The sequence below is a fragment of the Plasmodium malariae genome, assembly GCF_900090045.1.
Source record: "Plasmodium malariae genome assembly, chromosome: 8".
Taxonomy (NCBI): domain Eukaryota; phylum Apicomplexa; class Aconoidasida; order Haemosporida; family Plasmodiidae; genus Plasmodium; species Plasmodium malariae.
The window spans coordinates 912,587-984,675 of record NC_041782.1 but is presented as its reverse complement, the minus strand read 5'-3'; the positions used below and the strand labels follow the sequence as shown (position 1 = coordinate 984,675).

Genomic DNA, 72,089 nt, shown 5'->3' with positions numbered 1-72,089 from the left:
AAAAAAGAGAATTTTTTTTTATGAGAATTTTTCATTTGAGTATTATATTTAACATTTTCATTTGCAATTTTTATTTTCCCTTTTTTTTTTTCGTTCTTTTCCGTTCATTTTATTTTTTAAAGTACACAGTTTAAAGGGATCATAATAATAGATATTGCAAGCAAATGAAATGAGTAAAAAGAAAGTTATGTATCGTTTTAATCCACCATGTTAAACAAAAAAAAATTAAACAAAATTCTTCTTTAATGTTTATTTACATACCCGAGATAACAAGAATTTTTTTTTAATAAATTTATGTGGAAAAAAAAAAAACTTGTCTATTAACAATTTAGATTTTAATTTCAAATTAAATACGTAAAATTGTGAAGAAAAACTTTCTGTTATATATTCCTTTTTTTTTTTCTTTTTTATTAATTATATTGTCTGATAAATTTTTATAATTTTAGAAAAATTAAAAATTAACATTTGCTTTAACTTTTTTATTTTTTCTTATTTTCTGCAAAAAGGTACACAAAAAAAACAAAAATAAATATAATTATAATAATAATATTGCAGATTATAAAAAAATATGACGTAAGCGTAAAAAGGATAATTATAAATTACATGAACTACCCATAGAATTATTTGAAAAAAGGAACATTCGGAGAAAAAATTTCTTAGTAAAAAATAAGAAGGTATATGAAATTCTAAAAAAGTCGTAAAGAGTTGTTCGAATCATTATGAAGTTAAACAAATTAAAAATTAAATCAAGTACAATTTTGTGATAAGCTAATATTTTATTGCAACACATTTTGTGTATAATAATAAAATAAAAAAATTATTAATATACAAAATATTTTTCGATGAAAAAAAATTAAAATTTTTTTGTAAGTAAATGGTACAAATATGTACTTACATGTATGTTTTACGTAAAATATATAATCCCCCTTTCATCGTAAATTATTGCTCTTAGTATTGATCTACTTTCAACAGCTGTTAGCAGCTCATTATAATTCATAAAATAAGTGCACTCTTCTTTATTTTTCAAATATATTTTTCCTCTTAATGTTAATAAATATTACATATATTAAGTGAAAAACGTGTTATGTCTTTACTGTCTTAATATTATTTTATTCTTATTTTTTTTTTTTGGACATGTCGTATAAAGTATAAATTGTTAAGCATTTAAATCATAAGAATAAAGGACGGAATGTATATACATTTATGATTTATTTATTTGTGCGTTTGTTTATATGTGAATATATTGCATTTATTTATTTATTTATTTTTTTTTTCATGCGTTTTCCAGAAATATACGTGTGCAAAAGGAAAAAAACCTTTTGGTTCATTTTCTCGAGCGGGATATATATTCATATTTTTCCTTTTATTAAGCATTTTTTGATATTAATATTTTTTCCTTCCTATTTTTTTCTTTCATTTCATTTATTCCTTTTTTACTCTCATTGTTTCCTTTTTTTTTTATTTTTTTTATTACAATATAATTGCTATAAGACCTGTAAATAAGAAGGATAAAATGTAAAATTCTCATTTTTTTTTTAAAGCTTATTATGCAACATTTTCCAAATAAAAATTAAAAAAAAAAGAAAAATGTATTACAAGTACTACATAATTACTATGTATCATATATAATTAAATGCATTAATATTTCAAAATATAAGTAGTTGGTCATTCCTTTAAAAAAGTTTATATCATTACACTTTTTTCTTTTTTTTCTTTTTCTTTTTTTACATTTCTATATGTATACTCGTTCGCACAAATTCGTGTATAGTTGCGTAACACAAGTTCTACATTTATGAATTTTCCTTTTTACAATTTATTTTATTTCAGTTATTTTAATTTTTTTTTAATATGAAAAGAATTTGTCTAGTAACTGGTGGATCTGGTTTATTAGGAAATAGTCTACGAGAGGTGATTAAAAGTGAAAATGTCGATTTCACAGAAAATGAAAGTGAAATAATTATAAATTCAAATGATAACAAAATAATTAAAAAATATATATTTTTAAGTTCTAATGTATGTGATTTAACAAATTTCGATGATACTGAAAATTTTTTAAAAAAAAATGAATTTACTGACATAATACATTTTGCGGCACATGTGGGTGGTCTATACGCTAACATAAATAATAATTTGCAGTTTTTGGTTAATAATTTAGAGATTAATTTAAATGTAATTAAGCTGTGCCACAAGTATTCGGTAATAAAAAAAAATATTGTAAACACGTATAAAAACTTGTCTTAAATATAAATAATTGCATCATCAAACAAACAAACGCCCGAATAGAAGAAAAAAAATAAAATAAAATAAATAAATATATGTATATATATATATATATATTATATGCGCTATAAAGAATGATTATTATTAGAAAGAAATAAAAAGGAAAAAATAGAATATACACGAATATAATAGTTGTGTCTATATAAAAAGATAAAACATAATAAATAATAAATGGTAATACATTATATCGAGGATTCATTTCTTGGCTAAAAAAAATTTTTTTTTTATTGATCTTGTAGATTACTAGAGGTATATTTACTTTATCTACTTGTATTTTTCCGGAAAAGTGTAATTTACCTTTAATTGAAGAGAATATGCACGAAGGACGATGCCATTTAAGTAATGAAGGTTATAGTGTATCGAAAAGAGTTTTAGAAATTTTGGTCAGGTTTTATAGGGAAAAATATAACTATGAATGGATATGTATAATACCCACAAACATATATGGTAAATATGATAACTTTAATTTGGATAATTCTCATGTAATTCCGTCTATTATCCATAAAATGTACTTAGCTAAAGGTATATCTTTTTGCTTTTTCCCTTTCCTTTTTGTTTCATTTCTTAATTGACATGTTTACACTATTTTTAACATGTATATATAGTTCTATAAATATTTTTCAATTTATAAAAAATTATTTTTTTCAGAGAATAACACAAACGTAAAACTTATGGGTGATGGAACAGCTGTCAGGCAATTTATTTATAATAGAGATGTAAATAATATATTATATTATATCCTGAACACTAATTATTCAAAAAATTTAACAATTATTAAAGATAATATTTTTAATATTATATTATCCACTAACATTCCTTCGAATGGTGCGCAAAACAGATATCCGTATATCTTTTTATTTTCTTTAATATGTTCAATCTTTTAATATCTTTAATATATTTAATCCTTTTTTTTAATCAAGTATATATTATAGTTAACAATTCCTTTTACTGTTTCTTAATCAGAATTAACCGTTAAAGAATTAGCTGACAAAATTAAATGTTACTTAGGATTTAACAATGAAATATTGGTATATATTTATGGAAAAAAATTCTTAACAAAAATGATACAAAGAAAAAAATAAAATATACAAAAAATTAATAAATGAGCTATAAAAATACACACGAAAAAATTACATTTTTGTTAGTTTGACAAAACAAAAGACAATGGAATTCACAAGAAGGTTTAAATTCAATAATATTCAGGATAATCAAAATAAAAAAATAAAAAAAAATATAAAATTTCAGAAACTGCGCAATACTAAGTAAATATAATATATAACACACAAGTAAAATTTTTTTTATTATACTTTTTTTCAGACATCAAGTAACGGAAAATTAATGAAAATATTAGACAAATCCTTTTCATTTACTGATATTAATGAAGGTTAAATAATAAGAATAAAAAAAAATAATTATTATGTTGCGAAATTATTTAGTTTGTTCAAAAAAATTGTATAATATATATATATTATATTAATAATTTTTTTTTCCATTTATACATGCATTTAATGCGACGCTGCAGGTTTAAAAGAAACTATTGATTGGTTCATTAGAGAATACGAAAATATAAGAAAATGATATTATATCATGTAATATTTTATATTCATCTACCTCATTTTATTTTATTTTTTTTTATTTTATCTGTAAAATTCTGGAGAATACGAAAAAAAATTATTTAACATTGAAAAAAATTGAAATGTGATTGGTTTTTCTAACAATATATTTTTTCTGTCTTAATTTATATATATGGATGCATATCATCTGATGTAACACCTTATTGTATCTTCTTATTTTTTACGATGTCAAAAATCAAATAAAAACATGTTTTATGTAGTTTTCTATAAATCGAATATTCTTTGGGGGTAAACACACGTTAAGGAAGAAACAGATATCACAGTACTCTTATGTATATATATATATGTATATATAATATATACATACATAAGTACCCATATGTTTATATTAAAAGCATACAGCTTCTATATTTGGAAACTTTTCACTTCATACTTATATCCCTAATAATAGCAAATAAGATTTTCATGCATGTACACTACAATCATACGTATATAAAAAAAAAGGAATGAAATTATTATTTAATATTTCTACATTTTTATTTCTAAACCTTAACATTCTGCATATTTGCTTAAAATTAAATTTATAAATTTTTTTTTTTTTTGGATTTTATAAAAAATATGCTCTTTTATTTTTCAGTTTTACCTTTTTTTAAGTATATTTTTTACTAATAGATTTACATAAGGTTTATTTTTCAGATTATAATTAAACTTTTGCAAATATAAAAGTAATACATTTTTTTTATTGAAGTTTGTGTATATGTATAAATATATATATATATAATACTACAAGGCACGCATATTTTTTTTTAGTAACTTAATTTTAAAAAATATAATAAAAAAAAATAAATTTGTTATACATATTTTGTCATTTTTTCGATTAAAAATGTACGATTGTACTATTAAATTCATAAGAGTCACACTGGTACAATGCATATTTTTATTGTATTGTTTACTGATCTTTTTAAGTAAGTAATGATTTTATTAATAACTATTAAAATTCGAAAAAGGGTAAAATTTTAAATGAAGCAAAATTATAGTAATATTTCTTTGGTTTAAAATTACATAGTTTACTTATTATATTTGAACATTTATGATTAAATGCACAATTTCATGTACTTATTATTCCTTATATACTTGTCCCCCTTTTTTAAACCTGATTTCTTTTATTTATAGGAAAAATGAATGATAATAATAACCCAGTTATGCATGTGATTGAAAAATAAAAAATTAGTATCATTTGTTCAAAGAGGTACAAATGTTTGTTAGAGAAAGTTCTTTTCACATGTATGTTTATAAACATATATATATATATATATATATATATATATATATATATATAATATACTTGTAATACGTATAATTTTTCATATTTTACACATTTTATTGTAATTAAATACAACAATTTTGTTTGTATCTCATGTCATAATATTTTTTTTTTTTCAACTATATTCTTTTTTTTTTGAAAGTATTTATATAAAAAAATAAAAAGATTTTTATATGCATCTTAAAATGTTTAATTTATAAAGCTTTAATGTTATTTGAGCCTCCACTTTTTAATATATGCGTTAGTTACACTCAAGTATACGTGCATTTATATATGTATATATGTTATATGCATATGTGCATAAATATGTATATATATACAAATATATGTATTTATATGTGTATACTGTATATAAGGTATTACAACAGATTATGTATTAATGACAAATTATTATCCCTTTTTGGCCCCATTAACGTGTAATTGGCCATTTAATTACAACCCTATCATATATATATATGTATATATTTTTGCGTGCTTTATTTTTCATTTATCCATTTTATCGTAATTTTTACTTAATATTTTAAAAGTTTTATTAATTTCCTATGGCTAAAAAATGGAAGATAAATCTTATTTAATGTTTGCTAAAAGAAAAAAAAAAAGAGTTAATGGGAAAATTAATAAAGAGAAATTGAAGAAAAGTTTTTTAAAAAATGAAAAATATGTGAGAGTTTCAACATTAAATAGAAATATTAGTAAGAAAACATTCTTACACACATTATTTAAAAGCTTTATTAAACCATACAATGAAAAAAATACAGCATTTTATTCCATTTTATGCATTATTAATAATATTTATAAATGTCATTACTTTACTAAACACCGCTGTTTGATATGCAAACCATTACATGAAAGGACATTGAAATCGCAAGAAGATAATGTAACTTACAACAGCAGTGATGGAGATGATAATTATCTTTTCCCATATAATATATATTATAACTTGAAGAAAATAAATTTAATTGAATCAGGTAAGACAAAAAATAATTCAAATAATAATAAATATCAAGTTATTGACAAATCCAATGATATTTCATTGAGTCATAATGTAACAGGTAAATTGATACAAAAAAATGAAAAGGAATGTGGATTTGAGAAAAATACGGAAGAAATTGAAAAAGAGAAGAAAAAAGTGTTAACAGAAGAAAATAAAAATAAAGAGGGAGAAAATGAAGAACGAGATATAATATATCAGGAAAGAAAAAATATTGTATTATCTGAATCTGTAAAATTAAATGCATTAAATAATAAAACAAAATTAAATGTAAATATTATAAAGAAGAATATAACAATTAATGAAACACAGGTATCTAACACCTGCCCTGTTCAGAATTTTTTAAATACAAGAATAAATTTGACAAATGTGCAGCAATATCATTTTTTATCTCATGATAAAATAAATTATGTAGATTTATATAATTTTGATATATTTGATAAAATAAATATATATGATAAAATATTATTAGACTTGAATCAAAATGAAATTCATCCAAATGTATTAAGAACAGGTATATTTTTTAACAAATATATTAATACTACTCATAACCATAGGAATGTTGATTTGTTAGTTGCATTAAAATCATTTATAAAGGATTATACATTGCCCCCATATGAACCGATAAATAGACATATGAAGGTTGTAATAGATAAAGAAATAAATTATATTATTATGTGTAAAAAACATAGTATTAGCATGGGAGAAGTGATTAGATGGTTTAAAAATATGATAAGTGAACATATAGGTAAAAGTATACTAGAAGAAACGAAAGTAATAATTACGAATAATATTAATAATTATATAAGAACGAAAATAGTAATTCCTTCAATAATTATATCAAATTATGTGTCGGAAAATATAATTCATGATAGTGATATTTTATTAATATATACTTTTGATTATGACATATATTTATCCATTGTAAAAGCAAGGAAAAAAGGAAAAAATTTTGAAATCATATTAGTTGATTCAGAACCATATAAAAACTCATATAATATAAAATTATATACAAAATTAGGTATACCAGTTACTTATACATTAATTAGTGGTCTCTTTTATAATATAAAGAGATGTACAAAGGTATTACTAGGTATTGACGCAATTATACATAATAGTGTATATGGCTATGTAGGAACAAGTATTATATGTATGATGTCAAATATAAACAATATATATGTTTATATTGTTTGTGAAACATATAAAATAAGTAACAAAATTATTATTGATAGTTTTAGTTTGAATAATATAAATAACAATTTAGATATATATGATTATATATATATGCATCACTATCATCATGCTACTCCTCACAAGTGTGCATCACAAAGGGATAAACAAGAGGATCATGGATTAATGTTTAGTAAAAAATTAAATACCTTCATAGAATCGTATGCAGATATTAAATCAAATAGTGTTTTATTCAGTAAAAACGGCGTTGAAAATAGAAGCAGTTGTTATAGTAGCAGTGGTAATAGATGTAGTAATAATAGTAGTAGTGTCTGTGGTAAACCCATCATTACTTATTGTGTTTCACAGCTAAAAAGAGCTAATTCTTCACAAAATGGAAGTAAATTTACCTCTACTCAGAAGAAAGAGCAAACTGTAACATGTGAAGATCAACCGACAGAAAAATTTCAAGGAAACGAAATGAACATTGGTTATGAAAAGAATACAGAACAATACAGTAGCAATTCTTGTTATTCTCTTCATATTAAAACAAGCACAGAACATGAATCGAGTAATAATGTACTAAAAAGTGTGAGCACTGTAGAGGAAAAAAATACTTCCTTTTTTATGAATAGTTACAAGGAGGAAAAAAGGGAAAATTCTATTTTAAAGGACGGTCTTTATGAAAAATTAAATATTTATAAAATGAACGAAGAAGAAAGTAACATAGAAGAAAAAAAAGGAAATACGTTTTCTTTGAGTCATATTAAAGAAGTAAGTAATAATAGTAGCAGTATCATTTCAACAAAAGGTATACTAAAGCAACCAATAAGTGTATTCCGCGATATTAAAAATGAGAGTACAAATATTTCCATAACTTATAAACAAAGTTGTGCAAATCTTTTAAATGATGATAATAAAAATGTTAATAAAAATAATAAAGTATTTTCTAATTTAAAGAGTGATAAAAATTATTGTGAAAAGAGTAAGTACTCTTTAAATTTTAGAAATAGTATTAATATTAATACTATGCCAAATAATTTGAACAAACGAACAGAATATAATAAACTCGAAGAAGATAAAATTTGTTGTAATAATATTTGCAATTCCATTTGTAATTCCATTGGTCATATGAACATAAAAAATGTTTGCACAGATAACTATATTGAAACGAATCTTTTTAGCTCTGTTTTATCACACATAAATAAAATTAATTCAAACACTGACAAGTCTTTTTATGTTGCTAATATATGTAACGATGTAACCCCTCTCAAATATATCAGTTATATTGTTACCGAGGTGGGTGTATATACAAATGAAAATAAAAACGCTTTAAACGTTTTTATGCAAAATAATATCTAAATTTTTTGTAAATACTTACATACATGCGTAATTTTTTTTTTTTTTTTTTTTTTGTTCTTTCCATCCTGTCCATTTTTCGATATGTTTTGTATAATTTCCGTCATCCGTGTATCCTTTCGTTCATACATCTTTTTATTAAGTCGTTCTTTTCATTTCTTTTTTTTATGAGCAAAATGAGCATGTACATATAATACATGTTAATACTATTATTATATGAACATGAATTTTTATTTCAACAAATATATATATATATATATACCATTATGAATGAATCTTGAATAACTTTCCGTATATTAACTAGTTAAATAAATGTATATCTATGTATGGGTATATATGTAATTTAGAAAATAAGTTTTCAATGAAGTACTTACCCCGTAAAAAAATATATGACTCTCCTTAAGTGGACTAAAAAATAATCTAAAAATATGGGGGAATAAAATAATATATTAAATACATATATATGTATATGCTTTGTAAAATTATCTATAGCAATAATTAATGAGTGTATTTCCAATGTATTTTTATATACCTCATTTTAAGTAAAGCAAAAAACCGGCTGCTCGATAAATCTACAGTTGGTGAGAAAAAAAAAATCATAAATTAAAGGCTCAATTTTAGTACCCGTAACCCATATATTATTAATTAAAAACCTTTTTATAATAGCCAATTTTGCATACCATGCTAAGAGTTAAAAAAAAAATGCTCAGCCGTCGACAGAGTTTCTTTGTATCCCCTTTATATAGAATTTATAAAATTTTTATATAAAATCGTATTGTTTTATTTATAAGCTTGAAAAGCGAAATTTAAAAGAGGGAGGAAAAATATGTTTTCTTATGAAAAAGTTTGTTACAAAAGTGATATGTAGCAGTAGCATAACAGTTCGTATTTTAAAATTTCAAATGTAAATGAAATTAAAAAAAACAAAAGAACAAAAGTTATAAAAACAAAAACAAAAAGTCGTAAAAATTACAGACAAAAAATAATAAAGATTATTGATGGAAAAATAATTACGAATTATATATTTATATATACATAAATTATTAGCAAATCATAAATACGAAAAAAAAAAGCCTAATATGTCACAATAGCCCAAGTAGGGAATTTCCATGAAATTTTTTATAATGATTGATTCTACTAAAAATAAAAAATAAAAAAACAAAAATACATAAATATATATGTGAAGGTATTTTTAACATTAATTTTAATTTTTGACCTTACATGAGCACATGTATGAATACGCTAAATTTTCGTTGGGTCACATTTTTTCAAATAAATGTATGTATATACATATGTATATACATGCATATGTTAAAAGTATTTTATATCCTTCAGCTTTCAATATCTCTCCTGTAATTTTTAATTTTACTTCTATCTTTTTTCGTATATTTTTTTTTTTTTTCATTGCTTACATCTGAACATTGCATAACCAATGCAAAAGCAGAAAAAACGATAAAACATAATATGTAGTATATTATGTATTTTTTAAAATGATCAAGTACTCTACTAAAAAAATATGAATTCTTGTGCACCCCATTCTCAGAATGTAAATTATTCTGCTGTTCAGGATTTCCACGAGGGTTTTTTGTATGAGCTCCATCAAAATGAAAATTTTCTTCTTTATGTAAATTACCTTTACTATTAATATAGACAACCTTTCTCAACAATTTCATGAATTCCTCTTTAACATCATTAGGGATTAATATATCATCATTTGTTTTTCTGAAAAGATGAAGACAGATCAATGTAAAATTTAAGCACAAAAAAAAAAAAAAAAAAAATATATATATATATATATATATGTATACTATGATGCAACTTAAAATGGTGTATGATGTAAACATGGGAATATATTGTATATATGAATGTATATACATATATGTATATCCACACACGCTGCATCAAAAAAGTAACAAGAGAAACGTACGTATTTTCGTGAGGAACGATTATTCCCTCTCTTTTCGGTATATTGCTATATAAGGGTGGAATTATATTTTGTGTTACATTAGGTATATTGGGAGCAACTGAATTTTTTTGGTCGTTATTATTTATATTTGGTATGATATGCTTTTCTTCAAGGGAACTATGAGCATCATGAGTATTACCTTCTTTATTATCTTTTTTTTGATTTTTTTTGTCACCTGCTTCATGATTTTTATTATGATTATCATTGGTAATTTCTTGGCTATGATTTACATTATCTTTTTTGTTGCCGTCTTTAAGGGGTACTTCATGGTAATCCCCATCATTATCTTCGTGAAGTTCATTATGAGCTTTTATTTCTTTTTTATAATCATTATGATTTTTTTCATTTTCTTTTTCCTTCTTGTCATTTTCTTTTTTCTTTGGTTTTTTCTTTACTTCTTCATCCTCCTCCTCCTCTTCATCTTCATTCTCGTCTTCATCATCTTCGTCCATATTCTCCTCTTCATCATCATTCCCTTTGGTCTTTTTTTTATTTCCTTTTGTTTCATCATCCTTTTTCTTTTCTTTTTTTTTTGAATTAGCTTTTAAATTATCTTCGTCTTCTTCATCTTCTTCATCTTCTTCCATATCATCCTCTTCTTCCATGTTATCTTTATTGACTTTTTTTTTATTATCATTTTTTTCTTTATCACTGTTTTTTACCTTATCACTGCCTTTTTCTTTTTCTTTATCGTTATGTTTTTCCTTACCGTCGTTTTTATCGTCATCACTATGTTTTTCCTTGTCATGTTTTTTTTCCTTATCTTCTTTATTTTCTTTTTCTGTGTGTTGTTCTGATTTATCAGTTGCCTCATTTTTTGAAACAAATGAAAAATCTAATAATAGAACAAGCATAAAAACGTATTAGTCATTGAACATTATGCTTTAGGTAATGTTTACATTTAAAAAAAGTGAGCACAAAATTTGCATTTACGTTTATTTATATTATCCTCTACTTGTACACTAATAGAGTTTCTAATGTGTACAAGGATGTACATATATACATATATATATATATATATATATATATATATATATATATATATATATATATATATTCACATGTACGCACATACAAATACATACAGAATAATTTGCATCATATATCCCTTAGTTCTAGTCAAAATTCTTTTTTTTTTTTGTTACCTATAAAATTGCTTAAATTGTGCTTATCATGCGTGCGTATCCTTCTCTTTGATGGTTTTATGGACTCATGATTTTTAAGTATGTTACTCTGCGAAAAAACAAGTATTTTGAGTGAGAAAATAAATAAATATATACATATTTATACGCGCTTATATATAATTCATTCACAAATACGTATACACATGTTCATACATATGCACATCTTCACATTTCAACAATTTCATTGTCTACAACTGCAAAATGTATATATATGCAGAATACATATTGTGAAAGGTAAAATTACATATACGATTTTTCTTTTGTGGAAAATGTGTTTTATATAAACACATTTTACAAAAATAATAGCGACGTTTATAAAAGGATAACTAAAAAATCCTTTTTTATTTTTTTATTTTTATTATATTATACTTTATTATACTATATTTTAATATATTGCATTTGATTATATTACATTTTATTATATTTTATTTATTTTTATTTTTTTATTTTTATTATATTATACTTTATTATACTACATCTTAATATATATTGCATTTGATTATATTACATTTTATTATATTTTATTTATTTTTATTTTTATTTTTTTTTTTGTTTTAATATGATATAAACTAAATAAACGTTAATAAACTAAGACAAGCAATTACTTCTAATATTTTCATACGTTCGAATTTTTTTGAGACTGTGTAAAGGAACTAATATAGTACAGTATAACCAGATACAATATGCTCATCTTTCTTTTTCTTTTTATCCTTTATTATATAACAAAATTATTCATAACTCTCATGTTACTTCTGCGAATTGGAACCATTACTATGTTTAATTTGGAATTTTTCAAAAAAAATAAAATAAATAAAACAATAACAAAATGGTTTTATGGCATGTAACCCCATATATATTCATACATGTTTACATATATACTAATATATATACAAATATATATACAAATATATATACAAATATATATACAAATATATACATATATATATACAAATATATACATATATATATACATATATATATACATATATATATACATATATATATACATATATATATACATATATATATACATATATATATACATATATATATTCTTATATACACAGTAAATATATATCATTTACGCGCTACACAATATTTCAGACTAATAAATTTTTTATCTATTTGATGAAATAAATACATAGTTGTCTTTAATACCACGATTTGCATAATCATCCTTAGTTATATTTCCCTGCACATGTATGCATGAACATGCTATAAACAAAACGGTTTACGTATAATAGGAAAAAGAAATATTGCTTGCATAAAAATGAAGGATTGTATAAATATGCATATTTTTGTATATATATATATATACATGTAGACATCTATGTGTAAACAAAAACATGTATATAAAAATATAAAAAATGAAAAAAAAAATAAGAAAAATATACATACGTTTTAAATATACTAAAATGCTGTATTTTATTTTAAAAATTGTAGTTGCAGTTGAAAAATTTTAATGTACTTTTTATCGAAAATTTTATAAATATTAGAAAATCGTTAGAAAGTTTATATAACATTTTTATAACAAATTTAGGTAACTGTATATAAAAAAAACAAATACTGTTAAAAAGATACATATCATTTTTTTTTATTTTTCCAGTAGAACATTTTTTTTATTAGTAAAACGGCTTTTGTAAAATAGTAATGTGCCTCTACCCATTCCACTATGTAATCGTAGCAATACATGTCGCCATTATATCTTAGAAGGAAAAAAAAAAAAAATATATATATATATATATATATAAAATAAATGAGCAAACGAATAAATGAATAAATTAATATAATAAAAAAACGAATGCATGCATAAAAATGGTTGAGAAATAAAAGTATAAAATAAATTTCATAACAGAGAGAATTTAAAAAGGACAAATTAAATAGTCAATGTTATAATAATTCTATTTACACTTAAAAGAAAGGTACAACTTCTCATTATTAGCATACAAATATGTGAAATACACAGAAGACAAATAAGCATAAAAAATCTTAGTAATTTCACAATATAACATTAGAAATATTTATTTTTAGATGACGTAGTTATGTAATGTTACTACATTTTATTTTATTATATTTATTTTATTTTTTTTTAATAAAAATGTGGATATGTAAAAATACAAGTATGCGCTAAAAGCAGGATATTTTTAATATGTTCAGATAAATGCTGTAATGTTGTAAGTTTTTTTTTTTTTTTTTCTTTTTATCTTTCTCGCTTTACCTGAAGGCGTTACTTATTTTCACGTCCTTATTTGAGTTCAGAACTTTGAAAAGTAAGGAGTTATATTTTTTTTTATGAACTGACGAGACATACAGCATTACGGGCAAAGAACAAATGTTTAAGAAATTACACAAATCCTTAGAATTATCAATGTTAAAAATATAAAAATCTAATTTTATTTCGTTTTCCGTTAATATTCTTGCTACTTCTCTGAAAACAGTTATCAAATTACTGTAAAAAAAAAGAAAAAAATAGGATGTCAATGGGACAGTATTATAAATATGTGCACATGTATGCGTGTGTATATATGTATAAATGTAAATTTCCATAAATGTCGAGACGTCTATTACACATACAGGTTATCGTACGTACAATTATTTTAAGGTATGCATAATGTATAATGAGTTTCATTCGTATACAAAAATATTATTTAATTTATTTTTTAAGAAGTACTTTGAGTCAGCATCCCATTTGGCATATACATAAAGAACGAAATCGTTCTTTGTGTTTACATATAAATAATCTTTGTGATATTTTAAATTTTTAATATTTAATGTACTATCTAACGTATATTTTTTCTTTTGATTATTTTTTCCTGATGTTAACATTTTTTGAAATTCATGATAGCTTAACTCTTTTATTTCAGAAATTATATTTTTGCAAAAAATACATAAAAAAAGCAAGAAAAAAAATACTTTCATTTTATCAAATAAAAAGAAACAGCTCCTGGACCTTGATGTATTTATAAATATATACCTCCAAAAAAATTGAAGTGTAATGCAAACTACAAATTCTTGTTCGAAGGCATTCCGCTAAACAACACATGATTGTCAAAAAGGGTGCTTGGAAAAATGAAAAATAGAACTACATAAGTTTAAATAAACATTTGTCGTTTATACTGTTTATTTATTTATGTATGTATGTGTGTATGTTTTTATATATACAATATACAGTTCAGAATTTATTATTTTAAAATTTTTTACTTAAAACAAGTTACCAAAAAGAAATAAAAATAAAATAATTCATTAAAAAAAGAATGCCTAGTGTAGAACCTCAAATTAGAAATAAAGTCGAATATATTTATAAATTAATGAGTACAAAAGTTTACAAACGCAGTTTTTTTTTTATGCTTCATAATTCGGAATGATATTCCTTTTTTTTTTTTTTTTTACATAATTTCGAATAAATTTATAAAATGCCGACATAATTAAGAAAAAAAAAAAAAAAAATTAATAAATAAATAAATAAATAAATAAATAAATAAATAAGAATACAAACAAAATATATATAAAAAACTAAGGATATTATAGAGAAAAAGATGAGTTCTTACTTTTATAATGAAAATAGAGGGAGCATTTCGCTTTTTTTGTTTGCAGATTTTTGCACTACTGACGTTTAAAAAATTGGCTTACGCGTATACATACGCATATACCCATGTATATTGAAATATAAATACCATATATATAAATACATCTTTTTTACGGAGTAATACAACATGTGTATGTGTTATCCCGTATTGCCCTTTTACTATATTTTTCAAAATTGATGAAAAAAAAAGGAAACAAAAAAAAATACTTATTTAAATAAAAGGAGGAGAACTACCTATTTTCCAAATACATTTATAATTATATTAAATCTAACTCAATATGAAACATAGATTTATATTTAAAAATATTTAAATTCAAATCACTCATTCTTGATAGAAGGGTCTTTCTTTTTTTTAAATTATGTTTTATATATTTAAGAAAGATGATTTTTGTATCAATTACATTCAATAATTCTAATTTTTTTATATACTTTATGGACTTTTTATCATCTTCACTGAAATTTAACCTTAAAAGATTTTTTAATTTTTCTCTGTCACTTTCATTTTCTCGTAAATGTGTTATTATTCCATTATATATTTTTAATTCTAAATCTTCATGAAACCCCTTACATAAAAATAGGAAATGATTTAAAATCTTTGCGCTGAGTGTACCATTAAATTGAAAATTTTGTGAAATTTTATTTTTTTCTCCATTTGTATGAAGTTTATTTTCTTCGCTTTTTTTATTATTAGATTGTTTTACTAGTGGATGTTCTAAAATTTCTTCCTTTATATTTCCTTTTTTTTCCCCATTATCATCATTTGATTTTTTATTTGTGTCTTGTTCGTATATTACAGTTGATATGTTGGTAGAATCGACAGAAGATACCTTTTTTACTTTTTTTTTCTTATTATTACTGGCAATTTTGTTTTTCCTTTTGTTATTATTCTTTATATTTATTTTGTAAGACACGTCTGAATCTGAATCTGAACATGAAGAAGAGTTACTGCTTGAACTGTAAACTATTTTAATGTAATTCTTAGATTCACCATTACGAGGAGAATTCATACTTTTTTCTTTATTTTTATCAGGTAAATTTTTGGTTGTTTGTCTTTGGTTTCGTAATATTATATGATAATTTTTCTTCCCATCATCACTAATGCTGTTGTTTTCATCTTCTTCTGAATTTTCTTTTTTCACGTACTTTCTCTTTGTGTCCCTATTATGGCTTGTTATATTTCCCTTGCAATGATTTACCTCGGCCAGATCCTTATTATTAGAAGTTGTATGATTATTCTTGGTCTCTTTTTCGTTTGCTCCCTCATCTGTTCTAACGCATGGTCTTTCTTCTGTCCACTCGTTTGGTTTACCCTTGAGAGCTTCTAAATTGGTATCTTCTCTAATATGAAATACATTTTCGAAGAAGTATATCACCTTATCATTAGATTTTTTAAAAGAAATAATGTATAATGTACTGAAAAATATTTTAAAGAAATAAGGTAAATTCTTTTCATTGTAGAAAATACGGAAAAGCAAAAAGTTTAGTTGTGTATAATAATGTTTTAAAGATTTCTTTTTTATATAATCATTTATAAACATCGAATAGGTTAAAGAGTCATCATCATTTGTAATTTCTTGTCCATTTATACTACTATAATCAATTAGTAATAAAAGAATTATAGTTGTTCGAATAATATATAACAACGCAGAGTGATTTGTTATGTCACTGGACAATCTTATTTTATTTTTTTTATTTTCTTTTCTTACACCATTAAATATTTCGCTTAATTTGAAAAATTTCTTAATAGAAGAAATAATTTTTGTTAAAATGTAATTTCCATTTTTGTTTTTCTCAATTAAAATAATGCATACAACTTTGTAGAATGTTCCCTTATCATACTTTATATTAAAAAGAAATAATAAACAATTTATCATAAAAAAAAAATTTTCTTCATTTAGTATAATATTATTACATTTTAAATTATTCAAAAAGAAAAATGCATATTCCTTTGATTTTATAATATTATTTATCTTATTTTGTTTGAAATATTTTTTGATTTCATTATTTGATATATATTCAAAGAAATGTACTAATTCATTTTTTAAGCTTTTTATGTTATTTAATTTTTTATCTTCATATATCATAATGTTTCCTTGTGTGTCAGAACTCCTTAGGTATTTTATATATATATCGGCTTCTTGTATGCACAATAAATTATAAATTCTTTTAAAAACTTTTAAGCACAAATATTTTGTATACGTATCGTAGTGCGCGTTTAAGCAGTTCTTTTGATATAAAACACAAACCAGTTTGTTGATAATGTTATAATAATTTTCAATACTTAATTTTATAGAACTATCATATAATTTAGTTTTCTCATTATTTTTATTTTTTTGACTAAATATGTAATATAGTATTAATATATTAATGTATAAGGTGGAAATCCTGCTATTTTTTACATTCTCAGGATCAAAAAAATTAATCTTTAAAGATTCTCTATTTAAAAGAACGAAAGATAGATAACTAGGATTTACTACATTCGTTAAATTTTGTTTGGCTACTTCTACTACATTATTTTCTTCACCTCGTTCTGAAACATACTCTTTGCATTCATCCAAGGAATAATTTGGATTGGTGCATTTATGATTGTTAGTATTTACATGATAATTGTCTTTTTTGTTCGTTTTTTTTTTCTGTCCAATTTGCTTTTTCACAATTTTTTTTTTTTCCCTTTTTTCTCCCTCCACATCTTCCTTCTTTTCTTCCACCGCTTTCCCTTTCTCATTTGTATCGTAGTCATTTGTATTGTTAACTATCCCGCTACTATTATTTCCATTTTTTAGTAATTGTTCGAGTTTCCCCTTACCTACATTTATGCTTCCCAGTATATCTATGCAATAATTATATACCTCTTCTAATTTTGATCTATCTAAAATACACTTTAGACACGAAAAGATTATGGTCTTATTAGAATATTCTGAAAACAAAATATCGTATATTATAAATTTAAAGTTGTAATATAAATTATTCACTTTTAGTATATTCTGTAAAAGTTTTAAAAAAATAAAAAATACATTTTGATATAATTTTATTTTTTCCTCAAGTGATTTCGAATGAATAAACTGTTTATTTGTAGTTCTTAAGGATGTACCCCTTTCATTTATCGAACATAATGAATCACTTTTTTCATCGTCTTCCTGTTTTTCCTGGGAATTAGTTTTTATAATATTTTTGTCCTTTTTTATATTATAATATTTTATATTATTTTCAAATTTTTTGGTGTTTTTATTGTATATTTCTTTCATATCACAACTTTTTGTCTGATCTAAAATTTTCAGTAATTTTAATTTATTTAGTGTTAATTTTAACATATAAAAAATGGATACTAAATACTTCTCTATTTTTACATCTTTCACAAGAATGTGCAATAGAATAAAGGACATATTTAAAAAAATTTTATGATTTGATAACTTTTTTTCCTTTTCTTCTACAATTAATTTTATATTTTGTATAATGAAAAAGTAAAAGTCATCAAACAAAAATACTAAACTAGCATTAAAAATAGGATATAAAATATCCATTCTTATATTTCTTAATTCCTTTATTATTAACAAATTAGTTTTTAAAATTTTACTATATACATTATCTTTGTTATTTAAAAAGAGTTCAATAATTGGTTCATCAATTTCTTTACATTTATTAAAAAAGGAGTTTAACTTTTTCATAAACCTTAACTTTTCGTCCAACACAGGGACTGTGTTGTTGTAACTATGGTTGTTACAGTTACTGTTACTATGTTTTCCATCGCTTTTGCTTTTACATTTGCTATCGATATTTCTCCTGCTCTTGATATCTCTAATGTTATTATTCACGATAATCTTCTTCAGTTTGGTATTTTCCTTCATTCGATCATTTACATTAAAATCGGGTGTATAGTTTTCGTCTAACGTACTTTCAGTATTAGCCTTAAAATATTTTAATAAGAGATAATTTTTTTCAAAAAAAGTAATTATTCTCATTTTTTCTTTCTCTTCTTTATTTATACAAATACTGTTGTTACCTGTCGCATTTGCAAAATTCTGCGTCACAATGTTACCAGTAATTCTTTTTTTTTTATCTTCTGCATAATTTGTTCCTTCACAAGTTCCCTTATCATCTGTTTCATTATTCAGTATGTTACTCATTTGGTTCTTTTGTTCTTTTTCGCTTAATTGTTTTCCCATTTTTTCGCTTTCTTTTGTGCTACCCTCTTTACAAGGCCTTTTGCTTGACTTTTTTGTATTCCTTTTTTTGGTATTTGCATTGTGGGGGGAAATGGGGTCGTAAACTCTTCCACTGTCTTCCTCCTCCTTCTCATTGTTTTCTAATAGTTCATCCCGTTGTTCGCTCTCTTTTCCTCCCTCTTCATATATTTCCAAGGCACTATTTCCTACTTCATACTCATGTTTCATATATTGTGTTCCATCGTCGGTACACTTGTCATGTAAAGAGTTTATCGCTTCATCTACGTTTTTTTCTCCACCACTTTGCTTAGAATTGTCAACTTTCAGCTTCAGGAAATATTCGAGATATTCATTTATTTTTCTTTTTGTAGTTATGAAACAAGTTAAAAAGTTAAGAAAATTATACTTGAGTGTGTGGAGAAGAAAATATATTTGATAGATAACATAGAACAGGTCCTTTTGTAAAAATGTCTTTTCATACATATTTTTGAAAAGATATTTTTTTATGAATGAATAATAAATCATTACTCGCTCGTTAAATATTTTCTTTTTTAATTTTTGGGAAAAATTATTAAATAAATCTGAATATATAAATAAAAAAGGTCTAAGAATATTTGTACAAATATGAAATGAATTATCATTTAAATTCATTTCATTTTCATAAATAATATTAATGATTTTATTAAATATGTTATCATATATATAAAGATACAAGTTGGTAATATAGCAAAAATAATCCATATTACTTCGACTAATAATATAATATATTTCTCTAAAAAATAAACAAACATATTTGTCTATATGTATGTTATTTGCTATATGTAAAAGATAACTGTCGTTAATATTACTATCTTTTTGTTTATCGCTATGCACAAATTCTACATTGGGTGTGCTGTTAAATGTGCTACGGTTGTATATAATATGTTCACTATCAATGTCATATATTACAGAAAAAACATTTTTCATGTGAATAAACAATTTTGATAAAATATAATACTTTTTTGAATGATATTTCATAAAGTTCATTAGCACCATATTCCTTGTATTTACTTCTTCTATACTGATGAAAACAAAAAATAAGGACGAAATAAATAATTCCTGAAATGTGTCATTTTCGTGTAATAATTTAAGAATGTTTATATAATATTCATAATTATTTTCATATTGCAAATTTTTGTAAGTTATTATATTTATTAATAGTTCAAAATAAAATAAGCAATCACTCACGTATAATTTCCTATCCACTAAATCTGTTTCATCATCATTTAATAATTTTTTTTTTTTTTTTTTTATGTCTACATCGTTCATGATATTTGAGTATTTTATAGTATCTGTTAAAATTCTGTCAATAATATTATTCATTTTGTTCTTGTATATTAAAAATAAAAATAAAAGTAATTCTTTGTAAATATTTTCATTATTATGATTAATATAATAGTTTTCTATAAATTTTTCTATCAAATAAAAATTGATGTTCTCAAAGCAAGATTTAAAATATATGAACAAATAAAAACATGTAAATTCCTTCTGTAGACAATTTGTTTCACTTGATCCACACTTGCTATGATTGGAGCATAATGGATTATCAATGTTCTTTATTGTAGTACCTTTTTTTTTGGTACTCATAGGTTTCTCTGAAACTTCTTTTTTTTTACCTTTTTTTGTATATTCCTTTTCCAATTTTTCCACACTCTGCAAAGTACAAAAATTGTCATAACCGTCGTTATTGTCATTATATTGATCGGACTCTCTTTCATAAAAATGTTCTCTTATCTGCTTTTCGTCATTTTCATCTAGTAAAAAAAAAGCATTGAGATCAAAGGTGTTATTGTTTATCATTATATATTCCCCATTTACTTCTTTATGCTGTATATTAAGCAAGAATTGAAACTTTTCATTTTTATATTCACGTGGTTTCGTAAAATGCTTGTTTTGATATTGATATATGTTATATAATGATTGGTATATATGGAAGAAGGAATATTTACTAATGAAGTTTATTAAATTTTTTAATAAGAAATCTAAAATATCCTTCTCATACCTTATAATATTTTTTAAAAATAATCTCTTACAACAGTCACACACATTCTCGATAAATTCTTTTTTATTAATTTTATTACATTTTTCCTCTATGAAATATTCATATAAGAGAAATGTCTTTTGCAAGAATTCTGTAAGCTCTTCATTTATAAGATATTCATCTAATTTTTCTTTACAGAAAAGGTGTAATACGATTAAATTTTCTTCATTGTAAATATTCTTTTCTTTAAAAAAGGATAGAGCAACATCTTTTAAACTTTTGCTATTTATTCCCTTTATATTTGTTGTTTCGTTCCCTTTAACTGTGCTTAACCACAGCTTTTTTTTTTCTTCTATATTTATATTTGATGTGAGTAATTTTATATTCCCTTTCAAGTTTTTCATTTTAAGCTAAAAGGTTAATTTTTTTGCAATTTTTTTGCAATTTTTTTGCAGTTTTTTTAGCAGTATTTTTAGCAGTATTTTTAGCAGTATTTTTTGTAATTCTTTTTATAGTTTCTTTTGCCTTTTTTTTTTTTTCTTCAAAGGTAAAAAGTGTAACGAGTACGTTTAACACACATACATGTACATATTTGCAAATATTGTATATATAGCAAGTACTGTACGTCTTAAAAGTTATTTGCACAATAAAGACTTTATAACTGTTCACTCGTTACATAAATAACGTATTATTCTGATTTATTCGAAGAACATATGACATAATAACACAGTGTGTACATAAAAAAGTATTAAGGGCGAAAAAAAATAAAAAATTATATAATTATAAACAGCAGCTGTTATGTTCTGAAAATAAATTTAAAAAAATTGCTTATAATGTATATTTCCATGAAAAGAAAAAAATCAATATATCTCTTTCCTGACGCATTCTTTTAAGCTAAATGGGCATACTCCTAAAATTAAGTAAAATGCAAAGAAGATAATAAAATGCATAATTAGCAGAGTTAATTTATTTTTTGTAACTCTTTATTTTGGTTGCTTTTTTTTTTTTTATATTTTTTCTTTCTGAAAAATTATGCTTCATTGGAAATGGATAAAAACGCATAAGCATATATATAAATATATATATATATATATATATATATATATATTTATATTTATTTATATATGCGAACATGCATATAAATATATGCGTATAAATGTATGCATACAGATATTTGCATACATTTAGGTATATACATACAAAATAAGCATATACATACAAATAAGCATATACATACAAATAAGCACATACATACAAATAGGCACATACATACAAATAGGCACATACATACAAATAAGCACATACACACAAATAAGCACATACATACAAATAAGCACATACATACAAATAAGAATATACGTAAATAAATACATACGTACATATATAGTTATATACAATTTTAATAGCCTTGTAAAGTATATTCGTGCAATGAATTTTTGGTGCTTGTTTGTCTGTATTTATACCATATGGCAATATCGTGCTTACTTGTATGTACAGATGTAAAAAATAACGAGCTCTTTAATTAAAATGTACATATAAACTCATATATATATATAAATACATACAATAGACATATTAATAGAATATGGAAGGATACAAAAAAATTTATCTGTAACTATGAAATAAAAAATTCTTATATTTCCGTTAACGGTTTTGCTACAGGAAACAATTCACTCTACGGGGTTCATTTTCAGAAATTTTGAGTGTACACAAAAAAAAAAAAAAAAAACAAAAAACAAAAAAACTCAACAAAGTATAAGATTCCACAACTAAATTTTATAACAAAACGAGTAAAAAAATATTATAGAAATGTAAAAATAAAAATGTGAATGCGTGTTTACAAAACATTCTTTTAACAAGGTTCACATTTCATTTAAAAATATATTTACTTTTATGCATTCAACATCATATATATGTAATACATAATTTTTTTTTTTTATATGCGCAATTTGATATCTGCATTCTTACACATATTCTTACAAATGGTTTTTTATGCATACAAATTTAAATATATATATTTATATATATGTATATATAAATTAATTGTAAATATGTTTTTATATGTTTTTGCTTAAACTAATGGAAAGTTTTTAAAATAAAAAATGTAGGGGGGTTAGATGATAAAAAAATGATACAGTGTTAATGAAAAATTAAGTATGAGTAAATGTTATGTGTATCTAAACATATACATATATATATATATATATATATATATACATAATTAAAAATATGACAGAGATATATGTAGTAACTTAACAAATATTATAGTCACGATTACAAAATAAAATTAAAAACAAAAAACAGTTTAAAAAAAAAAAAGGGGTTACAAAATATGCTTAAAGTGTTTAAACCACTGAATTTGTTTCTCTATGTGAGTTCACGTATATATCTTTATAAAAATATATTATATAAAAAGGCGCGCAGAGGGACATAAATTTCACGGTCTTCAATTATTATTGCTATTAATTTTTAGATTAACTAAAATTCCTGATCCTTTTATGTCTTTTAAGTATTTATCGCACAGTGGAACAAATCTGATACTAATTAATTATTGTAACAAAAAAATAAAATAAAATAAAATAAAAAACAATTATCAAAGTAGATATGCAAAGAAAATATTTATGATAAAAGTATTTCATAAAACTTTTATATACCAACAATGTTTTCTTTTTATTTTGTTTTCTTTCTTTCTTTCTTTCTTTCTTTTTTTTTTTTTTTTTTTTTTTTTTTTTGCTTCATTTTTGTATTACCCTTCTCTCAAACATTTAACTGGAAAGCACGCGCAAGCAATCAGTTCACTTTTCACAGTATCCTATATAAATAGATAAATAGATAAATATATATATATATATATATATATGTATGTATATATACACATATGCATGTATGTTGAAAAAAAAGGCCATAATGTTATATAGTATATGTAAAAAGGGTTTTTTATATGGCCAAGACATTTGTGTAATAGGTAATTAATAAATCATTTGTTCATATAATATATCGCTTTTTTCCCTGTCTAATTTACATATGCTTTTAATTCAAAAACAATGAGAGCCAATGAGGGGTATGATACTTTTATCTGAAAATTGGATGGCTTTGACCAACTACGAAAAATAAAAAACATAATACAAAAATGTATATATATGGATGTAAGTGTATATCTATATATAGATATATTAAATAAAATAGGTGCACATATATGCCAAGAATGTATAACAGCCTAAAATGAAACAAGGGGATTTTATTATTTATAAGGACATTCCTAATGACACAAAAAATATAATGAATCGTTACCAATAATTTATGTCATAAAAATTGACCTTAGCAATTTCCGTTTTAAAATAATATTTTTGCTCATTATAGCCATGTACTGATATTGTAACATATAAATAGAAAAATAAATTATGTGCTTTTTTTAGTTCCTCAAACGTTTGATAAAAACTTTTAGATTTCGATGAAGAGTTTTTATTCGAATCTGTAGTTGCATTATTCGATGTTGTTGTATTGCTGCTACAACTTTTGAAACTACTACTGTGTGATAAGGATGAGCATAATAAGAAGGATTTGTATTCTGTTAACATGTCTTCATACTTTTCTTCAACATTTGAACATTTATTGTGAATATAATTAACATCATTATCATTATCATTGAATTTTTTTAAAAGTATTTCACGACTAATATTTTTTTTTTTATTATCATCTGACTGTACGTCCGAAAAAAGGAGATTTTTTTTTTCTTTTTCTAATTTTTGTAATTCTTTAAAATTTTTCATTTTTTTGTTAATTTTTTTGTGTGTTTGAATACGTTGAATCATATCCATTTTGAACAATTTCTTTTTTAATTTTTTTTCTTGATATTTATGCTTAATTGAAAACAGTAAATTAATTTGATGCAATGACAATATATGTAGATCTAAGTATAAAGTACTGTAGTCATTTTTTTCATTAAACCTTAACAGTTCAGGTTTCAATATATATCCAGAATGTTTTCCTCCATTTTCCAAAAATCTTCCTTTATTTAACAACATGCTCAAACCATTATACTGGTAATTTAAAGCAACAAATTGAATTCCAGCACTCCAAAATATAAGCGGGTTAAAATTCGTTGATGCTAATCTAGTGCCAGATGGGTATACACGTGTTAAAGTTTTTTGATTGTATCTAATAATTTCCCTTTCATTCTTTTTTATCAATTTAATAAATTTGTTCTCACTAATGGAACATATTTCGTCGTATGTTCTATTTTCATAAAAATTTCGAAAAGTATATCCTTTTAAGCAAGAATATTCATTTAGTATATTATTATTTCGTATATTTACACTTTCTGATTTTTTTAGAACTGATTTTTTCCCCTCCTCTGCTTCATTTAACATTTCTCCCTTTGTCTCATTATTGCAAAGAGAAGTACTATTATTAACATCTTCACAGGTGTTTATATGCGTATTGTTATATTCACCATTCTTCTGATGTCTATTTTTGTGTATAAAAACGTTTGTGTTTTTCTTCCTTCCACAGTTGCTATTATTATCATCGTCCTTCTCATACTTATCTAAAGAAAAATGGCTATTATTATTACAAAAGCTACTTACATTATTATATGTACTTCTTTTTTTAGTGTTATTTTTATACCTCTTTTGCATACTATTATGTATGTAATTGTTAAAATGTTTTTCTATCTCGTATTCTTCATTATGGTCGTGCCGCTCATCCTCTTCGTCATCTTCCTTTCCTTGGGCCCTTACCATCTCATCATCTTCATCTTTATCACTAATAATATCGGATACAAATCCCAGCTCATCATACATAACACTCTGCAAACCTTCGAATATATAGTAGAATGCTGAATTGTCGTTATTATCAAAATGTTTATATTTGACTAAAAATTTATTCTTACAATAATTTGGCGTTATATTATTAATTTCGTCACTTGTTTTAGGTATATATAACTGATTACGTAAAATACATATTAATATTTTTGCAATTAAATTTTTATGCTTATTTTTACAATGAATTTCTAAGGACAAAATAATGGGAAAAGGAGAAGTAGTGAAACCAAACATTTTGCATGCAATTAATGTATCACAAAATAAAATAGAGGAAGTTAGTTTATACCCATAAAAACCATGATAAACAACAATATTTTTATTAAAATAATAACAGTCAAATTCTACACATCTACAACCATCTATTAAAATATATATGTACTGTTCAATGTTACTAGAGCTAAATATTTGTTTTCTACCTAAGTAACTATTATGACTACTATTTATCCAGTAGTTACATAATGGTAAATTCATATTTTGATATACTTTGGAATATTCAGGACACATGATACTATTTTCTTTTGATAATAAGAAGTAAACTAATCCTATTTGAGTTAAATAATGACTATCATCGCTAATCATTACAAATGGAATATTATATTTTTTAATAGTATTTACCAATTTATATATAACCTTAGCTCTTATAAAATATGAATTATCATCTATATTTTCTTTAATAGAAACAGTATTTGATTGCTCCTGATACTGTTCGATATCTTCCCTTTTATCATTTTGAGCATAAACTTTTTCTTGATCGCTATGCATGTTTTCTTCCTTCCAATTGCTAGGATCATTATTATCATTATAATAATCATTTGTACCTTTGTTAATTCTACCTTCTTTCTTCTCACCCAATTTGCTTCTTAATATCTTCAAGATCATCTTATAATCTTCATCATAACATGTAGTGTTATCTGCAAAAAGAACGGAGCTTGGTATATTATCATTCACACTAAACAGCATGTTATTTTCATTTGCATTGTCCTTATCTAATTTTATCATTAAATTTTTCCATTCATGATTCCTAAAATTGTACTGCATAATAGAATTATCATTATCAATGCTGTTTCTTTTTTCATAATATTTCTCTGATTTATTTGTACCGCTAACTGCATTTTCTATTTCGTTTTGATCCAACTTATGGATGCCCTTATAAGCATCTGCATACCATTCAGAAACATTTTCCTTTTCACTTATTCGTTTGCTTTTATCCTGCCGCTTTTCATTTGGATCTTCCTGATGTAACCATCTAGCTGAATTGAATGGACCACTATTAAAACCATTACTTCTAGTTGTGGTAGCATCTGGAATAAAGGGTTCTAATGACTCTTTTTTACTTGTATTCTTTATTATTCCATTTTTAATAAAACAATTTTCACCCATTTGTTGATCCTTAATGATTCGCTCTTCATACTTTCCTTCACATTGTATATCAATCAAAAATTCAATAAACTTTTTTTTGTCTATATAATTACAGGTTTTATCTTTATATATGTTAAAATGAATAGATATGTGATTGTTTGAAAAAATATGTTCTAAAATTTTGGTAAATCCTAAGTAATTTATAATTCCTTTATTTTTATAAATTGAAAAATAATGATATAAAATTTTCATATTTAAATATATATTAAGACTTCTTAAAATGATATATAATTGAGATAATGTTAAAGCATTAATATCTTTTAGCCCGGATATTATATAATTATCATATAATTTATTACTTTCATATATAAATGGATTCATCTTCTTCTTTCCTGATCCTTTATTACATAACTTATACTGATAATACATCAAACCGAAAAGCCACATCTTCCATCTTTGTATATCCAAAAATGTAATCCTTAAATTCCTATGCGAACTAATAATTTCAATAGATAAATTTTTTTCTTCTTCTTTTTTTTTAAAAAATGAAGATTCTGAACCATCTAATATTTTTATTACATCACATATATATAACGACGGGTTTTTATTTTCCTTTGGTTTTTTTTTTTTAGAATTCCATCGTATACAATAATTGTTTACATCAAAATAAAAGAATTTTAGAGACTTTTTTTGAAAGATGTTATTGCTATTCCATTTATAAACATATTCTCCTTCCTTCATTTTTTCTATACATACAGGTAAGTATGCATGTGTTAATATGTTTTTAATATCAAACCCTATTTTCGAATCTATATCACCTCCATTGCTATTATTTAGATCTTTTTCCTTTTTATGTACATTTATGTCCATTGCCTTTCCATTATTATTACTGTTGATGTTGTTGTTGTTGATATTACCCTTATTGTTATTGTTATCATACTCACCCTTTCTACTTATTTCCACATCTTCCGATAGTATACTTATTGCGTCATCGTCTTGTTGTATCTCTTCATTATATGCATTTCGGGATATATTTTCACTAATGTTCATGAGGTAAAATAAAATAAAAATATATACACATATATATTATAATACTATATTATTCTTTTCCCTTATTTGTTATACCAAGTTATAATTTCATATAACCTACAATACAACTAGCGTTCGTTATATTACAATTGTCAATACAAAAATAAAACAAGAAATAAAAAAAAGGACCCTTTTATTATTCCTTCAATTGTACAAAAAATTTTACATAAGCACTATGCACGTTTAAAATGTAAAAAAAAAAATATATTAATTCCTTAATAAATAAAAATCTATGTAAATATGCAAACTTGTTCAATAATATGTGATATGGCAACATACATTATCATATGTATATATATATATAAATATATACATATATACTAATTTAAAATATAAAAATAAAAGGAAAAAACAAAAAAATGTAAAATTCTAAAATGTAGTCAGGAAATCATAACATTAACCTCCCACCAAAATATGTGCAAGGTAAACGCTGGAAAGAATTACATATATTATATATATATAAATACACAAGCGTTTATGTAAGAACGTATTGGGCAAATGTCTACACGTTATACATAGATATACATAATATATGCTTACAATTAATGTAAACACAATTTTAACATTAAAAAAACATCTTGAACAAGGCTAAAAAAAAGGAAAAAAAGGAGGGAAACCAACTTATTATATATTTAAAAAGCATAAAAAAAAAGTAAAATAATGAAAATGTTGTATTGAGTTTCACTTAAAATTAAGACATATATGTAAAGGAATAAAAGAGCAAACAAAAAATTCAAACTTCATTAAATTTGAGATAAAAAAGAAAAGATGTAAACATAATAAAATGAAACAAAGATAATTTTATGTTCAAACGTAATGTACCAGAAATATAAAAACAAAAAATGATGTCTAAACCTGGATATATATATACATATATATGTATCTTTCCGTACATATGGATGTATACATACAATTTGATATATATATATATATATCAATTTGCACAATGTAAATATGTTTATATTATAAAGAATACATATGTTAAATAATTATGACCGTTAATAAGCAATGAATAGGGAAAAAAAAAAATAATAACAGGATCTTGCAGTAACTGAAATTTGCTGTACTTTATAAATATATATTTTTAATATATTCTTATTTATATATAATTGTGACATAACACATACAATATTAAAGTAAAAATCAAACACATTAATAGTTATAATAATATTAATCATATTAATGGTATCAATCATATTAATAATAATAATCGTACTAGTACCAATAATTGTAATAATAGACAAAAAAAAAAAAAATACAATATGCAAGATGTAAAAATAACTAAAAATTTATAATCATATTATGGCTGCTTCAATTACTTTTTCTACTTTTTTTTCGAAATAGTATATATATATATATATATATATATGTATGTGCATTTACACATAATATAACTCCTTTTCTATTAGTACTAAAACTGTGAAAAAATAAAATAAACATAAAAAAATTAAAATAACTAAGGTAAATCTCTTCCAATATTTTGCATGTATATATATAATATATACATGTATTAATACATGTAATTCATATATATGTACATGCATAAATATATGTGTACATGTAAGTTCACGTACAAGTATGTACATACGTGCAATAGGTATATATATATTTAATTACATTTTTCATCTGCCATTTTTCTCTTTCTTTCATTAATTCTCTCTTTTTTTTAATATACTGTCTAAATGTTACTTTATATGCAATTTTCAAAAAATTGTTTTTGGACTTACGATTTTATCTATTTTCATTCAACTTTTTTAAAATTGCGCATATAAACATATACATTGATGTATACTTAAATATATATATATATATATATAAATAAATACCTATATAACCATATATACATATGCATATACCCTAATTTATTTTAATATATCTTAATATTACATATATGTTCAGTATATAAATTAATCAATAACTATTTAATGTATAGAAAAAAACACTAAATATAATACATTATCTAAGAAGTACAATAATAGTGCTTGATATCCTTTTACATGTAAATTAAATGCTTTTATTTTGTTTTAAAAATTTTCTCTTTCTTGTTTAGCCTTTTTTTTTTTTTTTTTTTTTGAATTATAATTCGAGTTTATCACATAAATACATATATTTAACAGAGTAAAAACTAATAATTCTCTTTCTGTATATCTTAAAATAAACTTATATTATTATATTATTTCTTCTATAAAAACATTTTAAATAATAACACATACTCTTTGAAATTACTACTACACAAAAAGAATAAAGCAAAGGAGAAAAATTTCTTAAAAAATGCCTATATTTACGGCAATTTGGTATGAATGCCTTATAGTATATACATATATATGTATATATAATAAGTATATAAATAAAATATACAATATGTGGAGTATACATGATATAATAAAAAATTAAAAGGATTACCATAAGGCTTTTATTTATTATATCTATATATATAATATATATATGTATATATACATATGTATATGGAGTATATATAAATATATTTATTTAGCAACCTCCAAAATACGTAACCAAAAAAAAACAGTATCAAAGAAAAAGAAAAATAATGCAATATTGTATGCTCATAAATTTTATACATACCAGAAGAACATACTATAATAAAAAACATACTTCGTATTTATTACTCTATAATATTATAGGCATTATTTTTTTTTTTTTGAACAAATATTGTAACACGAAAAGAACAGAAACTTTCATTTATTATTTTTTTTTTTTTCCAATTTATATATATTTTTCCAATAAAAGTAAAAATGTAATAATAAAGTTAATGTTAACCATCAGTTTTTTATTTAATTTTATTTTTATAATTACAAAAACAAATTTAAAAATTGGAAAAGTATTATCATGTCAATAAAATTTTAATTAAATTTTTATATAAATACTTTTTTATATAAGTATATTCTTATACATAAAAAGGAAATATGTATTAAAGCAAAAGGAAAATATTAAAAAGATGATGATAAAAGTCAAATAAATTAATGAGGAAATATTAAAGATTAAATTAAGTACTAAATAATTAATAATAAATAAATATATGTATGTTAAAAACAAAAATATTGTTGAAAGTTATAACATTTTTTTTTCTTGAACGGCATTTTGTATATCTGTTTTGTTTCCTTTTACAAGTTAAAAATCCCGCACAAATATTAATATGTTTATGTACATATGTTTTTGTATATAACTATACATATAATATTATTCTAGATTAACTCATATTTTTTCTTTTTAACTGAGCGTTGTCTTTTTTAAATTACAACTGATTCAAATTGTGTAGTCTTATTATTGTATATTTGTGTATAAAAAGCAATAACCTGCTCGCATTTATTTTACATAAAGATATGGAAATGTATCGAGAGGATTTTTTTTTTTTTTTTTCGTAAAAGGAAACGTTAAGGTGTAATAATAAAAAATAATTGACGTCTTTTTCAAGCATTTATTACGTATAAATAAATATATAAATAATGGCACATATTTTTTTTTGATATAATTGTTATAATTAGTTATAAATTGTGTCCATGTCTGTAACATAAATAAAACAAAAGTTGTTCTTAACAGTATGTGGAGTTATTTATATATTTCTTAGCGCATTTTTGTTTTTATGAAATTTTAATAAAAATTATGCAAAAAATTTTTTTAAGAGTACACTGTATACATGAATATAAGCTGTAAATTAACATTTAGATAAATCTCTGTTCTATACATAAGAAAGGATTATTTTTTGTTAAAAATTGTTTCATCCATTTGATGTATCCTTTTAAATCGAATTAATACAAAAAGAAAAATTAAGACATACTTTTCATATACTAAGCGCCTTTTAAATGATAATAACAAAAGCCATATATAACTGACTTTTTTTTTTTTTTTTTTTGCGCTTCAGTCAGATGATTTAAAGTTACTCAAACATTATAACTCAATATTTAATCTTCTCTAATTTTTATATTTATGAATGGAATAATATAATAGTGTGTTACAATAAACAATAGCATCGAGATAATATAACATAAGTAAAAATTAACACATATTTCATACAAAAAATGAATGAATACACAATATATGTTCTTTTCCTTTCTTTTTACAAAATTAATTTGTAACGCATTTTAGTAAGCACCGTGATTTAATACATGAGCATACCTTTTTGTAATAAAAACATTTTAATATAACATACGCTTCTGACGTTCAAAAGTCAATTTCACCGTTTGGTAACACCCTAATTTCCCCCTTTTTTTTTTTTTTTTTTTTTCCTGTTAAAATTAAATATATATTTGTTCTTATATATCTTAAGTTGTAAAAAAAAAAAAAGTTACATGGTAGTATGTTTTAAAAGACAAATATGATCATCCTAACGATATTTCAATTTTTTTTTAATTTTTTTTTTGTTTTTACCATTTAAGCATATTCCATTTTAATCATTTTTTTACTTTAATATTTTTAATTATTAAAATAATTATAACAGTAGTACGGTTTTCATTATTTAAGCCTCTTCATTTTTTTTTTTTTTTTTTTTTTGTGTGCATAATAATTTTATTTCTTTCTTCATTTTATATTTTTAAAGATATAACGAAGGTGTAGAAATGTGAGGAAGAAAAAAAAAAAAAAAATTGTGTTAACCTATAAGCGCATCTTTCTACAAATATGTAAACCCACAAAAAAATATATTCATATAAAGAATAAATCTACTTATACAAGAAAAATTAAATCAAAAATTTCTTTTCCATTTTAAAAAAATAAATTTATAATTACTATATAAATATATGAATAAAAGGAGAAAGAAAAATAAACTTATTCTAATTTTTATTCTTATATAACATATTAGAAAATAGCGAGAAGATAATTCTAGTAAGCGCTAGATATTTATTTGTTGTTATATTAGGTATAAATGTGTGTACATATATACTTCTCCAAAAGAATGTTGATAAGATTAAACTATGCTTGGAAATAGGGAAAAACAGTCTTTATAATTTTATTTACCAGATAAAATCCTTTCTAAGGTTTAAGAAAAAAAGAAGATGTTTTGCATGCCTGCAGTTATATTTTCAAAAAAAAAAAAAAAAACATTACATTGTGAAAATATTTTACATGTATATGTATATGAAAGTATATGTATATGAAAGTATATGTATATGTAAGTATATGTATATGTAAGTATATGTATATGCATATGTGCATGTTTGTATACGTAGATACGTATATTTATACAACGTAACAGAAATGCTTAACGACCGAAATGAACAAAGAGAACACAAAGAAGTTAATAAGTATAATCAACGTATTGGATAAATTATCTGAGCACAATGAAGGAAAAGATGAAAGTTGTCATAAATTAAAAAGCTTTTTTTCAAGCGAGTTCTCAAAGACATACGACAGTTTGGAAAATGAAAAATCTTTATTTCCATTATATTATGAAAAAGACAAGCTTGATTCGAATGTTAATAAAATAATTAACGAAATTAAAACAACAAAAAGCTTTTTTTACTTTAATAAATCAAATTCCCAGGAAAAAGAAGAATCGGAAAATAGTGATAAAAAATATAATACTACAAAAAGTTGTCATCTTAATGACGGAGGGGAAATATATAACAAGGAATATAACATAGACGAAAATATAAATAATTCTTATGAACATTTCAATGGCACAAGCTTAGATATAATGAACTCTGCAGTATTAGGGGGAAAGGAATCCTTAAAAAAAACTAACTACACTGACAAAATAAATAAAACATTTTCAAGTTCTTATGATGAGTTTTCTTTTATTAAATTACAGACAGGTAGTTTTATGTCTAAAAGAAATTCTTTGAATATGTTCAGAAATTACTTTAGCGACACAGAATTACTATCATTTAATAACTGTTATAAAAAAAAAAGGAATTTGAAAAGAATGTTAAGAAAAAGAGAAACAGTAAAATGTAACAATGTAAAATTAAATGTAAATTCCATAAAAAAATCGGAATTTATCGCTAACCCTAAAAAATACAAGACTATCCGGGGTAATATGGACGAAGGTTTGGATGAATGTATAACACAAATGTATATGCATGCACATGAGTAGATATACATATATATATATATATATATATATATATATATATATATGTACGTATGTACCTATGCATTTACACACTGCAAATTAGAAGAAAGCAAAACAATAGGACGAAAGACAAGCAACGTAAAAATGCCTCTGTTAAACACTGCAAAGGAAAATATTTTTAAGAAAAAGAATTGTCTAATTAATACATTAAAATATATTTTACTTTTCTTCATATTTGGTAGATGAGTATTTAGACCATAACGATATAGGACAATTATTAGAAAAAATTTTAGAGCATTTAAATATTAACTTGAAAAAAACAGTAAGCAGATATGCAAAAGAGGTATGTTTCTGCATCTCTGCATCTTTCAGCCCCCTTTTGTGTCATATATATCTAATCTCTTCGAACATTTTTAATCTTCTGTATTTTTGTTTTTTTTTATGCTATAATTTCTATATACTATACTTTAACTATCTTTTTTTGCTTTTTTTGAATAGATAAATAAACTTAACAAAACTAACTACACTCTGAATAATAAACTGGAAACGGCTGTTGAAAATAATGATGAACAAGTAAAGAAAACGTTCATAATATATATATATGTATGTATAAACCTATATATGGTAGATTATAAAACGCACACACATGTCTTTTTTCTTTGCGTGTTTTGTATTTTAAGGAACAAGAAATAAGAGACTTAAATAAAAGAATAAGCCAAATAACGGAACAAAAAACAGAAATGAATAAAATTATCGAAAGCTACGAATTTCGAATTAGCAATTCAAAGGTTAAAAAGAAGAGGAAAAAAACAAATAAAATATATGGATACATGAGCTCAATCTTATGTTTATATACAAGCATACATTATAATAATATATTTTTTTTTTTTCTCAAGAAATTAAAAAATGAGCAACAAAGCGATGGGAAACAAAGAAATGCACTAGAGCAGGATATTAAAAATTTAAAAAGGGAATTAAATATCGCGAATTCTTTAAATGATAAAATAATAAATGAAAAGTTACTTTTACAGGAGAAAATCAAAAAGAAAAATAATAAAATTAGAATGGAGAAAAATAAGGTATGAAGGTAGTTAAAAATTGAAAGATACTACGTGTGATCATTATAATTTTGTGGAGAGATATCATGTTCCAGTTGTATTTCATGACTTCGCGTCTATACAGATGTGCATGTATATATATACGTATGCTACTCTTTTCCTTTCTATTAGCTGAGAACCGCGAACGATTTAATTTTAGAAAAGAGCAACTTACTCCTACAGTTACAGTTAGCAAATGGCATACATGCACCTTCTGTAAGTACAAGAATGACATATGTATGTATATATGTAGACGAATTATTTATAAAGAAAAAAAAAGGAGCAAGAATGAATACATTTTAAAAAATGAATTTTTGTCACTCTTACTATAATTGTTTATATTCTTACATCTATACATAAGACAATTATTTGAAAAAGGGGTATTAAAAATATTATATTATATTTTTTTTTTTTTCTTCTTTCTTATATTTAATAGAAGGGTTGCAAAGAAAGGGAGCGCACAATTCCATGTAAAACGAAGAAAAAGATAATTAACAGGTAAACAAATAAAAAAAGTCTACGAACGTATGTGAGCATATTCACACATACACATATTTATATATGTATATATACATGGATGTGTTCTTTATTTTATTGTTTAAATACATAGATATCGAAGTGACACAATTCTGGATAACTATGAAAGAATTAAAAATAAGTTATTTGAAAGTAATGAAAAATGCTATTTTTTATCAAAAACGAACTTGGAATTATTTAAAGGATTGAACATAAAAAAAAAAAAAATTGACATTTTAAACAAGAAGATGTCTTACCTCAAATACTTTATGAAGGCAAAAGAAAAACTAAATAATCAGCATTCGCATGAATTAAAAGTATAAATAATAAAAAAATAAAACAAAATAAATATAAACCTTCCTCCAATTTTATACATCATAAGTATATATATATATATACATGTATGTGTTGTACATATCGTAGCATATATTCTATATTAATTTTGTTTCTTTTTTTAATAAAGAAGGAATATAAAAATGAAGTTGAAAACTCCCATAACTCTGATTGCTCAAGTGAAAAAGAAGAAATCAAAAAATTAATATGTGAAAAAAAGGAATTCACTGAAGTAAATGAATACGAAGAACACAAATTAGACAATAAACAAAAAGAAAGAATTAAAAGTTTGGAAAAAATTTTAAATAGCATAACTAATGAACACAATTTACTAAAAAAAAAGTATGAAATGTTATACAAAAAATATTTAAGATTGTTAAAAAAAAACACTTGTAAAAATAAAGATTTTACATTTATAGAAAAAAAAAAGGAAGATATATCACCAGCAGTTGATGTAATTCATTCTTTTTATTTGAAAAAAAAGGAAAATAATTTAAAAAAAAATTACCAACGAGGGAACAAATTAATAAATTACATAAAAGGAAAGGTTATAGATAAGAAGCACGTTCGGATTGGTAAATTCAGAAATTATAAAGGTAATGAATCGAAAAAAAAAAAAAATAATAATAAAAAGTATAAATAAATAAATAAACAAATAAATAAACAAATAAATAAACAAATAAATAAACAAATAAATAAACAAATAAATAAACAAATAAATAAACAAATAAATAAATAGATAAATAAACAAACAAACAAACAAATAAATAAATAAATATATAAATATATAAAGTGTACATGTTGAAATTATCTATTTAAACATGCAAAATATGTAGAGACGTATTTTGAATTGTTGCGCATATCATTGTGCGATAGAACAATCTTATACTTATTTCGTCTTTATAAATGCACTTGAATATATATACGTAAACGTACAAATGCATACGTTACACCTCATAATTTACAAACTCTAACACATCTATTTCAACAAAACAAATTATATTTTTCCAAAGAATATAATGATTACGGAGATATAGAATTTTACATTTCGAATCAAATTTTAAGATGGATTAATATAAATGAAATTACGGATATACGATATATCTACTCCTATGGAAATGCAACAGGTAATTTGTGTACATATATATTCATATATGTGTAAAATGTACTATTTCCGTCATAAATGAGATTATCTTTTTTTATAATAATTTATTATAGATCAAAAGGGCATGTAATACATTTTTGCATTTTTCATTTCTTTTTTCCACTTACCTTTTTTAGTGCCTACTACTATTGCACACAACGGAAACTCATATGACTGCTACAACTGTAAATGTTAAAAAAAACAGAAACAGCAAAGGCGCCTTCCATTTTAAGTTTTTCCATAAAAAAAAAAAAAAATAGGGAATCCAACATGTGTTTGCCGCATAAAGGACTCATATATGCGGCTACATAATTTTAGCTGTATTAAAATTTTTTTTTTCAATTTTGGAAAAATAAAATTCGTGAAGTGCATACAATTACAGAAATATGTGCATACATAAAATAATTAGATAATTCATATATATATTTCAGCCATAGGATTAAACAAATAATAAAGAGGAAAAAACATAAATTTTTTTTTGAAGTTTTTCCCTTTGCTTTTTTTTTTTTTCCTTTTTTTTTCCGTATCTGCAGTTTAATTTTTTACACGTAGCAAAAATTGCTTGGCTCATTTTTTGAAAATCGTGCTCTTCTTTAAAAATAGAATATACCAACATGTAGGCAATACGAAAAAGCGAGTAATACAAACATGTGGGTGTCGTAAACATGTAGATAACAGAAAAATATTTATACAATTTAAACGCCCTGTAGGCTCTCTCGTTTCGTATGTTTGAACGCAATTGTTAATATATATAATATAATTTTTAAAAAAGTTTGATATTATATTGTATTGCTAACTTTTTATTTTATAAATTACAATTCATTAACTGCATATAATGTTACTAAAGATTTTTTCAGGGAAATAATCCCTTTTTAAAAGATACGTACTTTGTAAAACGCTGTGTAATCATTAAGGCTAAAGTTTACCTTATTTTGAGTTCTTTTTCTTTTTATTTTATTTTACTTTATTTTTTTAAATTTTATTGATTTACGTTCATCTTTTCATTGTTTTTTTTTTTTTTATTTTGTTACATTTCTTTTACATGAGTTTCTTTTCTTTTATTTAAGTTTCTTCTCTTTTATTTACACTTTTTCTCTTTTATTTACGTTTCTTTTCATTTTTTTTCTTTTCTTTTCTTTTGTTAACATTTCATTTTTTTTTTTTTTTTTGGTAATTTGTTATGCCAATTTTTTAATTTTTGAAAACTACGTATAATTTTACGTAACTCTCAAAAAAAAATTAGAGATAAAATTTCATAGACTAAAATATAGATCATTCGATAATATATATGTATTATGACTTATATGTTCACGTGTTTGTAAAGCATAGAATACACTATGCACTATAATGCGTATACACGATATGTATGTATAAATGTATGTGTGTATGTATTAATGTGTGTATGTATTAATGTACGTATGTATTAATGTACGTTTGTATTAATGTACGTATGTATTAATGTACGTATGTATTAATGTACGTATGTATTAATGTACGTATGTATTAATGTACGTGTGTATGAATGTGTACCTATATGTAATAAGAGGAAAGCCCAATAACGATGAATATTAGCCGTCGATGTATTCGAATTATTTTTGAAATATTATTATTTTTTTGTATCTTTTTTAAGTATGAATTTGCAAGAGGTTTGTATGAAACGAAGGCATATCCATTAATACACTTAATTAGTAATAATGAGGATACAGGGTTTAGTGGTAATTTAGTTAAAGGCAATTTAATAAATTTACTGTTTCTATATAAAGATGTAAAATGGGGAGAGAACAATTTGACAGTGGATAGTTTAGTAGATATGGAGGATGAAACGCATATAGAGAGATTAATAAAAGAAAAGATAGTACACATTATGACATTTGTGAACCCACGTCAACTGGTAAAATATTCGGGGTTTATATATTTGTATGAAATAATTCATGAAAATAATTTATACTTTTTATTGCATTTTATTTTGAAAAATAATAATAATGGAGTTATTATAATAATTCCAGAAAAGTTGCATATAGATAGGGAGGAATATTTTAGAATAAATAAAATAATATCAAAGGATCAATACAATAATAAAGATATTACAGATGAAATATTAGAAAAAAGGATTTCCTTTTTTCAAAGTTTACTATTAAACTTAAAATTAAATCAGTCTATATATTTTATAAAAAATAATGCAGAAATAGAAAATATTTATGCAAATTATAAGAGTAGATTTGGTTATTTTGATTTAACAAGAAATGTCAATATTATTCCTATTTCGAAAAACCAACAAGCTAGTAAGATAAGTTCAAAAAATATATATTTTTTTTTAAGTAAAGATAATATTAATATTAATTCCATATTTAAGAAAAAACAAAATAATGAAACCTTTCATTTTACAAAGAAGAAAACCATTATTATAGCAACAGATTATAACGTTTTTAACGTTATTAGCGATTTTACGATACCTAATACTTCAACAAATTCTCAGCTGATTGCAATGTGTGAATTAATTAGACTATACACAGAAGTTTTTAAAAATGAAGATGTAAATTATAATATATTATTTCTTTTTACAAATTATTATTTTGGTGTAGACAATTTTATCAAATCTGTTAATATGATATTTAAAGAAAATATAGAATTTGTTATTTCTTTAGATAGTTTAAATGAATCTGATTTTTATATTAACGAAGCAAAAAAAGAAACACAACCAGAGCATGTTTTGCGCTTCTATGATATATTAAAACGAACTGTTAAAACTAATTTTAAGAAAGATATAAAAATAAAAAGTCAGAATATAAAAATTAATAATAAACATCTACCAAAACTTCATGAATATTTTATTTTGAAAAATATTAACAGTTTTACTTTGGGTTCAAAAAATAAAGAATCTGTATTTCTTAATAAATTACCTATGATTGAACAAAAGTTAAAACTAGATAATTTGACAAAGCATATAAAAAGTATATTTGAGGCTCTTTTTATATATATGAAACATTACAAGGAGGAAATATCAGAGGAAAAACAAATAAAGAATGATATGTTAAAATATACGAACCATGTTAGAAGTAAAGATGATTTAGATCTCCTTAACGAAAATTTCAACAAATATTATAAATTCTTTGTGTATAGAGATGATGTACTAAAATTAATTAATTATATTAAAACGTTGATTAATTCATATATTATAGACTCGAATTTTTTAATAACAGATTATAGAATACCATATGATAAAAAAGAAAAATACTTTTATCAAAAACATGTTAATATTACCTTTTCCATGTCCATCTCTTATATCTTTCATTACTTGCACTTTTTACTTGTTGCCTTATTTCTTATTTTAATATACGTTTGTGTAAATTTTCACTTCGTTCCATCATTTTATAAAAACAGAATGAAAACTATGTAATTTTTCTTTATTTTTTTCCTTTTCTTCATCTTTTTTGCTTTTTTTCATCTTTTTTACCTTTTTTCATCTTTTTTGCTTTTTTTCATCCTTTTTGCTTTTTTTCACCTGTTTTCATTTATTTTTCTTTTTTAAATTAAGCTTTTGAATTAAACTCATAAAATAGATTGGTTTGAATGGGCTTGTCTTGTTTCACATGGTGTAAAATAGGATAATACAAAGTATATATACAATTACGAATTGGGATATTCGTATGTATTAGAGAGTATGAAGAAATACGCATTTCTAAGTTTGTAATGTGCTTCAATTATTGTTTGAGAAAACCTATCAGATGATGACATAGCAAAAGAATTGTTCATATTACACCTAAGTACCTATTTTAATATATATTTGCCCCCCCCCCATAATTACGTACATGAATAAACACATACATAGATAAATATAGATATACGTATCTATGCGCTCACGAATTAGCCATATTCGTAAATATGCCCGCTAAAATGCGTGCTATAATAAGTATAAATGAGAATATTTTTTCTCTACAGTTGTCATCTTGAGAAAAAATATACTCGTTCTGTTTTGTTTTGATTTATTTTACTTCCCCTCATTTGAATGGCACATAAATTTTTTTCACACATTTAAATAATTTATTTTTATTTTATAACGAGAAACTGCCGATATGCATATAGGCTCTTTTTTTTTTTTAGCCATTAACATGCAAAAAAAAAAGAAGAGAAAAAAAAAATCTTTATCTTCGAGTAATAAACTTGGTAAAAGTGTATGTTATCCTATATAGTGCTTTGATTATGTAAAAGCTATATATAATTTTAGAGCATATTTTGTTTCCGAAAAAGGGGAAAACTGTCTGATACAATAAATACATAATATAAATACATGTCATTATATATATATATATATATAAACGTACATAAAAATGTATGTCGGCATAAAGGCATATTGAAAATATAACAAAAAAATTTTAAAAAAGACTTTTTATGTTTACATCCTTTCGAATTAAAACTAATGCATAGAATGCAAAAAAAAAAAAAAAAAAAAAAGGAGGGGAAAATAAAGAAAAGCGAAGAAAAACGAAGAAAAAAAAAAAAAATATTAGAAGAATAAGCAAGAAAGCTAGAATGATAAAATGAAAAAAAAAGGAAATACTATGATGTCCTATGTAAAAAGACAAAACAAAATAAAAGAGACCAAATAAAAAAAGTTAATCAAAAATGCTGAATAAGAATACTTCATTATAATGTATATAACATCATTAAAATAATAAATCAAAAATGTGTGAAATTGAAACTTGTATTATTCAAAAATTATTAGTACAAAAAAAAGAAAAAAAAAAAAAAAAAAAAGAAAAAGAAGAGCATAGCAAAGCAAAAAAAAGAAAAGAAAGATTATAAAATAATATGCATATTTTATGTACATATATACGCTATGTATACATATTCAGGCAGAAATATAAAAAATTATGTCTATTAAAAATAAATGATAATTGACGAACTATAAAATCGTCAAATGATTTATGCGTCTCTTAGAAGCAAAGGAAATAGGTGAGACGGGATTTTCACTCGAAAAAATTTAGGCTTTCTTTAAAGACAAAATGATTTATGAATGTGTAAATATATGTAAGTGGGTGAACGAGTAAATGGGTAAATGTATATATGTGTATGCAAATAGAATAAGCAGCTCGAACAGTTTCTATGTTTACTTAAAAAAAAATATATATGAGGAAATACTAATTCTCTAATTTACCTACAGCTTGATGCCTATTTTTTTTTTCTATTGTGCACTACTACATTGCAGTCACAATATGTACAATTTAATTTGTTTTTCAACAATTTTTGCACTTTTTGTGTTGAGACGAAATAATGAATATTAACTCCAAAATTTACATAGAAAAATAGAGCATAGCTAGCACTTCTCTGTAATAATAATATATAACATATAGTAATAAAGGCCATTCTTAGGGACTGTTAAAATTATCAGTACCTACTACGATTATCCGCACATTTGTTTCATATTATTTGAAAGATACATAAATATATATATATGTGTTTGCCGGAATAAATGGACGTACATATTACAGTATTTGTATTGCAATAGACCTGTTTACATTGCATATATTTCAGCTATACTTTCGTAATTTGTTCTTGTTACTGGGTTTACTCAGTATTGTAAATTCTGCTTCAATAATGCCCATACACAAGGTTCTCTTATATGCTGTGCTTCTTCTTTGTCTTGTTCTTCCACCTTCCATACTCTTTTATTTACTTCACTGAGAACAGTGACTTTCAAAGTTCATAGAGGAGAGTCCATCAACACTTACGACGTTCGATAGGTTAGAATTTATTGAACAAGTTTTCATTAAGCTATCATTTGATATTGCTGGAGGTTTATCCTTTACTTTAGATTCAATCTTTGGTTTTAATACTTTTTCCTCTCTTTTGTTTGTACTTATATAATGTCTTATGCAAATCATTTTTTTTCTTAGAGTTTTGTACCCTAAATTAAAATTAATATAATTGTATTTTTCATGCCTCGTTATATCATCTTCATTGTTTTTCTTTTTCTGTTTTCCATACTGTGGCTGTTTTTGTGTTTGTTCGTCTTTACTCATATTTACATTATTACTGCTTCTTAATATAACATTTTTTGTGCTATTTAAAGTATACTCACCGTTATTAGCATTACTGTTATTATTATTATTATCATCAGTGTTATAGTTAAATAATCTTTTTGAGTTATATAAGAAATTATACCTTAGATTCATGTTTACCAGATTTGATCTTCTAAAAACATCATATTTTTTTTGCACTTTTATAATTTCAAAATTTTCATCATTTGTTTCTTTCGTATCATAGGAACAAAAAAAATGTTTCATTCCATAAACAACCTTAATACATTTTATATTAATTTTGTTTAGATCAATGAAAACATTTTTTATTTTTCCATCATAATAATCCTCTAAATCTTCATTTACGTATTTATTCATATTGTTTGTAACAATTACATTTAACTCTTCATTTTGTTGACATTCTTGGTTTTGCTTCTGTGGGTCATCATTACTTACCTCACACAATGCCCTCGTCTTTTCCTGACCACATTCCTTATATTCTTCATTCATCTTTATATTATTAAATGAAAATATATAACTATTTTTAAGCTCCATTTTTGTACTATCATCCTTGTTCGCTTCAAATATATCATTAGCATCATTTTCATGCTTACCATTTGGTCCTTTTTCATCTTTGGCATTTAGTTTATTTTCAAAAGTAACGATTTTGTCATTTGTGATTACATATTCTTGTTCACACAGAATATCTTTATGTGTACTTGTTTCGAATTCATCAGAGTGCTTTTTTTTTTTTTGTTTAAATTTTTGTTTTTCTTGGTTCATTTTATTACTCCCTTCCTCATTCATCTTATTTACCTTAAAATGTACGTTATTTCTTACATTTTCATTTGACATAATAGTATTAGGCTCATTCTGAGTTTTATCATAATAAAATGATTTCAAGTAATTCTTCACATTCATTAAAATTTCTTCCTCTCCTTTTAAATTATAAAAAAACTTATAGTATTTTTTAAAATATTTTACTTTAAATATATTAAAATTATCATATCTACATATTGCATATCTTCCTCTTCTAATTAATTTAAATATGTTTAAAGCACAGTAAATATTTAATGTACTTACAATGTATTGCTTTACATTTTCATAATATTTTTCATACTTTTCTTTTACGAAATCTAAAATTTCCGAAACCGTTACACCTTGATTTAATATATCATTTTTCTCTTCTAGTCTTTTATTTATGTCTATTAATGCATCATAATAATAAGAAGACTTTAAATTAAAATTTGCCTTTTCTTCCGATAAATCGTTTTTTAATAAGTTTTCTTTGTTACGATAGTAATTATTCTCACTGGAATGATGACTATAATTATTATTTCTATTATTATTATTATTATTATTATTATTATTATTATTATTATTATTATTATTATTATTATTATTATTATTATTATTATTATTATTATTATTATTATTATTATTATTATTATTATTATTATTATTATTATTATTATTATTATTATTACTATTATTATTATTACTATTATTATTATTATTATTATTATTATTATTATTATTATTATATTATTATTATTATTACTATTATTATTATTATTACTATTATTATTATTCGCCCTATCTTTATTAGGAAAATGGTAGCTATAGTAACTATTACTATTGTTGTTATTAAGGTTATTACAAAAATTGCTCTTAATATGAACCATGTTCGTACCTTCACTATTATTCTTCTTCTTATTCCTATTATTCTTCTCACTATTATTACTCATCTCACTACTATTATTCTTCCCATTATTAACATTACTTCTATATGTGCCACTGTCGATGTTATTTTCATTTAAGCATCTGCGATTACTTGTGGAAAAATTCATCTGATTAGTATAATCTTCTTGTGCTTGTTTTTTTTTTCCTTGTAAATGTAAGGTATAAATATTATTATCATTTAAATTAACTTTGAGTAATGCAAACATAGCAATTTTAATTATTTCGAATATAATGTGCTTTTTCATATTTTTTAAAAAAATATATTTTTCTTGTTGATCATTGATCAACCTAAATTTGACAGTAGAACCCATGTATTTCCACGTTGTATTTGTTTTGTAAGAAAGGTATTCACATATTCTATCAATTTTAATGTTATTATTTCTTAGAGGAACATTTGAATTAAATAAATGCATATTTTTGTCTATATTAAAATTCTTTCTTTTTCTACCTTTTGTGCGTACTTGTTCAACATTCGTGGTTTTCTCTAATGGGTTATCATATTTTTCTAAAAGATAATTATTACTTTTATTTTTTTCTATATCATCATTTGCACATACATTATTTCCTTTTGGTTTCCTCCTAATATAAGGCCTTTTAACTCTTACAACATTAGTTGTGTTCAAGTTTTTATTAATTGCATATAGCACGTTTTTTGGTTTCCTTCCCCTCTTTCTTCCTCTTTTTTTACCTCGTGGCTTATTTAACGACTCTTCATAGTATTCAAAGTCGTAACTACGTGGTTTTCTATTTTTTCTCAAGTTATGATGACATACTCTTTTTTCTTCATTATTTATTTCATCCGTTGTGTTCATTGTATTTCTTTTATACTATTCTACAATTTGATCATTTGCCAATAGTTCATATGTGCATATATATATAGATACATATATACGTACACACAAACACACACACACACACACACAAAGGCATACATACGTGCATATATGCATACATACATATATGGAGTGCCTTCCTTGAAATTTTACCGCAAAACTGTGTAATACGATAAAAAACAAAAGATATCTACACTTGCATTTATTAATAAATATATTACTATAAAACAAAAAAATGAAAACGCAAATATATTAATGATGCTGCATCCTAGGTAAATATCGGTGTGTTATATGTGTATAATTTTAAACATCCTCAGCTTACATTGTTTCTGTATGTATTAGCATATATATATATATATATATATATATATATATATATGGTTATAAATGCATATGTTGAGATTATTCTAAAATTACACTGGAAATAATAATTAAAATATAAGTTGAAAGATTTTTATGTCAATACAAAAGTTAAATGAACGTAAGATGTAATAAGAGAAAATTGAAAATTACGATGCTCAAGAGTTGATATTAAAAGTATGTAATTTTTATGACTAAATAAAAAAGCATATAATATTCTGCGATTATTATTCAACAGTCATAAAAATTATAGTACTTTAAGTATGCTAATAAGCATACACATGTAAATACAATATATATATATATATATATATACAAATATATGTGTTTTTTTATGGGTAAATATAATCAATACATGTACGTACTTCTAGAATATGTATATACATATATACACTTTATTTTTATGTAAATATATTTACATGTGTATGCTTGTACCGTCAATACATAACACAGGTTCTTACTCTTTTCTTTCATAAATAATAAGTGCATAATATTTATAATTAAAATTAGAGTTACATAAAACGCGATATTATTTATACATAAATTTTGTCTATTTGCATTAATTGTTCACTTAAATGAAAAATTTAAGAAATAATTATATTTAACAAATAAATTTCAGAAAAAAAAAAAAAAAAAATAAATAAAAAGGAAAAAAATTGACAATTTATAGCAAAAATTCTAACTCATTTGAAATAGACAAAAAGCCAATTTAAAAAAAAAAAAAAAAAAAAAAAAAAAAAAGCTGCACCAAATATTTATATTAATATATGCAAAAAAAAAAAAAAAAAAAAAAAATATATTATTTATACATTAATGTAATTATTTAACACTGTATTTATAAATGATACGCTTTTACTGTAAAAGAAAAATAACTTCAAAACACACGTTTATGAAGGGTATTATATAATGTTAAATTCACTTCTTATTTCATGTGTTTTTTCAAAAAATAAATGATGCGTACGTTTTCTTTTTTCCACAATATATATACACATATAACAACAAATTATTGTAATATATTAATTGTATCAATTGTAACAATTCGTTTTTTACTTTGCAATATATACACATATACAGTAAATGTTCGATGATATTGTGGTATACCTCTTTGTATTTACGTTTCTTATTTGTTAAACTTCAAAGGTAATTTCAAAATTTTACGTATTTGCAATATTCCTTACAATATGCCGAAGGAATGAAACATAAATTTTCTTCATTTAAGCTTGTATCAGAAGAATATTTCTTCAGTATTGTTACGTATGCTTTATTTAATGCATTCTTATTATTTTTTCCTTGTGATATGTGTTTTTACTTATGAAATGTCATTTAAACAGAATTCATAAGTGTAATGTGTACTTATGCATATTATACACATTATAGTAAATATTAATACATTTTTATGTAATAAGTTTGAAGCAAACAATATTATGCAAACTGAATAAAATATTGCATATATGAAAAAAATGTATACATATTAAATATATATATGTGCATATATATTAATATATGTATTATATATAATATAATAATAAAAGCGTATATATATATTATACCATTCACATATACAATATGTAAATTAATGTATAATTTTTATGAAAATTCTAGTACTTTTAAGAAAGTGAATTAACAAATATATTATTATATATAAATTTAAATTCTATACATTTTCAAAAGCAGTAAAAGAAAGAGAATAAAAAATGAAATAAAATTAAAAGATATATAACGATACTTAAATAATTTTTTTTTTTATAAAATACCATGACATTTTCAATTTTTCATTGAGATTTTCTCGGTATAAGTACAAGAATATTATTACTATATATTTTTTACTTTTAATACCACTTTTTGCTGTTTTTAAGGTAGTAATATAAGTAGTAGTAACCATAAAATAAATATTTTTACGTGGGCATACATATATAAATAGGAATGTATATGTGTGTACATATGTGTACGTATATATATATATATATATATATATATCTATATTTATTTATTTTTTTAACGGAGTGACATGAATACTATTATGCATGCAAATACATTTCATTGTAAAAACTACTATCACCTTGAATTTATGAAGATATAAATAGCTAAAAAACAATTGTTAAAAGGATGAAAATAAAATGTGATAAAAAGCCCTAATATATTTGTGACTTGACAAAAGAGCAGTATTTTTCAGCAAAATAAATGAAAAAAAAAAAAAATATGCTTACATACATGCATATATATAATGCAGTAATAACTATATAATATTGTTAACATTCCTTACGTTTAAAAAGAAAATGTCTGCTATTAAATCATTAAAGCAGTATGAACTATGTAAAATTTAACAATTCGAAAAAGGTTAAATCCATGTGTTACTAATAAACATTTATTTATATGAATATACCTACATAAATATATGTATATATATATATGTATGTGCTTTGTGACGATACAAACAATTATATTTTTTTATTTTTGACAAATTTACTACGGTAGTTATTAGAATTTTTAAGTTCAAAAAAAACAAAAATTATAAAAAGAGGACAAATACTGTTATAACCCCAAAAATGATATAGTATCATACAACTGTTAATTTATAGTTAACAGTAATTAGCAGTGGCATACACATATATCTGTATGTAGTTAAAGAGATAATAATATACCTTTTTCGTTATAATATCACGTCAAAGAAGATCCATATTTCCTATATTTTCTATATTATGTATATATATATATATATAATATATAATATATAATATATAATATATGAGTGTAAAATGAGGTATAACTAATAGTACTATAAATAATTTTATGGCAAATATATTATTAAAAGCGAAAAAGCCTACACCATTTTTTTACGTATTATTTTAATTAAAAACAGTAGTGAAATTAATTTTTTAAATTTATGCTGAAAAATGTAAGTATAATACTAAATATGAATTTAAAATATCTTTATTCTTCTTTTTTTTTTTTTTTTTTAAATAAAGGAAGATGTTTAAATATGTTAAGTAGAATTATTACACAACATATATTTACTATATATGCAGAATTTTGGTGCATATATAAAATAAATATATATTACAAAAATTCGATCAGTTTTGTTTTATTTTCCCATATTTTCACTACAAGAACATATTATATATATATATATATATATAGCTTATTTCGGATCTATTTTTTTGCAATATTTGTTCTCTTTTGTTCATATGTTCAGTAACTAAAGCTTTTTTTCCTCGAATTTTCAAAGTTCCTAACAAATGTATATATAAATTTTAAAGCCCGAGTTTAACCGGTGGTGACCTCAAAAACTTAAAAGAACACATTATTCATGTAAAAGGTTCGAAAAACCTAAGATGTAAATATACTTATTCGTATAAGCATACATGAAATGTACATTTATATGTTCTCACATATATTGCCGTAGGCATCTAATATAACAACAATATGGTTTATATTATTCTTTTCTGCTTCTCTTTAATATCTAATAAATTATTCCTATTATATTTCTATTCAAGATGTATAACTTTCTATTACGGAATTATATGAAATACTTTATTCATATTTGTAATTCGATAGTAATACAGAAAGAACAAACACGCGCATTATCATATCATTATTTATAAGTACTTTATCTGTTAAAGATTTGGGTAAATGTACTGAGAAAAAAAAAATATAAAATAGCACCATTAACATAATGCATATATACGTATATACATATATATAACCATAATTAATGAGAAGGAATAAAAATTATAAAAATGAATTATATATGGTTTATATAAATAAATAATAGCTTAAGGCTTGTACAATACAGTAAAAGATGCAACAATGTAAATAACAATGTTGTAAAATAATAAATTAACATACTCTTCTTTTTTTTTTTTTTTAAATATTCATTTGAGGTTAGGAGAAAAATGAAGTATTAAAATTAAAAAAAAATAAAAAGAAATTCTGTTTGAAATATATATATAGTATCATTTTACATGAAAAAATTATGATAGATTCGCCAATGGGTAGGTAAATTTATGGTCAATAATATATATACATATATACATATATATATATATATATATATATGTATATATGTAATGTATATAGTTTTTTTTTATTTTACGCAACTCTTGACATTTAAGTCACTTTCCTCAATTTTAATAAAAAAATTGCTAATATTAACAATTTTTTTTTTCCTCCTATTTTGTACAAATATATATTTTCCTTTACAGAGTTTCATAATTTTGAAGAACGAAAAATGCCATATATATTTATATCCATTTAAAAAAAAAAAAAAATAATGATACAAGCATAAATATAAAATAAATTAAAATGAAGAAATATTACTCGCATATTAAAGATGTATTAGAATTTACAAAAAATTCTGAAATTGTTTAAAAATAGAAATCCATAACAATAGACTATATTTACTAGCAATTTGTTTTGATTATTATAAATTTTAAGAGTCACACTATAAACTTTATGTCACAACGTACATATATATATGTATATATATGTGTATATGTACATATAGATATACATTTATTTATTTATATTTGTATGTAAGCCCATTTCTTTCCCCTCCCCATCCTCATTCCTTTTCTTACCCTTTTAACATTTTTGATGTCGGTTGTTACATACACCGAAATTGAAAGAAAGTTCTTTGACGTTTACGAGGGGGATAAGGATGTGTTTTTTGCAAAGGAACATGGATTATTTTTAAGTTTAAGTAACAATAATATATATTGTTTTAAGGTAAGGAATGAGGGAGAAAATCACAATAACTTATATGTACATAATGCTAAGTATCCTACTTGTGTATTGGAGTCTTGTGTGAGTATTGATGATATAAAAGAACATTACCATAAAAAATATTTGAATAGATATTGTATATCTTTATTTAGTACTATAAGCCACTTTTACTATTCGAATAAGAATTTGTTCTTATCAACTGACGATAACAACATACACCATTATGTTTTAGTGCTGAATGATCAAACGAAAATAGAGCCTGTGGATGAAAAGAAAGAAGAAATTAATGATGAGGATATAAAAGATAAAATATATTTATATGATCATGAAGAAGATAAAGAAAAGAGTATTTATTCTTATAATTACAATTGGGTACACTTAGAAAAAATATATATATGGAAAACTGATAATATAGTTATAACATGTTTTTATTTTAATAATATAGGAGGGAGAAAGTTAGTTGTTGGGTATATTAATGGTTTAATTAATGTATTTGATATCAATACATATAGATTATTATTATCTTATAAAATACATAACAGTAGAATTACAAACTTGAAAATGTACAAGAATTTTATTATTAGTTCGGATATAACAAAAAATATTTTCATTTATGACGTTGGGCAAAATAAAAAAATTATGTCTTGCCAGGATCATATGAGTGGCATAATGGACTTTCTTTTTTTAGCCGTCCAAGATGATCGTGTTAAGAAAGGTGAAGATGTGAGGGGTAAGGTGAACGGGGGAGGCAAGAGTAAGGTGGAAAAGAGTGACAGTCTGGATGAGGAAGAATGTGACAAACGGGGTGAAGAAGAGAGCGATGAATACGAGGAGGAGGAAGAAGAAGATAAGTTGATAGGATTCATCAGCATCGGAAATGACAAAATAATGAACATATGGAATCTAAGCATGTTAAATTCGCGGGATGAGGGCGAATATAGAAAATTAAGGGAACAGAAGAACAGTGAAAAAAAAAAGAAAAAAAAAAAAAAAAGAGAATAGCGCGATAGTAACATGTAGCCCTATAAAACAAATATATTTAGGTAATGATATAAACAGTGCATTAATAATATCATCTAGTGTTTTTACAAAAAATAAAAAAAGCAAATTAATAATAAAAGACGAAAATATAAAATGGTTAATACTAACACATGATAGTAAGGGTAATCTACTTTTTTACAACCCACTGAAAGGAGATATAATCTTCAAGTTTAAGGAGAATAAACTTTTAATTAATGAAAGTAATATAAAAAAATTTTTTTTGTTAAAATACAAATTATATATATTTAGAGAAGACAGTTCTTTATTAATTTATGATATAAGAAATTTCAAATTAATAAAAAATTATCTATGTAAAATAGAGGGTATTTTTGAAATGCTACTTTTTAATCCAAATTCTAGTGACATAACAGATGAACAGAATAAAAGGATTGAAGAAGAAAAGCTTATCTTAGATGTAAAATGTGATTACAATGACAAGGAAGATATAAAATGTATAATTTTAATGGGTGATAGTATTATAAGGATTTTAAGTTTTGAAGATAATGTAATCATACAAACATTACTCATTAGACATGAAGATGTTGTGTCATGTATTAAGTTAAATGAAACTAATAATCTATTATTTAGTGGATCGAATGATAAAAATATTTTCGTCTGGAGTTTAAAAAGTAATACTTGCCTATACATATTAAAAGATAATTTATATTCCATTAATGCAATTGATGTAAATTTGAGGAAATTTCCTTCAGTTATACTTGTAAGTGTGTGTGAGGACTGTAGTTTAAAGTTATGGAATTTTATAGTTGAAGTGGACAATATGGAAAAAGAAAAAAAAAAAAAGAAAAGAAAATTGGATGAAATTTTTACAGATTTGGAAATAGTTAAAAGTAACTTCACCATCTATCCCCATAAAATTTTAATTAACGACGTAGCTATATCTCCAAAGGGGAAGGTAAGAAGGGAAATATATATGCACTTTTCTATTGTTCCGTTTTCCCGAACGACTGTTGTGTGGTGCGCCTTTTGCATGTGTTTATTCATTTTTCCAAATATGAATTTGTGAAAGTATGTACATGTGAGTTTACGTGTATGTGTATATGCATTTGTGTATGTATGTATATATATGCATATTTATTGACGCGTGTGCGAGAGGAAGAGTAATTGCATGAATATATATCAAATATACCTATTTAATTCATAATGTTATGTTTTTCCCATTTTGATTGTTTTGATATATATATATTTTTTTTTTATTTGCCCCCCCTTTTAGATGGTCGCCACATGCAGCAAAGACAAAACGATAAAACTATTTGAAACGAGGAGCTTAAAGTTAATAAAGATTTTGGAAGGCCATAAAAAGTCAGTTCAGAATGTTTTGTTTTCAAAGACTAATCAACTTTTATACAGTAACTCATATGATAGTGTAAGAATATGGAACATAAAGACTTTTGAATGTTTAAAAAGTATACAAAGTCTAGATTTCAATATTACGAAAATGTTAATTTTGAATGATATTTGTATGATTAATGCTTATAGCAATGGTAATATAAGCATAATTAATATAAAAAATTGTGAAAAAATATCAAATATCAATTATCATAATGATAAAATATTTTGTTTACAAAATTGTAATAATCATAATTTACTGTTATCTGCTTCAGTAAATGGAGAACTGATGTTTTTAAAAAATATTAGCGAAAAAATTGTTACTGAAAATATGTTTGAAAAAAGAAAACACATATTTTATGAAAACTGCCTAGAAAATTTGTTAAAAGAAAAAAGAATTAACGAATCATTACTCATTTGTTTGAAGCTTGGTAAAAAATATAAATTTAAAAGTATCATAGAGAATTATTTAAATTTCTATACGTTTTCTATTTTAAATATCTTAAAAAAATTTGAGCACGAATATGGTTTAAGAAAAATAGTTCAAAGGGGTGATGATACTAATGGTGATGATACTAATGGTGATGATACTAATGGTGATGTTACTAATAGTGGTGCTACGCATCTAGGAATTAAAAAAGAGTTCGACTTCAAAAAGGAGCGATCGCATAATGAATCTTATAACAAAGAAGGAAATATTAATCGCAGGGAGCAGTCCGATGATGTACATGTCTTTAATGTTGTAGAAGGTAAGAAGGACAAGTCTAACGAAGTGAAATCGTTGAACGTATATAGTGACGATACTGTAATTAGTAATATTCAGAATTATTTAGAAAATGCAGATATTTTAGAAAATTATATATATATTCAATTGTCAAAAATGTTATCTAATGAATCAGATAATTCGATGAAAGTCGAAAAGGGAGTGGATCAAAGAAGGGTGGAAAACATGATCGTGAAAAATGAAAATAATTTAGGGGAAAAGAGTCAATCAGCCTTGAGGGAAACTGAACAGAGAGGTAGTGACCTGCACAATGATGATGACAACTTTGTTTTATTTTTAAGAAAAATGAAAAAAAAAAGTGAACACTCCTATTTCTTATACCTTAACAGACTTATGGAATTTATCACCTTTTTCATTATAAATCATAGGTTTGCATATATATCAAATTTTCTTTTGAACAGCGTAATTAAATATATTGATTACGCAGATATATGTAAAATTAATAATTATCAACATTTTTTTGAAATTTATAATAGTTATATTCCGAGGCATAAAAATAGATATTTGAAGTCTTTGCAAAAATCGAAATGCTTTGAGTTAATTAACATCAACTACTACAAAGGGGACATAAAGATGATGAACTGATTGGGCAGTAAAAATTTTAAGTTACAGCAGAGCATTAAAAAAAAAAATAATGGAAAAATAATGGATAAATAATAAAAAAAAATAATAAAATAAAAAAAGAAGATAGAAAATAAGCAAAAAAAAGAAAAGGGGGGAGGGTACACACCGCTCAAATGAAAACGTTTAAATGTTACACAACAACCAGTACATTAATTTTAAAACAGGAATTAACAGTCTGTAAATGCTCATTGTGGATATGTGACCTCATATTAATATACACACATATGTATATATATATATATATATATATATATATATATATATTGAGGAGCAATCAAACAATGTATTTCATAAACTAGTAAACTATATCAACGGAAAAAAGTAATTTATGTAATGGATTTAGTCTGAGTACATTCCTTCTCTCCCTAGAACATTTTCGTTTAAAAAAAAAAAAAAAAAAACTGTGCCTAATAAAATTTATTGTTTTTTTTTATTCGGACTTATAGTTCTGAATTGATGTACTTATGTATTTACAGCCTTAGCAATTTTAAAGATGGTTCAGCTGGAACTCACTGAGTTTTATTTTTTAGTAAATGAATTTTTTGTCACCACGTCATTTTTCATTTTTTTTGAAAAAAATGCTAATTAAAAAAAAAAAAACTTGGAAAAAAATTATAATATCGGTTCAACATAAACAAAAAAAAAAAAATAGAATACAAAAATAAATTAAAAAAAAAAGAAATGGAAATAATTGAAAAGAATTAAAGAGAATTGAAAAAAACTGAAAAGAATTGATAAAAATATGAATCACATATTATATGAAATTTTTTTTTTTTAATTTTTCAATTTTTAAAAATAAAAAAACTCTTTACAATTTTCTAATTATAAAACATTTTGAAAAAAAATTTGTGAGATAAACTTATAAACGCATTCGTTATTAAAAAGGAGAATTTAAATAATCCTTTTGTCATAACATAGCTAATACAACCAAGTGTAAACATAGCAGGCATGCCCACACAGCAACTGAAGTATAGGAGTACTAAAGCTCGTTCCAATTCCTGTCTAAGCTTTTTAATTGTATTGTTAAAACAGTTTTTGTTACATAAAAAGTATTCTTTATTATCTACGTAAATATTACTCATATCAATTTCATCAAATTGAAACAACTCTTCTATTATTACCATAATATCCCTATTATTCTTTTCTTTAAAATTAAAATTTTTTCTTAATGGGAGAATATTTAAGAATTCTTCTCCAATAGAATCATCTTGTTCGCTATAATCTTCGTAATCACTTATGTTTTTGTTAAATGGATGTTCTCTTCCTCCATTATAAGATTCTTCATTATGTTGAGATAACTCATTCAACTGAATATATTCATTTGCCTCATTTGTTTTACTCGTTTTGTCTATTTTAACGAGAACATTTCCATCAATGCCACTTTCAGTACACCCTGTATTCAAATTGTTATCAGTTAATAAGTTCATGGGGGGCCTATTTACCGCAAAATCCCTATTTAACGTCTTTATTTCTGATGTAGCAGTTACCAAATTATTATTAATTGCATGAATGCTATTTTTACTATCCTCTGTTTTCTTACTTCTATAAGTACTACTATTATTATTATTGCACGAAAAATATTTAACATATGGATTACTAACATTTTTATTACATGGAATTGCATTATTATGTTCATCAGTTACTTTATAAAAAATATGATCTAGGGAATATTGAACAGTTTTTAATATATTTATCTTTCTAGATATATAATTACTACACTGAAATGTACTATTAGTAGTATGATTATAATTAAAAAAATTAAAGTTAGTATTCATTAATAAATTGTAATAAAAAGAATAGTAAGTATAAGAGCAGCGTATATTCATTTCATATTTCTCTTTCGAAGATAACATAAAAATCCTATTTTTAAAATAAAATAAATTAGAACAACTTGAACAACTTATCAATCGATGCTCACAAGATTCTTCATGATGTTTTATTTTATTTCTTTTATCATAATATTCACATCCTAATATATAATTCTTACATCTTTTGTATAGGCATTCCTTTAAATGATTTTTATGATTTTTTATTTTAATTATTTCATTACATAAGTAGCATCTTATTCGTATATTTTCATAATCTGCTTTTCTCTTACCTAAGAAAAGCATTTAAAAAAATGACGAGAAAAAATACATGCTACATAAAACGGATTAGCAGGTGGGAAAAAACAGAAAAAATATATGAACGCTAGGGATGGCTCCAAAGGGTTCTATGCATACATATATATATACCTACATATATATATACATACACATATATGTACATATATACATACATATATACATACATATATACATACATATGGTGAGAAGGCGAGCCAAAAGAGCCCATAAAATTATTAAAAAATATATAATATGATACTTGTAATCATTTTCGAAAAAAAACAACTTTTCTTTAATTACATAGAATATAGTTATACCACTTTACCTGTTATTTTTTTTAGTTCATTATTTTTAATTATTCGTTTGCATATTGGGCAATTTCTTTTATGTAGGAGAGAATAATACATACATTTATAGCAACTACAGATAAGGAAAAAAAAAAAAAAAAAAAGGGGAAATTTTAAGGAAAACGAAAACAAAATTCGTATAAAATTAACAAAAAAGGAAAGGGCACACAAGACATTTCATCGCACATACATACATATATACATTAACGAGTCTGTATGTGGGAGTTGCTGGGTATACATCAACTTAACTAACCATATGTGATTACACTGAGTTGCTACTGGGGTATCGCATAAATCTAAGCAGACGGAGCATATGAAATCTGTCATAAAAAAAAAAAAGTAATAATTTAAAAGATTTAAATTATTATATATATAAGCATTTACCCATGAATATATGCAAATTGCACGTTTCATTAGGCGCAATTATTTATATCTCTGACATTATTTATATCCATAAAATGATATATATCTACAGCATTATATATATCTACAACATTATATATATCTACAACATTATATATATCTACAACATTATATATATCTACAACATTATATATATCTACAACATTATATATATATATAACATTATATATATATATAACACTGTTTATCTTTCTGACATATTTTATTTCTTTTTATATTATTGTAAATACTTTCATAAAATTCTTTTTTTTCCAAGCAGTTAGCTCTTAGAAAAGGGGAACAAATGTGAAAAAGCGACAGTATACTCATGTTTATTTACTTATATATTTATAAAAACTACTAATTGAAAGGATATACTTCTGCAAAAAATTTATGAAATATTTCCAAAGACTTATAATACCTCTTAAAAATCAGTTTAATAAGCAGTTTATTATATAAAAGCTAAGCATAAACTTATGTATAGACATTTCAGAAAAGGAAAGGTAAAGTAAAAATTAAAAATTAAGTGGAAGCTGGACACGGAAAAAATTAACACAACAAAAAAAAAAAATATATATATATAAGGTAAAAAGGAATATATACATATATAAAATAAAAATATATACGTGTGAAATTAAAATGAATAAATAAAATAAAAATATGTACATAAAACAATAAAATATATAATACAATAAAATATATAAAACAATAAAATATATAAAACAATAAAATATATGACACATAAAAATATAACACATAAAAATATAACACATAAAAATATAACACATAAATATATAACACAAAAATATAACACAAAAAAATATATAAAATAAAAGAATGCATAAACTAGAGAAATATACAAAATAAAAAAATATATAAAATAAAAAAATATATAAAATAAAAAAATATACAAAAAAAAATATATATATATATATATGAAATAAAAAAATATATAAAATATAAAAAATAAAATAAAACAGAAAAGAAATTTTACTTTTACCTTTGAACAAAACAATATAGTTAAAATATTCTACAAATTTCCTACAAATAATATATATATATGTATTTATATGCAAATATAAATGTAAAATATGTACATTTACGCATATATATTTATAACATATGCTACGTAACTTCTTACATGCTTTATTCATTAGTCCAAAACAAAAGAATTACATAACTGCCTCTAACAAAAATTCTTTTTAATTTAGTGTCATATAAAATTTAATTGGACTTTGTCACATAAATGTCAATTCTTTTATTATTGTATACTGGAATAAGCATTATATATTTTTAAATTTCTTTTTTTGTAGAAAAAAACAATTATCAAAATGTACAACAGACGCATAAAATACGGTACGTTAAATTTAAGTATATATATATATAACATTTATAAAAATAAATTGGCATGTATACATACATATATATTAATATATGTAAAAACATTAAAAGTATGTTCTAATAAATTAAAAGTACTGTTAAACAGGTTATTCTTCATATTCAAACATTTTCTTCTATGTTTTTTTTATATTTTTATTTTCAAGAATTATTACAGTATACATTATCATTCCATTTTCTATTTTAAAATTGCATTACTATGTTTTTAGAAGAGTTAGCTTTTAAATTATTACATACTATTTTATTTATTCTTTCATTTATGTTTTTTTTTATTTTTATTTTTTTTATTTTTAATAATATAAAATTATTCTTTTTTCATTTATTCAAATTTCTTTTTCTTTTGTTTTTCTTTTGCTTTTTTTTCATACTCTATTATTATTCTTTTATTATTCTTTTCTTGTTCTTTACTTCATCCTATTTCGTACGCTTAAGATATCAAAATAGTATACATAAAGTAAAATAGGCTTACATTGATCTAAATTATGTATATCATCATATATGTTATATATATACATAGATATATCTTATAAATTATGAGTTCTTTAACTGATTTTTAGGATTTTATATACATGTTTTTTTAGTAAATGATTATTTAATTTTTATATTATTATAATTTTGTTTTTATATGACAATATTTTACGTTTTATATGAGATGTATTTATGAGGACTTGCACCTTATAAATTTCAAAACATATAGAACGTCCTATTATAAATATATTATTTATATGTTTGTGAGTTTTTATATATTTTTATGTATAATTTAAATTTTTTTATTTTAACTTTTATTAATGGATATATATTTTTTATTACTTTTGGTGGATCGATTTTTAAATAGTGCAAGAGAGAAAAAAAAAAAAAAAAAACTTTTATGTTAAAAGAAAAATAAATATACATATAATACATATATATATAATATATATATGTTCTAAATATATATGTATATGTTTATTGAAACCATTAGCGTGGCCTCCAAAATTGAAGCTTGGTGTATTTTACATATATTCAATTACGTATTCATATGTATGCTAATGTATATGTGCATACCTGTGTATATGTAGCTTTTGTTATTTATTACCATATACATTTGTCATAGTTGTGTTGTAATAAGTTCCTCCTTTTTTTATATATTAGTTAAATTTATAAAAAAAAAAATAATAAAAGAAAAATGGTGTCATTAAGATTAGATAATAATAGATATATAGCATTTAATCAAGATTACGGTTGTTTATGCATGGCCAATGAAAAAGGATTCAAGATTTACAATACGAATCCCTTTACGCAAACATATAGTAGAGGTAATTACTGAGTAGAGTTCGGAGCATATGTGCATACATTCAGATGCGAATACTTGAACGTGTGTTTATTTAGATACATAGATATGTACAAATTTTGTAAAAATGGATCCGCAGAATTGCGCATGAAAGTTATATTTAAAAAGATAGATACAATATGTATGTGCTCATGTTTGCATCTGCATATGATGTTGTGTGTGCAATTTCTTTTTTTAACATTCATGCTATATATAAATTATTTTCGTTTGATTCTTTTGCAGATCTTACAGACAGGAACAAAAATGGGCTATATTTAGCAGAAATGCTATATCGATGTAATATTTTAGCTATAACAGGTAATAAAAATGATAAGAAGGGTAAATGGGCAAAAAATGTGTTAATTATTTGGGATGATAGACAGATGAGAGAAATAGCTAAATTAACATTTTCTTCAAATATTATTGGTGTTAGGTTGTTAAGAGAAATAATTGTTGTAATACTAGAATATAAATTATGTATATATAGATTAAAAGATATAATATTATTAGAAACGTTGAATACTTCAAAAAATTTATCAGGACTATGTTGTCTATCAAATATTGATAAAAATGTTATTATTGCTTATTTGTCACCTATAAAAGGTAGAGTTAATATTCATATATTTGAAATAAATTCAAGTGAAAATATACATGAGGAATTACCTTACATTAATTTTAAGACTAATTTAAGTATTTATGCACATGATAATTCTGTGGCATGTATTAATTTAAGTAATGATGGAAAATTATTAGTAACATCATCTACAAAAGGTACTATTATAAGATTGTTTAATACTTTTGACGGAACATTATTAAATGAATTTAGAAGAGGAACAAAAAATGCGAAAATTTTATCATTAAATATTAGTGAAGATAATAACTGGCTTTGCTTAACTTCAAGTAGAAACACTGTTCATGTATTTTCAATATATAAAAAAAAAAGACCATTAAGAAAAGTAGATATAATATGTAAAGGAAAAAATTTATCACCTCCAGCATTATTAAATTATGAAAAAGAGTCCAAAAATAAAAAATCAAGTTTAAAATGTTTATTACCATGTCACCCATATTTAAATAGTGAATGGAGCTTTGCTTCATATAAATTACCTGGTAAAAAAATTTCATCTATTTGTGCTTTTGTTAATGATCAAAATTGTATTATTGTTATTTGTTCAAATGGAATTATATACAAGTTAAGGTTTAATGAGCACATTGGTGGAGACATGTTTAAAATATCATCACACAGCTTCGATTAATTTGTAGTAATGTTTCTTTGTTAAAAGATGATATACCTATTGCACGTACCGGTGGGGTTATGCGTATATGCAGGTGTTAATATGCCCCTGCATTTACGCGTGTATTATGTATGTATGCATTTGCATATGAATTATATCTATGTATTATGTTTATACGTGTGTAACTTATAGCAAATTAAGCTATTTTTTTGAAGCCCATAATCTCTCATAAGCGTAAATGTGTATAACCGTCATATATATATATATATATATATATGTTTATATAACATGTTTTAATAAGGCATATTCTGTTATATATTTTAATGCATATAATTCTGCATCATTGCATCAATTTCTGGAAAGTAAATGTTTCAATAAGTTATTTATAAATACATGTATAATGTTTCATGTAGTATATAATTTTTAAATGTTCCCCCTATATATGTGTATATATAAATATATAGTTTATATATATATACAAGTGCATATATTGTGCCTCCATGCCATTAGCGCCTTTGATTTGTATACATATTGAAATATGTTTTATACTTTTAAAGATCACACATATGGGATATACTTTCGAACTTATTATTCTTATAATGTCTAAATAATTAATATGATTCATTAAAAATAAATTCCTTTCTTACAACATATATGTGTGCATTCACAAAACATGCGTTTGTGTGTATATATGTATATATACGTATGTACTTTTATGTGTATACTACACACGTATGTTGCGCATGTTCTTAGTTTTCACCTCAAAACACATTTCGTTAAAAACTTATTAATCTTAATTTTCATTCCCATCTTGTTATTCCGTGTTTACCTCTTTATTTTTTTTTTCATTTTCCAGTTTATTTATATATGAATATATATTTCTATATTATATAGACGTTTTAAATTTTTAACTTGTTAAAATATTTAACCAACATAATTGCATGCACATTTTCATGTATACATCATGTATATTCGCATATACATATAATGCAAGTTTTATGTATATGTGTGTACCCCATGTACGTGTGTGTGTATGTATGTATATACATATAGATATATATGTAGATATAAATATATATTTAAACTGTATAAGGAAAAAAATGCTTGTTTCATTTCACGTCCTTCTTATTAAAATTTTTTAAATTAAATTTTTTATGGAATACTACTTTCCGCTCTGTTATTTTATTTTTATTTTTATTTTTTTTTATTTTAACCTATTATGAATTGTTTATATATTTCAAAGTAGTTGAGGCATTCATTATATTTCTATTCGAATTAAGAACAATTTTTTCATAGAGTACTTCAATGTATATGTCATTTATGATTTGATCACTTAACGAAAGAGACCTCAAATTTTTATAAATTCTGAGCTTGTCATTAATATCATACTTACTTAATAAAAATATAGCATAATTATACACCTTATCAAATAATTTTTTATAGTAAAAATAAAAGTTTTGAAGTTGTACGCTACTATATTTTTCATATATAAAATTCTCATCAAAATTTACCAAATGTATATTTTCTATGTTCATTTGAAACTCATTAAGTAAAAGATTGAAAACATAATCGGGACTTACTATTGCATATTCTCCTTGATTTTTTTTGTCGTCTATTTTGTTTAAATAATTATATTCTATTTTGTTATCATGTATGTGATTACTTTTTTCGTGTAACATGTTTTCTTTATTTTTTGCATAATCATATTTATCAAGGCATGTTCCCCGATTAGATATATCATCCCCTACATTTGTTGGAATAAAATCACGAACTTCTTTATTATTAGAAGTATTAGGAAAGTAGTAATGATAATTATCAATATTGTTAGTACTGTTAATATTGTTAATATTGTTAATACTGTTAATACTGTTAATGTTACTAATATTGTTAATACTGTTAATGTTGTTTATGTGGCTGTTTTGGATTTGCTCCCCTATTACATTTAACCTATGTGTAGTATATGTGTTTGCAGTACCTTCTGCATTTTTAATTAACTTCCTTATGAATAAATTATACTTGTGTAATATTTTCTCATTTTTTATGCTTTTTTCCTTAAACAAGCAAATATTATACAGAATAAAAAAGCGCAGCATAATATATTTATACCCTATTAGAGAATAAATGAAATTCTCCATATCACAATTAACCCTCGAATTGATTAAACTTAATATATATATATTTACATATTCAATTAAATAATTATTAAAATATATATTCATGGAAATTCCAATTGTGTATGGTATGATAAGGAATTCTTTTGAGTCTATTTTCATATATGTATTTAAATACTTTTTCCTTAATTTTTTAATTCTATTATTTGCATAATTATACTTTTTATTTTCCTCTGTAAGATGATCATTATTCAAGAGCTTAGGATTAACTTTCATTTTTTCAATTTCATCCATTATTCTACTTGAAATTTTTTCTAATAAGTTTAAGTCATATTTCTGAAATTTTCCTAAAAAGAAAAATAACAATTTTAAATTATAAAAGTCAAATATATGCGCATTTTCGTTAAAGTAAATTACGACCTTGTTCAACAAATAGTTAAACATATCATTTATTTTGTAAAAATTGCTTATATATTCAATTAGTAGCTCCTTATTATCATCCTTGTGGGAAGAATTCGTATTGGCACAATTTGTTCGAGAGGAATCCATGTTGGGGTGATTCATATGGGGGTAATAAATCCATTCATTTTCCTCCCGATTCTTATTAAGTTTATCGTGACTGTTCCCCTCATTTAAGGATGAAATACAGACACTATCATTTTCGTGTTTTTTTAAAAGATTGTTTTTTTCATATATAAAATTATCACCTTCAGGTGATGCTGTACCCAACTTTTTTAAAAAGTTATCAGATGGCAACGCTAAATCCTTTTCATGTTTTACATTTTGTTTAGCTGTATTCGCATATTTTCCTTTTATTAAAGAATACAGTAGAATATCTATATTATCTGGGTTATCGAATTTTAAGATGTAATTATAAATATGATTATAAATTACACTGCTACAACATGTGTTCCTATTAAACGAATTTTCATTCTTAGCATGCTCCCTCAAATATCTTTCAACAGTTTTTATTAGCTTAAAATTTTCATTGTTGTAAAGAATGCTCTGAATATTAGTATTACATATATTCTGAAAGTGATACAAGTATTTGGTTATATTTATTAACTCCTTAAAATCACAATTTACATATCCACTTAAATTTGAAAAATCTAAAGTATTATTTGTTAATATGCTAAATAAGGTAAAAATAACGTCTATCTTTATATAGTTCAACTTATATAAGCAACGATATATTTCATGTATCAGGGCTGATGTAAGCGAAGCTTTGTGTTTTGGAATTTCGCTTAACAAATTATTAAAATATATTATTTTATTTTTATTTATTACATCATCTTCATCACACCAACCTTTATTTTTTTTCGTAAATTTTATTATGGCCTGAACAAATTGCGGAATTTGATTGTACTTAACTTTTTTCTTATTAAAGTTAATATCGTTAATGTCATTGTTGTTATTATTCGTATTACTTTTTCTTAAGTTTATTTTTTCTTTTTTTAAAAAAGAAGGTAATCTTTTCCTAACTATTAGTGACAAGTCTGCCTTTCTTCTTATTTGACTGATTTTCATATTTTTGTAAATTTATACGAAAATCAGATAAGAAAATGCTACTTATGTAACCTCACCTTTTAAGGTGTTAACTGTTTTATTCGCTATTTTTTGCCTTAAAATTGTTACAACATTTTTAAGAATTTTAAATTTTATTCACTTCAAAAAATACCCCTTTTTTTATATTTTTAAATGGGTGATTTTTTAGTCATTAAAACGCCATTTTTTTCCTTTCTTATTCTTTTGTAATTTTTGCTTTGTTACATTTGCTTTATTACATTTGCTTTATTACATTTGCTTTATTACATTTGCTTTATTACATTTGCTTTATTACATTTGCTTTGTTACTGTTGCTTTATAACTTTTGATTTTTTTCTTATCCTTTTTTTAATTTCCCTTCTCCAACCGTACATTTAACCCAATTTATTCTTAAACATTTTTCTTTATTTTATAGTGGTCTAATTAATAGTCATTTTTAAAATTAGTTCTTTTTATGTGTTGTAGAGGGTACACATAATAAGAAAGGACATTATCAATAATCGCATAAAAAATAAAGAAGTGGAGCATACATATATATATATATATATACGTACGTATATATTGATATATTTGTACATAGTAATATGAATGTATATACTAATAATGTGGGTATATATATCACAATTACTTCTATTTTTTAAGCATTAAAAAAAAAAAAAAAAAAAAAGGGAAAGAAAAGGAAAAATAACTACGGTTTTTTTTTACATATTTTATTAAGCATATGAAGTAATAATACATATGTTTTTAAAAAAAAAGAAAACATGTATGTTACATATACGTACATGTACACAAAAACATGTAAGCATATGTGGAAGAAAATATGTAACTAAAACACAAATTATAATAAGGCAAATTTAATTGTTCAAATAAATTATATTTAATGAAAAGTTTGCAGAAAGTGAATACAAAAAGTAGTTCAAAATATGGTATTGCTTTATTTATTTATATGATTATTTGTTTTCTTGCTTGTTTTTGTTCACTTATTTATTTCATCTTTTTCCTCTTCATATTCAATAACGTCCCAAAAATTCCTGTGTGCTTTTTCCCACGCATTAATGTTGTAAAATTTTGTATCGATATTTCTATTTGAAAAAAAAAAAAAAATAAATAAAACAAAACAAAATGAATGGAAACGAAATAAAATCAAAAAAGACTATGAAAATAAAACACCGTATGTGAATATATTTATCTAAAATAATAAATAACACATGATATTATATGTATATTGAATGTAGTAAATGTGTTTGTAGCTAATGTATTTTTTTTTTTTTTTTTTTTTTTTGTATATTTCCTTACTTCCATGTATATATGGCTCTTTCAAACCACATCAAATTTACTACTTTATAATCTTTATAATTTTCATCATTTTCTATATTATTTATTGTTAATACGTGCGTATATTTATCATTATTTATTGTCCCCCCAAGTTTCAATATACAATCCATAAAATCGCTTCTTTGTATTTCTACGGGCAATAAGGATACGTTAAAGACGCAATCTAGCAAAAATATGAAAAGCAGAAAAACATGTATGTGATCACACATTCATACATACTTAAGTGGTGTGCATAGACATGCATAACAAATATACATATACGTGTACATGTACTCGTCAGTGACTATGCCAGGAGAAATATATGAAGGTCATGTATTATACATGAGACGCTATAAATGTCCAGGCATATGAACACATAGCATTTAAAATTTGTATTTTATATAAATATACAGCGGACATTTATATTTTTTCCTTACCCTTTAGAACTTGCTTGCGTAATTCTTTTAGTATTGTTCTAACGACAGGATATCGTAAAAAATAATTGTATATCTGGTCCTCTTCATTCTTTTCAATCATTTTATGTGTTTTGAAATTATCAAAAATTTTAAAAAAAATATCATGCACTTCTTGTAAAAGGGTAGTTAAGTAATACAGCTGTTTGTCATTATCTCTAAAATTTGATTCTTTTAAATTTTTTGGTATTAAAAAACTTTCATAATATACATTTTCATTTGTTTTTTTTATTACCTTATATAATTCATTATTTTTTGTATTCGTGGAAAAATTTTCACCAAAATTATTTCTCCCTTTTGAACTTCCCACGTTTAAATTATCCTTCTTATTTATATTATCATGCGGGTTTCGTTTTTTCACTTTTGTTTTTTTTATTTTTTTTCCTACCTTTTTAAAAATATTCGGCCAATGTAAAAGATCAAAAGATTTTTCCTTATTTATTTTCTTTTCTTCTTCATTTAAATTTTCAGGGCAATTTTTATCTGTATCTGCTTGTTTTGCCTCATCTATTTCTTTCACATGATAATCAATTTTATCTATGTGCTCCTCCCCTCCTTCCTCATGTTCTGCTTCATTTATTTCTTGCATTGTTATTACTTTTCTCTCTCTTCTTGATTCCTCTTCTTCACTTCTTTCCTTAGATCGTTTTTCCTTAATATAATTATTCATAAATTTTAACACATAAGCGTCATATTTCTTAAAGTTCTTTTTCGATATATACTTGTATATAATATCGTCTTCAATAGTTAAATACTTTTTTAAGGATTCCAATAAAAGCTTCATATCAAAATTGTTAGCCTTTGAATTATCCTTTTGTGTGCTTTCCTTTTTCGTATTTTTTTTTTTCTTGGATTTTTTTTTTTTTTTAAGTTTCTTTTTATTTATATCTTTACGAACATTTGTTCCCTTTGCATTTTCAGAATTACTATCATTTTCACTGTCATTATCATTATCATTATCGTTATCATTATCGTTATCGTCATCGTTATCGTTATCATTATCATTATCATTATCATTATCATTATCAATATCATCATCATTGTCGTTATCGTTGTCACTATTATTATTATTATTTGTATCCTTGTTTGTATTTTCCTCTTCTTCAAAGTTTGTACCTTTCTCATTATGTAAGGATGATGATTTATTTTTTACAGTACCATTATTACCTACTTCTAATTCTATATGATCATATTTTTCACAATCGGGAGGGGAAAAGGATCCATCGTCATTATGATATAATGAACTATTATCTTCCTTAACATTTGAACCATCTGAACTAACAAAAGAATTGCTTTTTTCGTCTATGTTAAAATAATTACTCTTACTCATAGTATCAGAATTATTATTCTCAGTCATGTTACTTATTAACTGATTACTACTACTTTCATTGCATGTAAATAATTTATAACTATTATTCACATGTTTTTCTCTATTATTTACATTGTCTTTTTCATCTTCACTAATTTGTATTTGTGTGTTTTCATTATATTCATTATTATTTTGTTTTAATATATTATCATTATCATCTATACTATGATTGGGTTGATCAATGATTGGATCAACCGTATTATCACCACTTTGCTTATTTAACTGATTGGAATTATTTAAATTGGGATTAGCTTGTTCATCAGGTTCACTGTCTGTTTGAAATTCTTTGTCGACATCAATAAGAATCTCTTCACTTGGTTGTGCTGATTCTTTATTATTATTACTCTCATTTATTAAATTATAATTTTGTAGAGTTGAAGAATTTTCATTGTTTACACTTTTTGTTTGCGCATCTTTTGCACTAAAATTATTTTCATTTATCTGATGCGATTGTGTACTACTTATGTTTTTATTGTTATCTGTTTCTGCATTTTTACAAACTATTCCTCCTCCATTCATTTTATTTTGTTTTAGCTTCTCTTTTGTTTCTAAATTCAGCATCACATTGGAAAGGGAATTTGTGGGACCACGCAATTTTCCTCCTCCATACATCTTCATTTCTTCATGTTCATTACATTTAAAATTAATAAATCGATAAAGACTTGTGGAGAAATTTAAAAAAGACTGAGCGAAAGCAAAAAACTTTGTCAAGTAATAGGGTTTTCTTTTTATATCTTCAAAAAAATTAATTTCAGGAAAATAGTTATACGCATGTACCTTAATACATGAGCTATTCTCTTTCCATATATAATCACTATCATCAACACAAATTGATATACTACGATAAGTAGGAAGAATTCTATTTAAATGTTTTAAACCATTTTCACAATCTTTTCTTGAAAATACTCTATTTCCAAAAAAATTTCTAAGAGGATCTAATAAGAATAGGCAAGATTTTGCATGTTCTGCTGTTCCCATAGTATACAAATATAATTCAAATTTTTCACTCATTTTTTGTAAAAATTCAATTACCCCTGGTCTTAATTTATAGTATACAGTATAAGATCCTTTTGGATGTTTTGTATTTACTTTTAATATACATGATTCTATTTTTTCAATTTTTTTTTTGACATTTTCGTCCTTTAAATCTTCGTAGTGTATAAACTTTCCGTTATGTTTAAATAAATTCACTGTATTCATTTTTGTTAAAAAATCGCAATAATTTTCATAACTTGATTGTATATCTTCATATTTGTTGTTCTCATCCAGTTCATTTCCCTTTTTCCCGTAAAAAAAGGAGTACATGTGTTCGTCACTTATTTCATTGTTTTGATGGCTTGTTCGATCAGTCGATTTATCAGATGAATGCATTTCAGCGTTATCCGATCTTTCATTGGTGTTACTACTACTACTTGTGCCGCTACTACTGCTATTACCGCTACTACTGCTAACATTAACGTCCAAATAATTTTTGGCGTTTACATTATCTTCTTTCTTACTGTTTGCCTTTCCACGGAGTAACGAATCTTTGTTTTTTTCATAATCAAAAAATCTTATTCCTTGGAAATCTTGATTATATTTTGATTGTACAGAATTTTCTTCAGATGCTATTTCTTCACCAAGTTCAGTGGTAATGTCTATTACTTCATTATTCACATTAACTGATAGAACAGAAAATGATGCATGTAGAAGTGTATTATCTAGATCTAAAACTAGGCAAAGTTTTTTGTTTTGAATTAAATTCTTTATTCTTTCTTTTTCCAACTCCATAGCTTTCTCTGCATTTATATATAAATCTTTTATATTTGTTAAAAAACCTGGGGATATAACATAAGTTACATCTTTATTATTATTATTAACATTATAATTAGCTTCAATTTCCTCCTGACTTAAAAAGCAATTGGTACATAAACCTGAGAATATTACTTCATGTTTACATTTTATATCATTTATTTCACATAATGCTTCACTTGAATCGTTAATACATATAAATTCCCCTTTTTCTGGACTTGAATTACTTTTTATAATATTTATTCTACCACAATAATTACTCCGTAAGGGAATATAGTTATTTTTTTTTATTTCACAATTTCTCCTTCCATCCAGAATAGAATTTATAAGAATTTTTTTTTCTTTTATTGTATCATTTATGTTCAGTTGTTTGTCTTTTGAGTTATTAAGATTTATATGTAATTTTTCAAGGTTATTATTATTTTCATTTGGGGCATTTTCTCCTTTGTTATACATTTCGTTAGGAAAATTATTACCATTGTTTAAGCAATTATTTTGAGTGTTGCTTAAACAACTGAATGTATTATAAATATTATCTGGTTTATAATTTTCCTGGTCATTTGAATGGTCACTTGAGTTATCATTTTTTTTATTATTTAAATCAGTACGATATAAATTAATGCAACTTTCATATAAATCGGTACTTGTTTTGTCATATTTAAAAATAGGGATATTCTTCATATCAAACACATGCTCATGCTTACTGCTGTATGTAGTAGTATTATCCCCTTTGTTAATGTCAATATAGTTTTCATTTTTTAAGGAATTTGTTCCTTCATTGTTATGAAGTGTATCATTATTATTAATATTATTATCACCACTTATATCTTGATTTTTTGTTTCAATTATAAAAGCAATTATTTGATTAGAGCTAACTACTGTATTGTTATCTACAGTCCATTTTAATTTACAAGGTAGTACTACATTTTCCGGTAAATATATTTTAGTCTTATCCATTAAGATAAAGGAATTTAGAATTGAAAAAACAAAAAAGATAAGTACTTGACACAATTTACGTAAAGATTTCATAGTTATATAACTGAATTTGGACTAATTCACATCATTTTAAATAGAATAATCGGAACTTGTAAAATAATTACACAATAAAAAATAAATGGGGCAGAAGTGAGGTACAGAAAACGCAAGCGGAAATAGAAAACAAGGAATGTAACGAACGAGTAATATGACGAACAAGTAATATAATGAACAAGTG

The 72,089-nt window shown here is 23.4% G+C and overlaps 14 protein-coding genes across 14 annotated transcripts; 6 read left to right on the top strand and 8 right to left on the bottom strand.

The window, feature by feature from the left end:
• Window positions 1-1,848: 1,848 nt before the first annotated feature.
• Window positions 1,849-3,858, top strand: FS (GDP-L-fucose synthase, putative; the record flags this gene model as incomplete). The annotated part of the gene is made up of 7 exons (XM_029004459.1): window positions 1,849-2,196; window positions 2,520-2,802; window positions 2,929-3,105; window positions 3,244-3,308; window positions 3,426-3,461; window positions 3,598-3,664; window positions 3,803-3,858. The coding sequence occupies 7 exons, from the start codon at window positions 1,849-1,851 to the stop codon at window positions 3,856-3,858; spliced, it is 1,032 nt and encodes a 343-aa protein (XP_028861146.1).
• A 1,873-nt stretch (window positions 3,859-5,731) lies between these two features.
• Window positions 5,732-8,701, top strand: PmUG01_08029900 (translation initiation factor eIF-2B subunit delta, putative; the record flags this gene model as incomplete). Its single annotated transcript, XM_029004458.1, has 1 exon — window positions 5,732-8,701. One exon carries the CDS (start codon window positions 5,732-5,734, stop codon window positions 8,699-8,701), a length of 2,970 nt encoding a protein of 989 aa, XP_028861145.1.
• A 1,131-nt stretch (window positions 8,702-9,832) lies between these two features.
• On the bottom strand, window positions 9,833-12,539 carry PmUG01_08029800 (conserved Plasmodium protein, unknown function; the record flags this gene model as incomplete). Its single annotated transcript, XM_029004457.1, has 5 exons — window positions 9,833-9,835; window positions 10,111-10,420; window positions 10,626-11,499; window positions 11,810-11,897; window positions 12,471-12,539. The coding sequence occupies 5 exons, from the start codon at window positions 12,537-12,539 to the stop codon at window positions 9,833-9,835; spliced, it is 1,344 nt and encodes a 447-aa protein (XP_028861144.1).
• Window positions 12,540-13,432: 893 nt separating this feature from the next.
• PmUG01_08029700 (conserved Plasmodium protein, unknown function) lies at window positions 13,433-14,767 on the bottom strand (the record flags this gene model as incomplete). Its single annotated transcript, XM_029004456.1, has 3 exons — window positions 13,433-13,553; window positions 14,067-14,297; window positions 14,520-14,767. The coding sequence occupies 3 exons, from the start codon at window positions 14,765-14,767 to the stop codon at window positions 13,433-13,435; spliced, it is 600 nt and encodes a 199-aa protein (XP_028861143.1).
• A 924-nt stretch (window positions 14,768-15,691) lies between these two features.
• Window positions 15,692-22,021, bottom strand: PmUG01_08029600 (conserved Plasmodium protein, unknown function; the record flags this gene model as incomplete). The annotated part of the gene is made up of 1 exon (XM_029004454.1): window positions 15,692-22,021. One exon carries the CDS (start codon window positions 22,019-22,021, stop codon window positions 15,692-15,694), a length of 6,330 nt encoding a protein of 2,109 aa, XP_028861142.1.
• Window positions 22,022-24,063: 2,042 nt separating this feature from the next.
• On the bottom strand, window positions 24,064-28,849 carry PI-PLC (phosphoinositide-specific phospholipase C, putative; the record flags this gene model as incomplete). Its single annotated transcript, XM_029004453.1, has 4 exons — window positions 24,064-24,157; window positions 24,368-24,429; window positions 24,640-24,718; window positions 24,909-28,849. The coding sequence occupies 4 exons, from the start codon at window positions 28,847-28,849 to the stop codon at window positions 24,064-24,066; spliced, it is 4,176 nt and encodes a 1,391-aa protein (XP_028861141.1).
• Window positions 28,850-34,115: 5,266 nt separating this feature from the next.
• On the top strand, window positions 34,116-38,024 carry PmUG01_08029400 (conserved Plasmodium protein, unknown function; the record flags this gene model as incomplete). Its single annotated transcript, XM_029004452.1, has 10 exons — window positions 34,116-34,902; window positions 35,159-35,238; window positions 35,415-35,489; window positions 35,597-35,704; window positions 35,813-35,995; window positions 36,146-36,250; window positions 36,450-36,511; window positions 36,624-36,846; window positions 36,996-37,458; window positions 37,876-38,024. The coding sequence occupies 10 exons, from the start codon at window positions 34,116-34,118 to the stop codon at window positions 38,022-38,024; spliced, it is 2,235 nt and encodes a 744-aa protein (XP_028861140.1).
• Window positions 38,025-39,567: 1,543 nt separating this feature from the next.
• PmUG01_08029300 (conserved Plasmodium protein, unknown function) lies at window positions 39,568-41,403 on the top strand (the record flags this gene model as incomplete). Its single annotated transcript, XM_029004451.1, has 1 exon — window positions 39,568-41,403. The coding sequence occupies one exon, from the start codon at window positions 39,568-39,570 to the stop codon at window positions 41,401-41,403; it is 1,836 nt and encodes a 611-aa protein (XP_028861139.1).
• Window positions 41,404-43,681: 2,278 nt separating this feature from the next.
• Window positions 43,682-46,578, bottom strand: PmUG01_08029200 (conserved Plasmodium protein, unknown function; the record flags this gene model as incomplete). The annotated part of the gene is made up of 2 exons (XM_029004450.1): window positions 43,682-45,331; window positions 45,526-46,578. 2 exons carry the CDS (start codon window positions 46,576-46,578, stop codon window positions 43,682-43,684), a joined length of 2,703 nt encoding a protein of 900 aa, XP_028861138.1.
• Window positions 46,579-51,552: 4,974 nt separating this feature from the next.
• Window positions 51,553-55,438, top strand: UTP13 (U3 small nucleolar RNA-associated protein 13, putative; the record flags this gene model as incomplete). The annotated part of the gene is given in 3 exon segments (XM_029004449.1): window positions 51,553-52,656; window positions 52,670-53,635; window positions 53,954-55,438. The coding sequence occupies 3 exon segments, from the start codon at window positions 51,553-51,555 to the stop codon at window positions 55,436-55,438; spliced, it is 3,555 nt and encodes a 1,184-aa protein (XP_028861137.1).
• An 857-nt stretch (window positions 55,439-56,295) lies between these two features.
• Window positions 56,296-58,661, bottom strand: PmUG01_08029000 (zinc finger protein, putative; the record flags this gene model as incomplete). The annotated part of the gene is made up of 4 exons (XM_029004448.1): window positions 56,296-57,575; window positions 57,908-58,002; window positions 58,183-58,249; window positions 58,583-58,661. The coding sequence occupies 4 exons, from the start codon at window positions 58,659-58,661 to the stop codon at window positions 56,296-56,298; spliced, it is 1,521 nt and encodes a 506-aa protein (XP_028861136.1).
• Window positions 58,662-60,894: 2,233 nt separating this feature from the next.
• ATG18 (autophagy-related protein 18, putative) lies at window positions 60,895-62,294 on the top strand (the record flags this gene model as incomplete). Its single annotated transcript, XM_029004447.1, has 2 exons — window positions 60,895-61,024; window positions 61,282-62,294. The coding sequence occupies 2 exons, from the start codon at window positions 60,895-60,897 to the stop codon at window positions 62,292-62,294; spliced, it is 1,143 nt and encodes a 380-aa protein (XP_028861135.1).
• Window positions 62,295-63,490: 1,196 nt separating this feature from the next.
• PmUG01_08028800 (conserved Plasmodium protein, unknown function) lies at window positions 63,491-65,911 on the bottom strand (the record flags this gene model as incomplete). The annotated part of the gene is made up of 1 exon (XM_029004446.1): window positions 63,491-65,911. The coding sequence occupies one exon, from the start codon at window positions 65,909-65,911 to the stop codon at window positions 63,491-63,493; it is 2,421 nt and encodes an 806-aa protein (XP_028861134.1).
• Window positions 65,912-66,905: 994 nt separating this feature from the next.
• NIF4 (NLI interacting factor-like phosphatase, putative) lies at window positions 66,906-71,833 on the bottom strand (the record flags this gene model as incomplete). The annotated part of the gene is made up of 3 exons (XM_029004445.1): window positions 66,906-67,011; window positions 67,226-67,427; window positions 67,681-71,833. The coding sequence occupies 3 exons, from the start codon at window positions 71,831-71,833 to the stop codon at window positions 66,906-66,908; spliced, it is 4,461 nt and encodes a 1,486-aa protein (XP_028861133.1).
• Between the last annotated feature and the right edge of the window lie 256 nt (window positions 71,834-72,089).